At 41.0% G+C, this 72089-nt stretch overlaps 1 pseudogene across 1 annotated transcript; it reads right to left on the bottom strand.

Moving 5' to 3' along the window:
- Nucleotides 1-23247: 23247 nt before the first annotated feature.
- On the bottom strand, nucleotides 23248-49624 carry LOC307096084 (inactive peptidyl-prolyl cis-trans isomerase FKBP6-like; annotated as a pseudogene). Its single transcript has 3 exons — nucleotides 49595-49624; nucleotides 24439-24560; nucleotides 23248-23973 (listed from the first exon to the last, which is right to left on the bottom strand). The product of its transcript is annotated as an inactive peptidyl-prolyl cis-trans isomerase FKBP6-like (transcript).
- Between the last annotated feature and the right edge of the window lie 22465 nt (nucleotides 49625-72089).

Genomic DNA, 72089 nt, shown 5'->3' with positions numbered 1-72089 from the left:
AGTTTGCGAGACCAGGGTTAGAGGAGGATGTGTATGTCAGTCTCCCAATCTGAGGTCCCTGTGGGAGTAGGCTAAGGGCTGGGTTAGCTCACAGCCTGCTAGTATTAATAGTTTGCTATATAAATCATAGAAATGCCCGAAGTCCTGCCTGCTAGTAGGTACACGATTCAAAAACCCTTGATAAGTTGCAGAATGGATGCCCTCGAAAAACATCTGAGTCAAATCAATACCCAGATACCTGATACTTCTCTAGGTCATCCTCCATACTCACCCCTTCCCAATGTATCTTCTGGGGTGCTGGGGTATAGAGAGTGAGGTTTCATTGCTTTGTCTTGACAAAAGTAGCCTCCAAAAGAATGGGAGGAAGCTCAGATATCAGTTTTCATGCCCCTATCAGTTCTATAACTGACACCATTTCTTTTTTTTCAATATATTTTCTTGATTTTTTACAGAGAGGAAGAGAGAGGGATAGAGAGTTAGAAACATCGATGATAGAGAAACATCGATTAGCTGCCTCCTGCACACCCCCTACTGGGGATGTGCCCACAACCAAGGTACATGCCCTTGACCGGAATCGAACCTGGGACCCCTCAGTCCACAGGCCGACGCTCCATCCACTGAGCCAAACCGGTTTCGGCTTGACACCATTTCATATGAACTGTATATCTTGTCATTGTCTGGCAAAACTCTAAAACAAGGACATATGTACATGTGTATCTACACCCACGTGTGGCATGAATCCATCAATTGTATTGTTGTGATCTCAACACGGCAAGATACTAACTGTAATATAGGGCTTCTTCCAAACTTCACCTCTCTTGGACAGACAGCTGCTCTAAACAAAATTAAGAATAATAAACACACCACCTGGAAGTCATGCCTCATCCTTCTCTTAACATTGTGGCCTTAATCCAAGACATTCTCTCATCTGGCCTGTCTCTCAGACTTCTGTCCATCCACTGTAGAGTTGCATCAATCTAGGAATGTTCCTTTTGCATGTTTTTTTACTTTCACTGGAATTCCATCTCAAGGCCGTTGGCTTCTCACCCTTATCTCCAAAGCCTTCCCCAATTATATGAATACTGAGCTTAGATAAACAAGTGAAAGAATAACTGAAAATGAGAGCTTGCTATAAAGATACTTAATTGATGAGGACCATTTCTATGTGGCCAAATGGAGCCAGATACCAAAATTCAATTTGTCTATATCTACACAGCCGGGCTACCTGGCAAGGATCTGAAATAACAGTTCTGTCACTTCCGTGCCAGTAAGACTGCTCTGGAGAAACTACCAAGTAAGTTCTCGTAGTCCTGTGTTCAAGTTTTTCCAATTCCAAAAAGACATAGTGCATATTGTTCAAGATGCTCAACATGAGTGCTTTGTCTTTCTCCTCATCATTTATCATAAATAAATCACATAAAAGCCTCTCTTTACCCTGACTCACCCAGAGACTAACCCGTGTGTGCTTTTCTTTCTAACCCAGTTCCCTCTTTAACATGAGACATTCTTGATCCTTCCTTCACAGGCAACTCCAACTCCCACCACAGCCCAATCATTCAATAGTTGTGCTGTGAAATTTCATGAAGGCCTTTTGAAAAGCTAGAGGTCAGGGGTCCCGTTGTATGCCTTGGGTAAACTACTTAATTTCTGAAGCCTTTAATTTTCCAATCTGTTAAAGAGGAATCTAGAGTCAATTATGATAAAGGTTCCTTCAAGTTTGAAAAAGAATCCAAAAATGCTAGATGAAAGGAGGGAGAAAAAGAGAGAAAATAATTAGCTTATCTGTCTTTGGAGCTATAAGCTGCCTCCCTTCCACTGTCCATCTTGCCCTAAGCTTGTCTGTCATCAAAAGCCCAGAGCCTTATTTCTCTAGCAAAACATACTGTCAAGAAAGAATTGTCAATTATTGCCATACACCATGAACTCATTCAAACCAGAGACAATCTTTGTGTTCTCAATGTCTATAACCTAGCTCTAATTCTCTTAATTATTCTTAAACTACTAAATGTGATGCCTCTTTCAGGCATCTTTTCAATAAAACTTTATTCTCTAAATTGAACGAGAGACATCATATCCTTAGAAAATAAAGAAGGGTCTAACTCAATTGCCCATACTCTCTTAGCAAAATATCAAACTTTCAAGGAAAAGATTAGGTACCAGTTTTAAGAAGATTTTTTAAAAAGGTATCGTATCCTAATAAATTACAAAAGAAGTGGGGGATAGAGGATATATTTTGCAGAGCATCTTTCCAGTATCCCTGAAAATTGGTTGACCTTTTATTTGTGTGTGTGTCTAACCACCGAAGCAGGTTAGAGATCAGGAAATAAATCTAGGGAAAGAAACTCGAGAGAGTGTGAGGGCTCTCCCTATTTGTATCATTCAGGATCCTGGCAGGAAAGAGAAAGAAACACTCAACTGGGGGTGAGTTGAACAAAGAACTATTTAAGGGAATCCAACAATGGATAATCCAGTACTCTGAGGATAGCACAGCAGAGAGCTATTACCACACTCAAACCTGAAAAGGTGTCCTGGCCCAGCGTGGCTCAGTTCATTGGGCATTGTCCCATGCATTGAAAGGTTGCCCGTTAGATTCCTCATCAGGGCACATGCCTGGGTTATGGGCGCAATCCCTGATAGAAGGCATGAAGGAGGCAGCCAATAGATGTTTCACTCACATTGATGTTTCTCTCTCCCCTTCCTATTCCCTTCCTCCCTCTCTAAAACAATCAATAAAATTATTTTTTAACTGAAAAGGCAAGGCACAGACCAACTAACAGGAGTTGCAGCCTTCAGCAGAGGAAGCCAATCCACAATTGCTGGGCTGGGTGGGAGCTGAGGTAAAGAAAAAAACGTTCCTGGTCCTTTCTTCTGCCCACCCTGCTCTTATTGGTGCCTCACATTGGGCAAAACCAACTAGAGGCCAAAGGACAAGGGGGCCCATTGAGATAATCCATAAAAGTTAGCCTCCTGGGAAAAGAGCAGAAGTAGACCTGAAATGGCAAATGGAAAAGATCTAGCCCACTACTCCAAGTTTGTTGACAAGCATGACGACTTCCATCCATGCCAACTATAGCTGGAAAAGCCCAGGTATGACCTCGGTTTTACAAAGTCCTGTGTGCATCTCTGTTCTCCACAGGTTTGCCCCATTAGAATAAGATCAAGAATCCCCGTGGAATGGTAATGGATTTTTTTGAAATCAATTGTGCACATGCAATGTTTAAAGTGTATATTTTTAACTTTAGAAAATAGATTAAAGTCTGTTGATGTGAAATAAATCTCCAATTTAAATTGCACTCATAGAGGGGATAAATGGTGATAGGAGACGACTTATGGTAGTGAACACACAATACAGTGTACATATGATGTGTTGTGGAATTGTGCATCTGACACCTGTATAATTTTAATTTTGTCAGTGTCACCCCAATAAAATTCAATAAAAAGGGGAGAAAAGAAAAAAAAAAGAACTTGGGTATCTTCTCAGATTGGATTCATCTTTTTAAGAGGAAGTATTCTGCTAGATAAGAGTAACTTCCTGCAGCTTTTAGCAATTACCCCATACTTGAAAGAAACAGTGTCCTCCCTCCAGGACTTTATGAGGAAACACAAACTAGAAAGATCTGTTGGATACAAAAGCAGAATCTTTCCCTCTCTCTCTCCTTCTGTTCTCTTTTTCATCTCATTTTACTTTGGCCATTAAACATGAATCAGATTGTAAAAATTAAAGCCCCAGCTTAGCTTTAATGAAGTCCAATTTCAGTGCTGATGAAATACTTGACAGCAATGTGTGCTTGTTTACTCTTCCCTGAAATGGATGCTCTACCAGAATTCATGGGGAAATTACCCTTTCCAAGAAGCTAATGGAATCATTTTATTCCCTTTGAAAAAAATATGCCAGAATAATCACAGATTTTATATTACTAAGAGGCCTGACTACTACCCTTTTCTATATAAATATCCTTCTTGCTTGGGAACAAACTGTCAAAAGACCGTAGGTTTCAAAAGAAGGATGGATTTAAGACAAGCCAGAATGATGTCAAATTTCATGGAGTCCAGATGGTTCTGTCAAGAGTTGTCTTCGGCAGCTTGATTCATGCTGATTTTTTTTTCCTGAGAGCTAACTAGATGTGGGTGATAGGAATGCAGCAAGCAACCCCAGGAATACATCTGAATTACTGTAGAAAAATGTTTTAGAACATGTGCCCACCCTGATCTTGACTTTTTTGACAATTCTCCTCCTAAGAGGTAGGTCTCTGAAGCCATGTCAGAGCTATGTTCTCACCACACACAGACCCCAGATGATTGGACCAAAAGTGGACACTTGACTCAGGGAAACCAATTGAGAGTCTTGATTAGCAGAAACAAATCTTTCACCAGTTGGTATTGGGACATAGAAAGGTCAGGACAACTCATTGTCCTAAGGCAGTTATTTGGTAAACTTAACTGAAGGCCACCATTTAGAGGCAGCGATGACATGCCACATAGAGCAGCAGAAGAGGCCTTAAGAACAAGAAAACTATGAAGCTAATAACACATAAGCAGATATAAAAGACTATGTAGCCCCCGGGAGAGAACGGATAGGAGGGGTATGCCTTAACTTATATGGAATTTCCAGGATCTGGTTCCAATCCCTAGTGAGGTGTGAATGCATTTCTTGCCCTTAGGGAATGTCCTCTTTTAGATTAACCCACTTTGGATTTTACCACCAAAATTATCTGTGGACATAATGAACTCTGGAAAACTTGAATCAAGCATCTCAGAGCTGAGTCTTCCAGAAGCAATACTTTCCCACAGGGATTCCTACAAAAGTGGTGAACATGGCTCTCTAATACCAAGATGGAGGACATCATAGGGATCTTTCTGTAGCATCAGAGGAGGCCAGAGGATTAGCAATCCTTCAAAAGGAGATGGGAGTTACATGTGGCAGCTGTTAATGATTTTGGGGGGGAAGGGGGGTGTCAGGGATAAGGCTTCTTCTAAACACTTGCCTCATTACTCTGTTCTTTGTCAACACTTTACACTTAGTAGAACTCTAAGAGGTGTATTTACATTTTGCTGTCAGCTGTAGCATTGCCTGCTTTATGCATCAGCCTGATCTTCATTTTAAGTACACCAAGCTTATGACGTTGTACTGACCCTACCAACTCACACGTGTTTAATTCGGTGAGGATAAAACATTAAAGTTAATTTTTAAAGCAGTGCCTTATAAAATATGTAACATGTTCTATGAAATTACATGACGTACCTACATTATTCAAAGTTCTTGCTTGTTGATTCAGATAATATCTGCAGGTAATAACTAAGTTTTGGGTAATTTGTCATAGAGGCTTTTAAATATTCTACTTTAGTCAGCTTATCAGCAACTCGGTGAGTTTGGAATGGAAGGCAATAGTAAGTTCATTGTAAATGGAAAATGTGAAGTTCCGTAAGTCAAATGCAGCTACCGCTAATACATGAACAAATCAGGACACAGATTTAGAAGCTCTAACTCTGAAGCCTATATTCTTTCCTCCCCACAGAAGAAGGGTAGAATTGTGCAGAATGTCTAAAATGCAGTATTTAGTGTGACCTAATTAACATAAGGTTCTTGCTACAGTATTGCCAGTTTAATAAAACATGAGAGTAAGACTATGTCTGACCACTGTTCATGGCTGCATTCCTAAAAATCAGAACTGTATGGGCTACATGGAAAGTGCATGATTTGGGCTGGTTTTATAAAAGTAACCCATGAGATAAGAATTCATGTGAAGATAGTTTATTAGGAACTACTCCCAGGAAATTAGTAGGGACTTGGGAAATGAGACTAGGAAGAGAAGGAGACCAAGCAAGGATAGGACATTAATTCCCAAGGATGATTGTTAACTTTGGCTCAATCCCACAAGGGAGCTCTGGATATTGTCTAGGTCACACCTCAGAGTTGTCCCTGTTAGGGGACACGATAACTGGACCATTTCTTTCTTCCCACCTATCAATTATTGGTTAATGGATGCCCACAAGGGGATGTCAATTCCCAGGCCCTTTGGTTCTTCAGCAAAGTGGGTCCTGGCAGCTTGAAAACAACCCTTTGACAAATAGATACAGATTGTGGATTCTGGGAGTCGTGTGCAAAAAAAAAAAATCGTAAAGGGATCCAAGAAAATATGGACAAAATACTGACAGCATCTGGTCCAGTGGTTCACCAAATATTTGTTGAATGAAAGAAATAGAGTGGGGAAAAGATTGGAAGGAAGAAAGGGGGGGATGGAAGGAGGGAAAGAAGAAAGGAGACATAATGTGTACCAGGTGCTGAGTAATATTTGAGCTAAATATCTTGGCAATTTTGGCAGAAAGCTATGTTTTTCTCCATTTTACAGGAAGCTCAGAATGGCTAAGTAATTTGCCTAAGGTCACACAGCTTGTAATAGTAGAACCAAATTCAGACAGGTCCAAAGCCTCGGTCTGCACTTTCCACCACTCCACTCTACCACATTGAGCTGCCATTCACATACTGCCTGACTTGCATGGAAACAGTTTAGCCTGCCTTTTCAACTCGCCAAGAATGAGTTCCCATGGGTCATGATGTGGGTCACTTTGCAGGATCCACATTCCTTGGTCCCATGCATGTATCTTCTCTTATGCCCTAAGATCTTGTCCATTTGAAACAGGATCAGAAAAAGAAGAGTTGGACATACTACCAGCTAAAAGGTGTTGACCCATTCCCTTTGCAAAAGCAATGAAAGGTGCCAAGTCCTAATGAAGAGTGCAGTCTCCTGGAATCTCCCGGCATTTGCAGCAGACTGCAGTTTTTTGAGAATGTCTGTGTTTTCCCGAGCATGTCTGCTCAGAATGTATGAGCCAAAACCTCCTAGGGATTTTCCATCACTTGTTTATATTGTGCCTGGATCTACTTGAATGAGTTTATTATAAATAAGATAGAGTGATGAGGTTTTTTTTCATGAATTGAGACTGAAAATTGGTTTTAAATATTGTTTTCTGCTCTAGACTAACTATAAATGGCATTTAGACTGATTGCACTATTAGTAGGTAAAGGGTGCTGAGTTTTTAAGGGATTACAACCTGATTTAATATAATTATGAAACCAAATTATAATCACAGGGGTTTAGTAGGAGGTTATAAGAAGCAGCCGTTTCCTTTTTACTGTATACTACTGGAGTCTATCCCATTAAATATACAATTCCCTTTCAAAGGAAGAGAAAAGGAAATAAAACTGCGAGTGTTCCTAGAGCTTAGTGCTCTAGTTGTGGCATTACCTAACCTCTGCTTTCTTCCAGGATCCTTCTAGCTATGATGTTTTCTCCACCAGTCCCCATCACATCCATCCCATTTATCTCATTAAATAGCCTAACCACTCTCTTAACTGTAATTCTATAAAAGGACGAGTCCAAGGCGAACAGGGCTGGATTGGGTCCATTAAGGGTCTCCTCTTGGGCAAAAACTGTAAAATCATATTGAATTTCATCTTTACCTTCCTTTCTTGGGGCCTCTTTCCCCACCTGGTTTCCCAAAGTGCTCACACCCTAAAACATTGATGATTGATAATCACTTGAGTTTTGAAGCTATCTCAAAGGCACTGCCTTTTCCAGAAGAGCAACCAATCAAGCAACAACAAATCTTAACCTAAAAGGAGAGCAGACAGTGTGGCAATCTCATGAGGACATTGGTCAGGATAAAGCTTCTCAAAGTAGTCCACAGGAGCTGTAATCTAGTCCATTGATGGGGTATGTAAACAAACAAAAATGCCTGCTCAGTAGTATCTCCTTTCAATAAGAAATTTAACCACGCTCATTTTATCATCTGATTTATATAAAGTGAAATTGGCTCCTCTTCAAAATGGAAAAAAAACAACAACCTAGCACATATATCCTTTTATTTAATTCTTAAAATTCTCACTCAATAATATATTGATTTTAGAGAGGGAGGGAGAGAGAAACATCGATGTGAGAAAGAAACACTGATTGGTTGCCCCGCATATGTACCCCAACCAGAACCTAAGTATGTGCCCTGACCGGGAATCAAATCCCCAACCTTTTGGTTCATGGGACGATGCTCTAACCAACTGAGCCACCTGGCCAAGGTGCACATATATCTCTTTTAATCTCCCTTATACACATCAAAATAACCTCAACTTTTTCTTAGCTGGCATACAATTGACAACAGAAGCATAAATAAGTCCTATGAAGCCTAGCTTAGTTCATAACAATTATCCATCCAACCTGTATATTGATGAGCAGTAATAAATAGCTGTTGTTTTAAGCCATTACGTTTGGAGTGGTTTGTTATGCAGCAATAGCTAACTGGTACAGGTCCTGTCCTTCATTATAAATAAATTAACATTATTATAAGGCTTGCACAAGAAAAGAAGTCCCCTATGCTCTTTTATTATTTGATCTATGAAACGTCATGAAGAGGATAAGTTTGGACACTGCCCATGATTTATGAAAAGCTAGCTTTTAAATTATGTTCTGTTATATGGAGATTGCAAGAAGAGCCCACTTCAGCACCCACTATCTTTGTATTTTTCTATTATTAAAACACTCTCAGGCATGACATCCTTGACTCATGTAGCCCAGGGATATTTTCTGCTTCTTACTACCTATCAATTATCCTGGATGATAAAAGGAAAGTAAAAATGGCAGCTCTGAGTTTATACTGGAAGATGTACATTCTACGCATTAGGCCCAAAGCAAACACCTTCCCCTATACATGATGCCTGGAATTATTCATAAGGAATGACCTTAACCATTTGTGCTAGTGTAGATATCTACCCCTGATTGCTAGCCAATTTTCCTAGAAATTATCTGATCATGGCTTAGAGGCCTATCTGTATGTTACCAATACTAGATACACTGGGGACTATGAATTTTCCAAACAATAACCTCAAAGCCTGGTGTTTTTCTATAAATAATATGTGCATCCTATTTTTCTAATGGATTAGGCCTTATCTCCTATCCCAGGGAGCCATAATTAAAAAAAATACTTCTTGGAATATCATATGAAAGTTTTCAAAGTGTTTGCAAATCTCATTGCATCTTCATTCCAACCTTGAAAGAGAGGGAACTAAGAATTAGAAAATTTAGTGAGCCTGCCTATGGTCATACCAAATAAACACAAATATTCATTTGACCACAAATTCCTATTTATTTTTCAAGGCCATTTTTAAATGTCACTACCCACTCTGCGAAGCCTCCCAGACACCACAGGTAGAGATAGAGGCTCCATATTCAGTGGTGCTATAGCTCTTTAGGATACTACTGTGTGTTTTAGTTATTGGTAATGATGCCCTAGCTAGAAGGTGGTTTTCCAAACCTCAAAAAAAAAAACATGTCTTTTTGGTTAGTATAACTCAGTGCTTAGTTACACAGTGATGGGCAACCTTTTGAGCTTGGTGTGTCAAATTTCGCCAAAAAACTGAGCATAACTCGGGTAGTGTGTCACTTTGAGGAAAAAACATTATTTCGCAAATGTTTCATCCTCAGGAGCAGCAAATGTTTCATCCTCGGCATGCGGCCGCCTCAGAATTGAACCTGGGACCTTTCAGTGCTGACACGCGTGTCATAGGTTCACCATCACTGGCTTAGTATAACACAAAGAGCTCTTCAACACACGTGTAGTAGATGCCTTAATTGATTCACAGATGATATTTTTAGTACAAATCATATAAATATCCTCTGGCAGGAGTATAGGGAAACAGAAGAATCATAGTGCCAAGAAGGTAGACAGAATTCACAGACACTGAGTCACCTTGGATAGGACACTTCACCTCACTGAGCCTCCACTTCCTTATCTGCCAAGCATTGCTTCTACAACCACATAGTTAAGGCTAGTTTCCAAAAGTTTGATGCAACTATAGTCAGAGAATGGGAAAGAAAAAAGAGGCAACTAAAAGTAAGAGGTAGTGCCCTAGCCGGTTTGGCTTAGTGGATAGACCATCGGCCTGTGGACAGAAGGGTCCCAGGTTCGATTCCGGTCAAGGGCACATGCAAAGTAAGAGGTAGAAAGGGACCTTGGCAAGTTTCATCATGTGACCAGAACTATAATAATTTAGAGGCTCTGTAATTAATCATTTAGGGAACATTCAAAGGCTGACAATGCATAAAATACTAGTCTCTGAGCATGTAGCTGAATGAAAACACATTCTCTCTAGTCTATAATATAGCATATCAGTTGTTTGGTGCAAAGAGGGAGGATACTCCTGAATGTCACATGTTTTCTTACTAGGACCTCAACAGAGAAAACAATTTTTTCCCAGTACAATGCCTGCTCAAACTTGAATATTTTCCAACTTCTATGGTGGTGGTGATATTGCAAAATACACAGCATTGCCCACGTCAGAGACACTGATGAACAACCTAGGTCCCCATCTACCGACCCTTCCACCTCATGCACATATATCACTTGATAACCACAGATCTACACAGATTCCAACCCAAGACAGCTCAAATGGAAACTGCTATTCTTTTGCTCTCTGTCTCAGAAAAGATGGATGCTGACCAAACCCTGGTCAGAATGGGAACCTGGGTAAATAATCTACCCACTCTTGGACATCAAGCAAGATATTAAAGAGTTTCAATATTATTGTCATTTCCTCTACTGGCAGGGAGCAATAAATGAAACATACGTTCCTATTATCTGCCCACCCTTCAGAGTGATGGATTACCTGAACGGGAAGGGATATTGCTCCTGGGCTCCAGAGAATTATAGATATCTCTTCATGAATGTTAATATCAAATGGTGGGGCAAAATGGCCACAGTTGAGGCAAGAAGTATCTGGTGATTCATCCTTCCTTCCTTTCTTTTGTGTTCCAAAAAATAAGCAATGTCTTTTGCCTTCTCCCATTTCCCACATACTTTTCCTTTAGAAAGTAAATAATAACATCATCATTCCTTCACTAATGGCGGTATTGGCCATAATTTGAGGCTTACAATAAGAATAATGTGTTTCGAATAGAGCTTGAAGGAAGCTGGACATCAACACTCTGCTATAAAGAAAAATTGGTAATGTTTCGTGGACCAGAAGGTTGACCTCATCTGTCATAGTGGAAGATTTTAACAAGGAGAACACTGCAAAAAAAAAAAAAGCATCTAATTATTAATGCTAATAATAAGATTTTGATTAACTAAACTGCCCTGGAAGTGAAACTTATGCAGAAAATAGTTATCCCAAAAACCACTCTATTTCACCATTTGCAGTTCAGACTTTTAAAACTGGTTTTCTTCCTTTTCATATTAGTAAATCCGTGTTATTCCTTATCAACTGAAGGCGGTCTAGTGCCCGGAAGTCCTCATTGCAAAGGTGACTATGCTTTAGATGGAGATGGAGAGGTGAAAAAAACTTGTGAACAATCAGCCTTGATGGATCTGACCCAGGACCATTCCCTGGGATTGTTTTATTAACTAAATCCCTAATGTCAATTGGTTTCCTGGCCACTGGCCTCTTTGCCTTATAAGTCTAGGCCAAAGCAATTCCCAGCATTTGGCTTCACTAAGACAGATTTTACGGAAGGAGGAGGCAATGGCAGTGCTTTGTGGAAAAGACTGTTGCATTCCTTTAGAACCCAAACTTTAAAAAAAATCTAGCCCTAATCGGTTTGGCTCAGTGGATAGAGCGTCGGCCTGCGGACTCAAGGATCCCAGGTTTGATTCCGGTCAAGGGCATGTACCTTGGTTGCGGGCACATCCCCAGTAGGTGGTGCGCAGGAGGCAGCTGATTGATGTTTCTCTCTCATTGGTGTTTCTAACTCTCTCTCCCTCTCCCTTCCTCTCTGTAAAAAATCAATAAAATATATTTTAAAAAATAAATAAAAATAAAAATCTAAAGGAGGTTTTTGAAGGCTGACATGGAGTGATTTTAAGACAGTGACACATGCTACATCTCTTTGCCTTCTGCCCACCTTGCCCCACACTAACAGTCTTGGAGGATAGACAAGGGGCTGTGAATTTTCAGTCAGCAAGGTGCTAAACACTGGCTGCTTTTACAGTGGGCAAAATACTGCTATAAATGACAGACTGCAGGGATCATTAAGACTATAGACCAAAAGTCCACAAAAACCTATGTCCTCAGAAAATAATACTAAACCAATTTGGTCCAACTTGATTTATAAGAGAAATAAAAATATTCTAAAAAGTAAGTTCTGGGGATTTTCTTTTCACGACCCTAAAGGAGTACCATTTGTGCTGTGCACTAAAATTCCCCAGATTTGTTGCAGACAATTCAGTCTGAGAACAATCTGTTGTGGACTCATTTAAAATCCCTGCTCAGGGAGCATCAGGGATGCCCACCACAGCTGAGCTAGAAGAGTGCTCAGGAAGGGGAAATAAAAACAATAGGGGCGCATTCCTGCCTGTATTAGCAACGTTAGACTCTTTCATGTGAAAGATCAAATTGTACCTTTGAAAATGTTTAGCTTTTCAGATTTCACCTCTGAGACTATGAGGGAGAATATACTTTTTACATTTGAAACAGTTGATGACTTTTTTCAACTTTCCAGATACAAAGAACCAAGCCAATGTGATACAATGTGATAGCGGTTGAGAGAATATGTATACTAGTATATATAATTTTCCCTGAATCCAATCTATACCGATAGATGAACCACTACTTAAATATCCATTCACTGGCTGTCTTCAAGAATTGGAAGCTGCTTTTTCCATGATGAAAGATCTAATATTCATAATAACAGTTCACCACATTAAAAATGAAAAAATGTCTAGTGCATCAACCTAAATTAAGCTTTAGCAAATGTTCAGACTTAGATAAATTTCTATTGGAAAAGAAAAATCCTTTAATATCTGATCAAGACCAAATTTGAGTTGCTTATCGTATTACATATGCAAAATGAGCTAGCACTCATTTCCCTAGGGTGTTCATGATCTTTTGACACAATATATCAGAACTTGAAAATGTATGATTTCCAGTGGTTATTCAATGGTTATATGACATCACCGTTTTGTGCAAACTCAGAATCTCTCTGTACCATGGCCACTTGGGTTGCCAGCTGCTTGCTCTGCCTCAGCCACTTCCATGGCCCATCAACTCCCCTCAAAGCTGTGTGGTTCCACCATCTGGGATCAATCAATTACTTGCCTCAGAAATGCTGGATGCAGCCCTGACTGGTTTGGCTCAGTGGATAGAGCGTCAGCCTGGGGACTGAAAGGTCCCAGGTTCGATTCCGGTCAAGGGCATGTGCCTTGATTGCAGGCACATCCCCAGTGAGAGGTGTGCAGGAGGCAGCTGATCGGTGTTTCTCTCTCATCGATGTTTCTGACTCTCTATTCCTCTCCCTTCCTCTCTGTAAAAAATCAATAATATATATATTAAAGAAATGCTGGATGCATTGCCTTAGCCTCTGCCATGCAGCCCGGTGACCAGCCATTTGCCTGGTTTCTGACTCCCACACTGAATTAGGAAGGAACACCACTCCACAGGGCATAAGCTGGAGCATCCTCTAAGACAGTGGTCGGCAAACTCATTAGTCAACAGAGCCAAATATCAACAGTACAACGATTGGAATTTCGTTTGAGAGCCACATTTTTTTAAACTTAAACTTCTTCTAACGCCACTTCTTCAAAATAGACTCGCCCAGGCCGTGGTATTTTGTGGAAGAGCCACACTCAAGGGGCCAAAGAGCCGCATGTGGCTCGCGAGCCGCAGTTTGCCGACCACAGCTCTAAGATAACAAAGGATCAAGTTGATACAACCTAGAAGTGTGGGAGAATTCACTTCCTATGGGGCAAACCCTAACCAACAGGAAACAGGAGATGGGAGGGACCCTAGCACATAAATTCTCTCTCCGTCTTCCCTCCTGTGAACTGTTCGGAGGCACAATTTATCCACACAGCTTGTGCGCATACATCCATAGATATCCTGACTAAGTGGACACATCTGCCAAGTGACCAGTTTTGTCTCTTTGTGGCTCGTTATGAAATCCTGTCACACATCACCTTGCATTGCTTCCCTTCCTCCCCGCCTTACCTCCTTTGTCCTCACTCTCACTGCCCTGGATCTGTACCTCCCCAGTCAAGTATTAGCACTTAATCCTTGCCACACACTCTAGAGAATCTGAGCTAAAACAGCTCGTTAGAAATCACTTCCACATTTTCAAATGCATGTATTTCTCAGCCAAATAATGGGGCAAAGTGAGTTCCCAAAGCAATAGCAGTCAAGCTATTAACATGTATTTGAAATTTTTATATTTATATGAAATGAGAAAATAATGTTGCTCCATTTAAACTCTAAAATGTCAGTGAAGAAATGGGTATTGACTGTTGTCTTGCTATGTTCTGAGGGAAGAGTGTGATAAGGTCTTATTTTGTCAGATCACTTAAATTTTATGGTAGTCATGGGATTTATGTGAACTTTGGAGTCACAAAGAATGTGGATAATATCTCAGTTTTGCCACCGACTTAGCTGTGAGATCTAAATTACTTAAACACTCTGAGTTTTGTTTCCCAATCTATAATATGGCACTAATAATACACACTTTGTAATGTTATAAACCACCAGCCCTATCCTTAGAGGAGTGAGAGGACTCCATAATCGGTAGCTATATACATTATTACTACAACTTTCCAATTAAGCAAGAAAGAAAAAGTCAGGTTTCTTACAGAACTTTTGGAAGAGCTGTTCACATTTGAATTATGAAGAGGTATTTTGCTTACAAGTGGTAGAATTGCAACTAAAGCTTAAGTAACAAAGGAAAATTGCTGACTCAGTGCAGAGAGAAGAATGGATCTGGCCTCAAGTGTCAACAGGTCAAATGCTTTGGTCTGTGCCTTCTTACTCTCCATCCATCAGGCTTACTTCCCTCTACACATTGGCTCCATTTTCTCCATGATGCCCACCAGCATGACCAGCCTTAGCCCATCTCAGCTTAGCAACCCCAGTGAAAAGACAAAGGAGGGGCTCTTCTCTATATCTACATGTCTGTTCTACAGGTAGGACACGTAGGGCCCCTTGGACCAATCCTAGTTGTGAGGGTGATGACATACTAGGATTGGCCAACTCTGATCATGTGTCCACGCTGGTAGTCAAGGGGGCAAACTATTTTATATACAGAAGAGGGCCGAGAAAGTTTCCTAGGCATGCATGTGTGTAGATGGGTGCACACACAAGCCACTGGGCAGAGATCACAAAACTTTTTCTGTAAAGGGCCAAATAGAAAATAGTTTACGTTTTGAAGGCCACATAAGGTTCCGGTTGCATATTTTTCTTTTTGTTTTTTATTCTTTGATTTTTACAACCCTTTAAAAATAAATAAAAACATTCTTAGCTGGCTGGCTATATAAAAACAATCCCCAAGCCATACTTTGCCAACCACTGCAATATAGCATAATGCAGCAAAATGAATACAAAGAAATGCTCACCATGGAATTGGTGATATGTTTGATACAGGTATAAATATTTAGACTTTCAGAATACTACATTACTGAGGAAGTACATGGTAGGGCAGGGGAGTAAGGAAACCATTTCTAACCAGCAGTCAAACATTTTTGAGCACCTACCTTGGAAATTCCAAAATTAACAGCACACTCATAAATTGGGCATTGTATTTTAAAGGCTCCAAGCAAGCTATATTTTGTATATCAGTATGTAATTAGAGGGAAAGAGGAATATAATAGATATTCTAGAACTTTAAAGGGGGCAATAAAAAGAAGAGGACAAAAGGAGAACTTTTTATACAAATGTCTATCCTTCCCTATAAAGTATTATGAATATCAAATAATGGGAGTAGAGGCAGATTTAAACATTTGCTGCCCTAATGAATTCAATTCCAAATCTGTTTTACGATTAGACATCTTTATGAATATTAATGCTCTTCAACATAAGTAACTAGAGAAAAGAATATTCAGCATCCCTTCACCACTTCACCCACTTCCTCTCTCACTGCTCCTCTGCCCTTCTAATGTGGTTTTCTAAGAGTAAGATAAAACATTGAAAAGTGTAAGGGTTGCCGAAACCGGTTTGGGTCAGTGGATAGAGCGTCGGCCTGCGGACTGAAAGGTCCCAGGTTCGATTCCGGTCAAGGGCATGTACCTTGGTTGCGGGCACATCCCCAGTAGGGGGTGTGCAAGAGGCAGCTGATCGATGTTTCTCTCTCATCGATGTTTCTGACTCTCTGTCCCTCTCTCTTCCTCTCTGTAAAAAATCAATAAAATATATTTAAAAAAAGAAAAGTGTAAGGGTTAAACAAGTATAGCAATCCTGAGACAAATGGCAGGGGGTTGGAGAGCAACCAAAGGACTTGTATGCATGCATATTAGCATAACCAATGGACACAGACACTGGGGCGGTGGGGGCTTCCCCCGTGTGGGAATGGCTGGGGAGGGGTCAATTGGGAAAAAAGGAGACATATGTAAAACTTTAGACAATAAAAAAAACACACAAGTATAGCAAAATAAGTCACTGTTTAAAAGAATTCACATCACTGAATGTCATTTCTGAAGATCTATCCATTAACATCAGACCACTGGTTTCTAAATCAGAGAGTATGTGAATTTGCATGGAATAAAAATGTCTTTATTTTCACTAACCACTAACTTAAATTTAGCATTTACTTGAGTTTTAAACATAGTTAACAAACCACAGTAGTATCAGCAGTACCTGTGACTGTCACAAAGTCACAGATATTCTCATATTACATCTTATACAAATTACATCTTCATATTACAACTTACATATTATACTGAAGATGTTTCAGATATCTCAAAATATCATCTCTGCACATAACTTCTTAGAGATTACAATACTTATTAACTCACCACTAGATCTAGTTATAGACAATGTTAATAAAAACACTTATTACTATCAAATTTGTTTTTTAATTTTTTGACAACTCTACTTCAATATAATTGGTTTCCTTTGTAAGGCTATGTATTTTTGTTTTGTGCATTTAAAAATGTTTTCCTGAGAAGTGTCACATAGGGCTAAACATCCCAGAAAAGACACTATGACATAAAAATCTTTAAAAACCGATTTACAGAAAGTTGACTATACCCTCCAACTGGAAATATTTTCTTCTCAAGGTTTTCTTAGCTTCATGCTCTCCTGATTGTCCCTCTGCCTCAGTAGCCAATCTACTCTGATTTCTCCTCTTCGCTTTGATTTCTACATTGGAGTGTTCTGTGGCTCATTCCTGGGTCCCTCTCTCTTCTCTATCTGAACTCTACCTGGTGATCTCATTCCATCCTTGGCCTTAAAGACCACTGATAAGCTTATGATTCAAGATCTTCTTCTTCAGCCTATTGTATCTAGTCCTGACATCTCCACTTGAAGATCTAATAGGAATCTCATGCTTAAGATGGTCATCAGAGAACTTTTGATCACCCTACCATTACCAAAACCTATGCTTCCGCCAGTTTTCCCTATCTTAGGAAATGGAACCACCTTCTAAATCAATTGCTCAATCAAAACATATCTTTGATTCCTATTTTTCTCTCTCATGCTTCGTATTCAATCCATCATCAAGTTTTATCAACTCTACCTTCAAAATATATCCTGAATTTTTCTACTTCTCTTCTTCACTCCTGCTATCACCCTCCTTCTAGCCATAGTAATCTATCACCTAAAATTATACAGAGGCCTTCTAAATCATTTGCTACCTCTACTACTGCCCTCTAACAATTAAATTTAAATACAGTAATAAGAATTATCTTAAAAATATGAAATATTGCAGAACTTCAAACAAAAGAAAAAGATTAATATAACAAACATTTAAATCTACCAGCCAGTAATCTTTTTTATATGAGTGAATCAAATCATTATTATTTATCTGCCTAAAATAATTACTATCCATTGTATTTAGAATAAATTATCAACTCTGCCATGGCTTACAAGGCCTTATCTGATTTAGTCCTTGCCCATATCTATAACCTTGTCCCCTACCCCACTTCCTCTTTCCCACTGCAGTAAGTCAGTGACCTCACAGATGTTCCTAAAACTAACCAAGCTCACTCTCACCTCAGAACTTTGCATTAATTATTCCCTCTGCCAGGAATTCTCTTCTACCAGATCTTCGCATGGCTGGATCTTTCTTATCCCAGCTTAAAACCTCATGAAAAGATGATTTCTGTTCACCCAACCTAAGGAATTCACCCACTAATCCCTCTCTAGCATAGCAACCTATTTTCTCTTCATCATCATATTTAAAATGGTTATTTTTATTATTTATTTGCCTGTTTATTTCTGTAAACATCTCCCACCTCACATACACATGCATAGCCATGCACATACCATACACACACGCGCGCGCGTGCGTGCGCGCACACACACATATATATAATAAAAGGCTAATATGCAACTAGACCAAACGGTGGAATAATTGGAACCAAACAATCAGTTGCTATAACATGTGTTGACCACTAGGGGGCGTGTGCGGAACATGGCGGGCATTGGACATGGTGGGATGGTGGAGCAGGTGAACAGGGGCACCAGACCAAGGTGGGGCGCCAGTTGCTGTCTTAGGGGTGAGCCTCTGGTGGTTACTGAAAATTCTTTGCTTCTGCGCTCCATGGTCCTGCCCAGCACTCGCACCTGCTGCCAGCACTGGCCTAGCTTGCACCCACTGCCGTACCTAATCACTCAGTACCATCAGCGGGTGCGAGCAGCGACTGCTGGCCCTGATCACCCCTAAAGGCTTCTCCACCTCCCCCTGCTCCTGGGGGGTGATCGGGGCAGCAGCCGCCGCTTGCACCCACTGATGGTACCATCCCCAATTGCTCCGCACCATCAGTGGGTGTGAGCAGGGCCGGTGGCGTCAGCACATGGTAGTGGCAGCGGTGGGAGTGGGGCTGCCAACAGACAGGGGACTGGGGGCTGTGGTGGGAGGGGCCAGGTGGGGTCATGGAGGATGGGCCAAGACCTGCCCCTGTGCCTACTGCAGCCTGGTGGCCCACAGTTCCTTTCAAGGTGCACAAATTCATGCACTGGGCCCCTAGTGTGTGTGTGTGTGTGTGTGTGTGTGTGTGTGTGTGTGTGTGTATATATATATATATATATATATATATATATACTCTATGAGAGGTAGGATGTTGTCAGACTTGAATAATCTTTTAACCTTTTGCACTCGGATGTCGAGTGTGACTCGACACGGTTAGCATCGGTAGCAGCTCTTTTTATACTCTTTGAATGTATAAAAAATCCAAATAAATAAGTTTGTATGAAAAGAAACTCCAGTTTTTTATTCTACTGCCACGCTTTGTAAAATCTGAGGTATTTAAAAAATTAAATCCCGAGTAGAATAAAGGAATCGAGAAAAAAGCAAGCGAGTGCAAAGGGTTAACTCTAGCACCTAGTAGGTGCTCAATAAATGACTGGAGAAGGAAAGAGAGAGGGAGGATGGGGGAGAAGAAAAAAGGGAGGAGAGGAAGGAAGAAAAGAAGGAATTTAATATTTTTAAAGTACTCCATTTAAAAAAAAAAACTGTCATAAAAATATTTCAAGCAACCTACAAATCTTAATAGACATTTCCAGAGGATGAAATTGTTCACCGCACCCATTTACTTAAAAAAAAAATCATACTCGGATCTTAAGGGAAAGAGGCAATTGTAAAAGATGAAGGCTGAACAATTGCTATTAGAGCTTGAGGCCTAATTGGAAAGTATGCCACCCACTCATCTTTCCACCACTCTTGTCTTCACCAACAATGCCAAACTAACCATGAAGAGCACAGTGTGGTCACTCAACCAGAGAACAGTGTCCTGTCTTTCCACTCAGATGAGCTGATCATCTCCTAGAGAAAAATAAGCATTCCCCAGAAAAATCTTTAACTGGAGACGGAGCACAGACATAATTCTAAGGCTGTTCTCTCTCAGGTTTTAAAGATGTTAAGTATTGATGGATATGGTCACCAGACCTCATAGGAAGGTGCTTCAAGCTACACACCTGGAGTTAGGCTTCCTATTCTAATCCTCCACGTGAAGAGGATTGCTTTAGAAAGCCTGGGTGGAGTCAGAAGTGCTCAAAATGAGACATTTTCTCTGGGTGGTACCATCCTGGGCCTCATATACTGATTTGAGAGGCATCATTTGGATACCTATTATGCATTAGTCCAGTGATGGGCAAACTCATTAGTCAACAGAGCCAAATATCAACAGTACGACGATTGAAATTTCTTTTGAGAGCCTAAAACCGACTTCTGCGCATGGGCCACGAAGTTTCAATCGCACTGTACGTGCGTGCCTGCACATATTTTGTGGAAGAGCCACACTCAAGGGGCCAAAGAGCTGCATGTGGCTCTCGAGCTGCAGTTTGCCAACCACTGCGCTAGTCCATGCACTATAGGCTGGGGACTCAGAGATCCTGGTTCCATCAATGCCTCACAGTATGCCTTAAGAAAAGAAACTTAGCATCTCTAAATTCAAATTCCTATCTATAAAATAGGAACAAGGACAGGACTTCAAGCTCACCCAGATCATTGACAAAATTTATTTCCTTGCAGCTAGAGGATTCCTTGCAGCTAGCTTCTTCAAAGCTACCAAGGAGAGTCTTTAGAGTGAGCCTACTGGCAAGACAGAGTTTATACAGAGTGGGGGGGGGGATGTAAGTTTATAGTTGTTCATATGGAAAATCTATACTAATAAAAGAGAAAGATGCAAATTGACTGTACCTTCGCGACACCCACCAGCCAATCAGGAGTGAGTATGAAAATTAACCCAACAAAGATGGCAGGTTAATTTGCATACTCAGGCGCTGAGTGGCTGGGGGCAGCCAGGGGAAGGAAGGCCCATTCTTGCACAAATCTTCGTGCATTGGGCCTCTAGTAATATAATAAATAATAATACAAGAATAAACTGTTTTGCATACTCACAACTGTAAACTTAGTTTTTCTCCACCCTGTATAATGTACCCTCATCATGAGAATGGCATCCCATCATGTTTGCCATATTCCATTGGCTAGAAGCAAGTCACAGATTCCAAAATCAAGGGGAGAAAATTATTCAAGAGTGTAAACACCAGGCGATGGGATCATGGAGGCCATCTTAAAGTCTGCCCACCACAGTTGGGGATAAAGATAAGTAAATAGACACAACAGCGTATGATAAATGCTATGATGGTCAGGTACAGAATGGTATGTATATAATTTTTACTGGGTGGGTGGGTGGGTGTTGGTGGTTAAAGACTTCCTAGAGGAATAACCATAAGCTGAGACAAAGAGAATGTGTACATGTTTGCCATGTGTGTATTGGGGCAGAAAGCCTGATAGAATGAAAAATACTTCATAAGTAAAAAATAATGCATATGGCCAAACAATGTTTCAGTTTTGTTTAGTGTTCTATAAATTGCTAACATCTTACCAAGAGAAAATTCTCCATAATGGGCACAGGGTCAGGCTCAATAAGTTTAAATACTTTAAGTTAATATCTAAAGGAAAATGTATTAAACTATGTTCCTCACTCTTAGAGAAAAATGTTTACAATTTGTCTAAGATAGAAAAGATTTCCATTTTATGAGTTCCTATCATTATTTAAAATAGTGATCTCGTAAGAATTTAGTATATCCTTGCTTTTAAATAATCCCAGCTCTTTGTCAATCTCTAGAGTAATTATCTTTGGAAAAGATAGGCCCCATGGATGGGAGAGCACCAGCTGTTGAACACTTAATACTACAAGCCAAGTGAATGGCCAATTGCACAAATAAAATAGGTATCTAAGCCAGGTGGAATTGTTTACTCTAATTTGCTTATTCAAATTGGAATGTAGCCAGTTAGTTTTGTGAAATGTGCTTGCAAATAACAAATTATTGATTTCTAGACAATAGCCTCCTCTATGATGTTTATACTGAACTTCCTCTTCGAGAAGACCCTGAAATTTGTTCTCTGCTAAATCCCGGATAATGATCAGATTTCTCAGCCATATTTAACATCAACTCATGAAAAGTCTATAAAACAGGGCTTGAATATACAGCTTATAGATTATAAAGCAAAATTTTTATTAAGTTATTTCCAAAGATTAAGTTCTAGTAGTCATATTCCTAATATGCTTAATTGTATCCCTAAGATGCCTTATGGTGTAAGAAATAGAATTCCTCATATAAGAAGGCTAAAACACTAAAGAGGATTTAGCAGCTCTTGCAACTCCCATTTGACCCAGCGATCCCACTTCTAGGAATATATCCCAAGAAACTAGAAACACCAATCAGAAAGAATATATGCACCCCTATGTTCATAGCAGCACAATTTACAATAGCTAAGATTTGAAAACAGCCTAAGTGCCCAGCAGCAGATGAGTGGATTAAAAAATTGTGGTACATCTACATAATGAAATACTGCGCTGCTTTTAAAAAAAAAGAAGGAATTCTTACCATTTGCAACACTATGGATGGACCTGGAGAGCATTATGCTAAGCGAAATAAGCCAGTCAGAGAAAGATAAATATCACATGATCTCACACATTTGTGGAATATAATGAACAACACAAACTGATGAACAAAAACAGATCCAGAGACAGAGAAGCATCGATCAGACTGTCAAACCTCAGAGGGAAGGTAGGGGAGGGTGGGGCTAAGGGGGAGAGATCAACCAAAGGACTTGTATGCATGCATATAAGCATAACCAATGGACACAGACAACAGGGGGTTGAGGGCAAGGACATGAGTGGGGGTGGGGGGGGAGGATAAGGACACCTATGTAATACCTTCATCAATAAAGAAAAAAAAAAAGAGAAGTCCATATACAGTGTCAGTTTCAGGTATAGTTTCATCATTCCGCTGTCTCCACGTCTCTCCTAAATTCTAAGCAATTTTTTTCAGCTTTGCCTACCCTCTTTTTTTTTTTTTTTTTTTTGGTAAGGACAAGGAAGTGTTTTATTTATTTCCAACAAAAACATTTGTAACATTATTAACCCTCTTCAAAACAGAGAATCCTATAAAATGCACCCAGCAATCTCTATTTGTATATAGCCAGGGATATTAGCATCTGGAAGGGGGGTTGGAACTGGAAGAAAAGCCAAGGACTAATTCCATTAACAAAAAAAAAAAAAAACAAGCTGCGTTAAAAATAGCATTTTTCTACTTGTCAGTAGTGACACTTTCCCCTACTATGTGTATGAAAATGTGAAGCAGGAAACAGTACCTGGGGAAGCATGGATCAGCAGCATCAAAGGTGAGGCAATGCCCTGGGCTGGGGGATTTCAGCCCCTCCTCCAAGCAGACCACTGTGACACAGTGCGCCCCGGGGAGTTCTTTCCAAAAAGACACCCCCACACCCCACTCATCCTGATGGACAGCTCCAGCACCCTCACTTCTCTTGCTTGTAGTTAGTTGAAGAATCTTTCATTTTCTCTTACTGTGGAGTCATTATCACAACGAGCAAACATGCAATAGCACCTTTCTTTCTCCTTATCTGTGAGGTCCCTGTAACAGCGGGCCAGTTTCTTCAGCTCATGATTGACGTCATGTTTGAACTAGAAAAGCCGGGGCCTTCTGGTAGTCATGAGGAGACAGGCCTGACCGCACTGGAAGAGGGCTTTGGCATTTTTTTGGTCCATGATCAGAGCCTGAACTCCACAGTGGAGTAGCTCCAGCCACAGGTAGTTAAAGAAGAGGTTACAGAGCACGAGAAGTTTGGCAGCTTCCATCAGGTGCTGCTCTTCAGCGGGTGCTGATTGCCAGTGGAGAAGCAATAAGGCCCATTTCTCTCTCCCTTTGGCATCATAGAAACGATTTTGGCAGAAAAACTACTTGCCAAACTCCCGTTCAGTAGCTGCCACTTTTAGGACCTTCGGAAGTAAAATTTGATCTTGTTCCTCAGCTGACAGGGCACAAAACTTGTTTGATTCAACACAATCCAGGAAGTCAAGTAGCTCAATCTGGAATCGGACCGTGGTGTTTTGGGGATCAAGGGTAGGTTGCCCAGTGTTTCATAAGCATAGGTCGGTTTGAACAGAAACCTGGCCAGCTCTCCCCTCCGCATGCTCAGAAGGCCCAGCTCCATGACGCAAAGTGTAATATCCTCTCCAAGCTTCATGAGCCGAGGAGTTTTACTAAATCAATTAGAATCAAAAAGGCTTGTCTATGCCCTAGCTCAGTGATCGGCAAACTCATTAGTCAACAGAGCCAAATATCAACAGTACAATGATTGAAATTTCTTTTGAGAGCCGAATTTTTTAAACTTAAACTATATAGGTAGGTACATTGTTATTAACTTAATTAGGGTACTCCTAAGCTGGCCTATGCTAAAAACTCAAGGGGTCAAAGAGCCGCATGTGGCTCACAAGCCGCAGTTTGCCGACCACTGCCTAGCTGGTCTGGCTCAGTGGATAGAGTGTTGGCCCACGGACTGAAGGATCTCATATTCGATTCTGGTCAAGGGCATGTACCTTGGCTGCAGGCTCGATCCCTGGTCCTGGTCAGGGATGTGCGGGAGGCAACCAGTCGATGTGTCTCTCTCACATCGATGTTTCTCTCTCTGTCTCTTCCCCTCCTTTCCTCTCTCTCCAAAAATCAATGGGAAAAATATCGTCGGGTGAGGATTAACAATAACAACCAAAAAAGGCTTATCCATGTGCTCCAGGTACCCAGAATATTTCACTGGCACCGAAGCATCCAGTGGCACCAGCTCACCAGCACCCTCTCAGATGATGTCGTTCAGCATGTCCTGGTCCCTGGAAATGTCCCGCATCCACTGCCGTAACCTCTGACACAGAGAGCAGCTATCTGCTCTGGACCCCGCACTTTGCTCAGGTGCCCTGAGGAAGATTGCCTACCCTCTTTTAAAGGCTGATTTCAGACAGTGGTTTCATGTGGCAGTTTACATCCAACCATTCAACCATTCAAAACCCAACCTTTGAGCTAAAAAAGCTACATGCAAACCAACCCCTATGTCCAGGGGAGTATCATTTGCTAATTGCCTTAGTTACATGATTTTTCAAAGTGATGTGGTTGTATACACCTTACTCTGTGATGCTGGTGTGAGAATCCAAGTCCCTTGGCTAGTGTATGGGTTTGTTGTTGTTCTTGTGTGTGTGTGTGTGTGTGTGTGTGTGTGTGTGTGTGTGTGTGTGTGTTTTATAAGAGAATATTTATTTGGTAGATTACCAAATAAATAGGTAGAAGAAGTACTTCCTAGAAGAAATGGGCTTAGGAAACAAGTTATAAAGGTTAAGGAAGAGCCCTAAGAGCTTGGGAGTGAGGAAGCTAGTGGTAAAGTGCAGGGGGAGGGGGGTGGATGGCATGGGCTTGCTCCCAGAAGGGAGAGCACAATTGGGTCCTCCTCCCTAAGGGGTTTAAGGGCAGAGATTTCAGGGAAGGTCCCTGGGGAAGATCTTATTAGCATATTCGACAGCTTTCCAGGTGTGTGCTTTCAGGGTTGTGGTCTTCGCTGATTGATTGGCGGGCACCAGGGCAGGGAGGCGCCCAGGTGCCTGCCAATTATTCAATGCAGCTGGTCCTGAGGTCAGCCCTGGCTGGTTTTTCGCTACTGTTTGTTTTTATACACTATCCAGCATCTACACCTCAACATAGCTGTCTTTTCTCTATTCTACATTATGCTCATATTATGGATTCATGAGCAAAGGGGTGCCTGAGGTATATAAGGTATGTTAAGGGCCAACTCTTTGGAGTGTGATAATGTATTACAATGCAACACATCAGAGCTATTCCCGAGTAGATCTAGCTCCCAAATTTCCCTGAAAACCAACCTCTTAAAGTAATTCCAGGATAGGGGAAATGACGCCACCTGAATGAGCAGCCTATACCTGACCAACTTATAGGATAATGTGGAATTCTGTTTAACCGTGGCACTTCAAGATCCCATTTCAAAATCTTCTTTTTACTCCTCAAATTTTCCAGGCATGCACATCTCTCAAGATATCAAATATGATAGTTTTAGGAGCCAACCAAGTTATACATAATGCAATTTTATGTTCCTAAATTAACAAAGTGACTTTAGATCTGTGAAGGGTGTTAAAAATTATATAAGCCATGTAAGTATTTTTATTTGTTCAAACATTTCCAGTTTCCTTCAAGGCTTAAAAGTTTCTGAGAACTTTATAGTTCCAAATAGGCCCAGCTTGTTATGTGTGGGGGGAAAGGTACTCTAAAAACATCTCTATTTTTTATGAGGGGCCTCACAACCAGCATTTCTTTTCTTTCTTTCTATCTTTCTATCTATCTATCTTTCTTTCTTTCTTTTTCTTTCTTTTTTTTTTTTGCATCTTCTAGAATACCAAAAAATAATTTGGATATATTTATTCCAAAGCCATAGAGTACTTAGACCTCTTGCTTATTTCTAGTCATCATTCAATGAGGTCAAATAGAACATGGGACAAGGATTTGAATGTAAGTAGTTTATCTGTGAGATGATCCCAGAAAACACCAATAGAGAAGAAAGGAAGTGAGATGGGAGAAGAAAGCAGCCAATTCAGGATGTATTGCCTGTGAGCAGGTGTCTTGGGAGCTCTTGAGGCTCAATCCTGCTGGGGAATTCTGACAGAGAGACAGGAGAGAGTAAGTTCCAGTGTGTGTGTGCGTTATCTGACCTGAGGCAAAAGTAGCTGGAGCATTTATTCTGTGTTTTTTTTTTAGAAGTTCTTTTTTTAAATAAAATATATTTTATTGATTTTTTTTACAGAGAGGAAGGGAGAGGGATAGAGAGCTAGAAACATCAATGAGAGAGAAACATCGATCAGCCGCCTCCTGCACACCTCCCACTGGGGATGTGCCCACAACCAAGGTACATGCCCTTGACCAGAACTGAACCTGGGACCCTTGAGTCCACAGGCCAACACTCTATCCACTGAGCCAAACCGGTTAGGGCTGGAGCATTTATTCTTTAAACCCTTTCCATCACTGGTAGGGGGACTGTCCCCAAGGGGGGATTAACTCCTGGAGATTTCTATCCTTCCCATGCAAAGATCAGGAGAAAGCCCATAAGCAAAATGTCACAGATGCCTATTAGAAGGATGCTAATAGCATGCACTGGTCCAGTGAGTAGAGGATATATGGGTGGGACACCAACATATTTGTAACAATGCTTAAGGCCAAAGGATTAATTTGTACTTATTGGAACTAGTCATAAGCAATGCTGGTTATTTTTGGCTGTAACCTTAAAAAATATTGCATTAAATGAAATTCCAATTTCTCAGGGCTTATTGAAATCATTCCATTTGCAAGGGTTCATGACAGAGTTAAAAAAAAGAGCCCTAAATTCAGAATGAGCAAAGCTAGGTTCTAGCCAAGACTCTGTGGCCTTACATACAATGATTCATGACTCTGGACCTCAGTTTCTTAAACATAGAGGTGTACAGCTAATGATAATAGCAAATACATATATGGCCTTATTACATGCCAGGTTACACACCATTCTGAGTGCTTTACAGATACTAACTCACAAAAACCTCATGACACTCAATGAGATGAGGACTAATATTATGATCTCCATTTTACAGAGAAGAAAACTGAAGTACAGGTGATTAAGTAACTTGAATGAGGTCACATGGGCAGTAAATGGTAGATCCAGGACTGGAACCCAAGTTATCTGACTTCAAAATCAGGATCCTTGCCCCAGCTGGTTTGGCTCAGTGGATAGAGCGTTGGCCTGTGGACTGAAGGGTCCCAGGTTCAATTCCGGTCAAGGGCGCATGTCCGGGTTGTGGACTCCATCCCCAGTAGGGGGCATGCAGGAGGCAGCCAATCAATGATTCTTTCTCAGCATTTGATGTTTCTATTTCTCTTTCCCTCTCCCTTCCTCTCTGAAATCAATAAAAATATATTTTTTTTAAAAATCAGGACCCTTAACTCTGATGAGGCTTTTCTTAATGCAATAATCTATAGGCCCTCTTCATTATTAGTAATCTGTAATTCTTGACCTCTGATAAAATCAGGCAGGAGAATGGTATATACATCTACCCTATGTTTTGACTTCTATTATTTGACACAAGCCCAACTTGTGTCATTCCTGTTGTGGAATAATTTACAAGATATATTTATAGAAGCCATCAATAAGCAGAAAACATCATGTCCCCAGTAGGTCCTAATATACCCCCTCTGGAAGTGGCAATCCATGTCTGCACCAGGGAGAGATGTGATTTAAATGCCTTCCTTAAAAAAGAAAAAGAATCATCCTACCTTTCCAATACACTTGCAAATATTTCACCAACTGTGGAAGCTTTAAACCATCAAAAACTGATCTGCCAGTTTTATTACCATCGTACATCCTTTCAAAATTTAACCTACATTTGTTCAAGTAAGATGCCAATAAACCAGTCATCATCACTATCAGGCTAGAATTTTCAGTTTGCACTGGAGAGTTGTAATAAATATCAGCTCAAGGTAATCATTAGAGGCCAATTTCTAGCATCTCTTAAAGTCTGATCCAAAAATCTCAGAATATCACTTTGAAATGTCGGCAAGTTTCTCTTTGAAGTCATATTATTATGATAAAAGTAATATGACTCATTTATAAAATGTGCTAATGTCCTACTACCTACAGCCTACTATGCTAGTAATTGAGACTTGAGGCTAATGGTATCTATTTAATATCCCTCCCTTTAAAAGCTTAAGATATAGCAGGTGAGAGTGATACAAGACAGTAATACAAGAAAGTGCATGGCATGTACAGAGCTAGACTCTAAGTGTAAGGTGAATATGGAATTGGCCATCCTCAATGGCCTAAATTGTTGTAATAGTGTCTAGTGGTGATGACTGAAAATATTTATTCATTCACTAAATAACTATTGAGCGCCTATTAACTGCAGGAATTTTGCTGTAAAGAAGGTAATTTTTGCAATAGAGAAGATGGATATGAATCCTGCCTTTATGGAGTTTACAGTTTAGTTTGATGATTGACAGATGAATTAACAACTGATCTACCTTTAGCATGTCTCTCAAGTCTCTTACCATAATAACCTTCAAGGAGCCAATTCTAACTCCTCAAACATCCACCCCTCATTGATTTTCTCCACTTCATGCCATTACTGCTTCTCCCGATCAGGTTAAGAAGGATTAGAAAGATGTGTTTTTAAAAGAAAGAGAAAAGGTCATCCTTTCTAACTATAAATCCTCCAACTACAGCCAAAGGCAACCAGGTGACAAAAAAAGGAGGCACATGGAGAGGGAACACAGCCATTCAAAGAGTGAAATAAATATGGAATTTTCTACATATTGAGGGGGCCAGGTTAAGGAGAGAGGTTGGATGAGCAATCAGGCCAACAAACATCAGAAGAGATTATAGAAACCTACCTTTCTCTTCCCTGGGGTCACCTTCAGATCGCATCCTCTTTTGAGCCTTTGGAGGCAAATTTGCCATTAGATATGTTTTGTTTGTTATATAAGAGAAAAAGAAAAAAATTCTGAGGCAGGAAGGAGGTAAGAGGAAAGAATGGACCAATGGTGCTATGAAATGCAAGTGCTAGCCATTATAAATAGCAATGGTAATGAAATGCATTATGCCTTTGACATTCTTTAAAGTTTCTGGACATTCTGCCCACCCTTATGAGCAAAAATTCATTTGGTTCTTTGCTAACTTTACGCTTAGATTTTTCACTATGAACAGCAACCAAGAATGTGAGTCTGGCTATGATAACAAGACTCAAGCACACTCCTTGGCACATACTTTGGTCTCTTATCAGATGACCTGCCTGACCTTGACAGCCTTTTCTGTTTCAGCACAATATGCAGGATGGAGTGTAAGTGTAACCAGTTCTAATTCCTTTTATCCCCAAAGGTTCCGAAACCAGCAATCTTGGAATGATCCATGTCTTGCAATTCTCACATTTATCTTATCTCTAAGACTAATTCTCGTGTTCCCTTTGGTGCTACTGGAAAATAGTCTCACCTTGACCTCCAAAAAGAACTAAAATCACTATATATATATCTTGACCTCTTCTTGTGTCAACTCTTGCAATGCTACCTCCTATTACCTTTCTAAATCCCTTTTGAACATTATAATTCTATTTATTATAACCACCCCAAACTCTCACTCATGTAAACTATAGTTATTTTAATTATTGTTTTTAAACTCCAGGTTTTGGAAATTCAGCATGTATCACTTCTTACAGCTTAGTTTATAGCCAAGGGTTTTTATACCACTTATGTCCGTTTTCCACTGTAAAATTTAATTGGAGAATTAAGGCAAAGATATGGCTAATCCAGGGAAGAGCTTAAAGATAAAAATAAGAAATTGAAATGGTTTTATCACCAATATTGGCAATTCTCCCACCATTTTACTACTTCTTGCTTTGAGTTAGAAGAGAAAATGAATTAAGACAAAGAAAAAAATCAGAATAAGAGAAGGGGTAAGAAGGACCCTCAGAATCTGGCAAATAAAGAACTGAACTTTGCCTCCCATCTTTCCCAGTCTTTTATCAGGTGCTGTTTTGCATTGGACTTTTGGAGAGGTGCTTTTGTGAGAAAGAGTCTTTGTGTCTTGAAAAGAACATGAACATTGAGAATGGATGAACTTGGACTCCAATCCAAGCTCTGTCACTAACTTGCTGTAAGACTTTGGACAAGTTACTTATCCTTCTCTGAACTTGTTTCCTTATCTTTACAATGGGTATAATACATGCTTCCCCATAGGATTGTTGTGAGAGTTAAATGAGCTAACCTATAGAAAGCATCTGTCAATGGAATACACTTAAGATATGGTCCATCTCTTCCATTACCCTGAACTGAAAGGTTTTTATCAACACACCCAGTGCCTGCTTCAGACCACACCAGAGCACCACCCAATTAGCTCCACAAATGACACCACAAAAGAGAGGAACTGTCAGGTACCAGAGCCTTGCTAAAGTGAATCCCATTCCATGGGGTCACCCAGGTACAACAGTTCATCCACTGTAGTCATGGCCAGGCCTCACAGCCAGCCCACTTGAGAGTCAATTGCACCAACAGAAATCAAGATTCAACTACAACAGAAGGACACACACAACCCACACACGGAACACCCCTAGAGCACCCAGTTCGTCTGCCACTGAGACCCATTGGATACCCACTACATAAAGCCACTATGACAAGATCGGGAGACAAAGCAGATCTACCTAATATATAGGAGCAAACACAGGGAGGCAGACAAAATTAGGAGCCAAAGAGACATGTCCCAAATGAGAGAAAAGGACACAACTCCAGAAAAAAAGAATTAAATGAAATGGAGGCAAGCAATCTACCAGACACAGAGTTCAAAACACTGGTTATGCCCAACCAGCATGGCTCAGTGATTGAGCATTGGTGGAGCTATGAACCAGGAGGTCATGGTTCGATTCCTGATCATGGTATATGCTCATGTTGTGGGCTCAATCCCCAGTGTGGGCTTGCAGAAGGCAGCCAATCAATGATTCTCATCATTAATGTTTCTATCTCCCTCTTCCACTCCCTTCCTCTCTAAAATCAATAAAAATATATTTTAATAAAACAACACTGGTTATAAGGAAGATCAATGACTTTAGGGGAAGAATAGATTAACTCAGTGAGAATTCACACAAAGAAATAGAAATCATTAAAAAAGAACGAGTCAGGCCCTAACCAGTTTGGCTCAGTGGATAGAGCATCGGCCTGCAGACTGAAGGGTCCCAGGTTCGATTCTGGTCAAGGGCATGTATCTTGTTTGCGGACACATCCCCAGTAGGGAGTGTGCAGGAGGCAGCTGATCAATGTTTCTCTCTAATCAATGTTTCTAACTCTCTATCCCTCTCCCTTCCTCTCTGTAAAATAATCAATAAAATATATTTTTTAAAAAGAACGAGTCAGAAATGAAGAAGACAATAACTGAAATGAAGAATACATTGGATGCAATCAGCAGCAAATCAGATGAAGCATTGAATCAAGTCACCAATTTGGAAGACAAGGTAAAGGAAAACACCCAATTGGAATAGAATAAAGAAAAAAACTCAAAAACTGAGGATAGTTTAAGGGACCTCTGGAACAATACCAAGCTTAACAATGTTCACAACATAGGGGTACCAGAAAGAGAATTGAGAGATCCAGGAATTGAAAAACAATTTGAAGAAATAATGACTGAAAACTTCCCTAACCTGGTGAAGGAAATCGATATGCAAGTACAGGAAGTGTAGAGAGTCCAAAACAAGATGAACCCAAAGAGGTCCACACCAAGACACACAGATCCTTGAGTCCTAGTACAGCTGTCCAAGCCAAGATGCCAGACACATGGGTTCATTCATCTTAGATATAACAGCCCCAGTTGCTATCTGACTTGAGAGACCCCAAGAGAACACAGCAGAACCACCCAAACCACAAAATTGTGAGAAATAATAAAAAGGTTGTTTTAAGCGACTAAATTTTCAACAATAGAAAACTGAAACAGTTGCCAAGATTTGAAGGGTCTTGAAAGCCATGAGATCTGCACTAAAAGAAATTAACGAAGCAACAGTCCTGATTGGAGTTCAATGAAACAATTTTGGAGACGGAGGATAAGGGTATAAGAGGGTACTTTGCAACTATTCTCACATTTAGTTATCACAAAACACTATGAGGTAGACACTATTATCCCCCTCTTATAGATATAACATTGAGATCAGAGAGCTTGACAAACTCACCCCAGGTCACAGTGTTAGAGCTGAGACTAAGATCAGGACTCTGGTTCCAAACCCATGTTCATTACTTCACCATGATGCCAAGAGAGGGGGGGAAAGAGAGAGAGAAAGGAAATGTTGTATTTGAGAGATATTTAGGAGGAAGACTTTATAAATATGGTGAATGACTGGGATATGTCTGGGTCATGGAGAACATTGAGCAATGGTATCGGCTTCTACCTCTGTGTATTATTATAAATGGTGCATGGTTGCATATCACAGAATTAAAAGTAAACAATCAGGTAAAAAGTAACTAATTCTATATATAAAGGAATAAGTTGAATATGGTGACATTTGGGGTTTTTGCTTTTGGGTAGTGTTTTGCAGAACTCATAATATGTATAAAGAGGATAAAATATCTCTAACTCAGCCCTCCAAGTTTTAGGTCAGAAGTTGCCTTACTACAAGCCCTCTGAGGTTTTATACTAGTGCTAAAAGTTATTTACGTTAAAAACCATTGACAGAAAATATTTCTTTCCTTCACTATCCGAAGTATAGGATTTTTTTTAATTCATCAGAATTAGAAGGGGAAAGTTCAGCAAAGTATTTTCCAGAAATACAGCAACGCCATAAAAATAGTATATTAACACCATTTTTCAAGAACTGAAAAATGAAAAAAGATATAAAAGTAAAAACTGTATTCACCAGAAAAACACTATCCACACATTCATCCATTCTGAAGCAACAGAGGTAAGATAGAGACTATTCCTGTGAGGGCCATGGACACTCAGAAAGGAACAAAAATCAATCAAGGATCCCATAGGAAACTACCTTTATTTTTACTGTCTTTTAAAATGAGAAATAAATGTCCTCTGCTTTAAAAATGAACAAAAGGAAAGACAAATTACTATCCAATGTAAAAAGTTTATATTAATTATAAAATTATACGTCTCTTGAATCTGTGCAATGAATACAGAAAATAAAGAAACTAAGTGAACCCAGGCCTTGCTGATTCCACAGCCCATGGACTCTCCAATACACCAAACTGCCTATTACAGAATCAAAAGAATTGTTTCCCTAGAATGTAGCTCCTGGAAAGGGAGAAGTAAGAGGAAGTTTTCCAGAGGAACACTGTGCTTCAGGCAGAGTGAATTTTCTGTTCCCCGAAACACACCACACTCTGTTAATATGGTGTGATGGACTGAATTTTCCAAACATAGCCACAATATCGGTGTGACTTCCCAGGAGCGGTCAGAAGAAGCCTTGCGTTTCCTTCCTTGGGCTTTTGGACTGCTCACTCTCTGTAAGATCCCTTTTTGTATGCTCTCTTAGGAGCCCAGTCACCATTCTGTGAGAAGCCCAAGCCACATGGAGAAGCCATGTGTAGGTCCACTGGTCAGTAGTCCTGCTGAGGCCAACCATGGAGTCATCCCAGACTTGGGAGGGAATAAGCCTCCTTAGGATTGAAGCCACCAGCTCTGAAACCACTCCAGCCAATTGAGCCTTTCCAGATGAGGACCCAGACACTGGAGAACACAAATAATTCCTCCCCACCATGCCCAGTCCCAATGCCTGATCCAAATAATCTGTGACCATAAAAAAGACTGTTGTTTTACACCAATAAGTGTTGGGGTGGTTTATTACATGGCAACAGATAACCAAAATACACTGAGTGGCCAGATTATTATGATCTCTGAACGCATAATAATCTGGTCACTCAGTGTATATCCTATATAATAAAAGGCTAATATGCAAATTGTCCCCTCGACCAGGAGTTCGACCATCAGGCAGGCTGGCCAAAATCAAGAAACCCTGGCTATTCATAGTCCTAACATGAGTTTTAACTATAAATGGTATCATGAAAATGACATGTGCCTATCAGTTTTAAGAATTAATAGACTAACAAATTAAAAACTCACCTCGTGAAATCAAAATTGTTAATCTCATATTGATCTTCTTAACCTGTCCAACATTTCAACTGCACATTTTAGCTGGTTCCTTTCTAGCTATACATTACACTTTGGAAACTTCTGGTTTCCAGTCCAGCATGTAATGCATTTGGAAGTCATCATTTCCATCCATACAACAAGAAAACACACACACACACACACACACACACCTAAATAAACTGAATATAGTCAGAGGGCAAACTGTTGCCATCCAAAATTGGAGAGGCAGACAGGTGAGTATAGAAAATTACAAATCACAAGAGCAGAAAACCATGAGCAGAAACTTCTGAGGGAACTAGGCTGCTGCAGGAAAGCCTAAACTGTAAATGATGGATTGCTGGAGGTTCACTATGGACACACTTGAGAGTCACAAACTCCAAGGGGCCTATTCTTATGGGGGCTCCCACTTTTGTCAGTTTTACCTCCGGAAGCCCTACCAGGATCGCCTGGTGAAGACTGGAGAAAAATCTCCTGGAGCTTCCAGCAAGAGGAGGTGGGAAGTAGCCATTTCAAAATACACTCCACAACTGCTCTTAAAATAAATTATTTCATGCCAGGTTATTTCACTTATATGTGGCATCTAAAAAGCAAAATGCTATAAACAAATAAGCAGAATGAAAACAGACTTAGAGACAGAGAATATTTTGACAGTGGAAAAGGTGAAGGGATTGAAAAGACAGATTGATGGTTACAAAATAGTCATGGGAATGTAAAAGTATAACATAGGGAATACAGTCACTAATATTGTAATAACTATGTATGGTATCAGGTGGGTACTAGATTTATTGGGGTATAAGATATACATATGTCTAATCATGGGGTTGTACACCTGAAACTCATATAATATTGTATAACAAATGCAACTTAAAAATAAAAAATTAAAAATATTTTTAAAAAAGAAATGATTTCACCAGAACCTAACTGACCTGGTGAAACCAACTCCAGCCCTCCCTAGCCTTCCTTTCTCACCTAAGGAGGTAGAGGGTGGGTAACTGAGAAGGACTAGTGAAGTCCACAGTCAGGGGGACAGGCTTACTAAGAGACTTAGCCCTAATCATGCTTTCCCTACCCTCTACCTTCCCACTGTATCACTAAACTTCTATCTACCTCAATTCCTTTTATCCAGTGCATCCTATCCAGCTTTCTTTTTAAAAATTTTTAATTTATTTTTAGAGAGAGAAGAAGGGAAAGGCAGAGAGCAGAGAAAGAAACATTTGATCCCCGCACACACCCAGACCAGGGATTAAACTGGCAACCTGGGTATGTGCCCTGATGGGAAATCAAATTGGCGACCTATTGGTGCAAGGGATGATGCTCAACCAATTGAGCAACACAGCCAGGGCCATATCCAGCTTTCATGAAAATTACAAGGTATAGTAAAAGGCAGGGTCAGATATGGGAAGGCTGTTACTGGAGCTTAAAATAATTATGCTTAACATGCTAAGGACTCTAATGGAAAAGGCAAACAATATATGAGTATATAGGTAACATAAGTAGAGAGATGAAAACTTTAAGAATTTTAAAATGCTAGAAACCGGAAGTTCTGTAAGATAAATGAAATGCCTTTAATGGGTTCAGTGGACATACCAAGGAAAGAATCAGTGGGCTTGAAGATATGTCAATAGAAACTTCCAAAATTAAAATGCAGAGAGAGAAAAAAAGAGACTGGAAAAATGGAGAATATCTAAGAACTGAAAATTACATTACACTTTGGATATAATAACAGCATTCTCATCTGTTACCCATACTTGTCAAGAAGTTAATCACAGATGATTAATCCAATACTTATATACATATTCATCCATGTAGGAGGAGGCCTGAGTCATGAATCATAAGTATACACAGACACCTGAAATGTTGACAAATTCTCAATATTTTGAGTAATGAAATAGCATTTATAGAGTATATACTTCCATGAGGAAAAACACCTTTCTAAGAATGGTTGTGTAATTTCTGATTACAAATTTTCTTTTGGCTGGAGGTGGATGCTCAATGGATAATGTGTTTAAGGGAACTAGGGTAGACCTGTAAGGCAGCATTGTCCAATAGAAACATAATGTGAGTTACATGTGTACTTTTAAAATGTCTAGTAGCTTCATTAAAATGTAAAAATAAACAGATAAATTGAATGTGGTACTACATTTTACTTAACTCAATCCATCCAAAATATTATCCTTGGAACATATAACAAATATTTCAAAATTATTGAGATAGTATACCTTCTTTCTTCCACACTAAACTTCAAAATCCTACATATCAAGTGCTCAATCACTATAGTATTGGATAGCATAGCTCTAGAGCAAGCATGTCAAACTTGCTTGCTCTAGAGCCTTATATCTCAACAAGAGGTCTGGTGCATGAAATTCATGCACGGGTAGGGTCCCTAGGCCTGGCTGGCAATCAGGGCCAATCAGGTTCCCTGCCTCCCCACCTCCTCCTTCCCTCACTCCCTCAGCGCCCCACCACCACCACTGGTCGCCCGCCATGTTCCCAACTGCCCCCCCTGGTGGTCAGCGCACGTCATAGTGAGCAATCAAAATCCTGTTCTCCCAGTTGAACTCCCGAGGGGACACTATGCATATTAGCCTTTTATATATATAGATGTGTGGTCACCAGCCAGAAGCATCGGAAAAACCTGTGAACATGTTAAAATTCAGAATCTTTAGTCTCACCCAGATCTGAGTCAGAATCTGCATTTTAACATGAACCCCCCGCCCTCGTGATTCATGCACATTAAATTTTGAGAATCACTGGTGCAGTTTGATGGGCCTTCAAGAGAAATGAGTGAAGCATGGAAGAGCAATAGGACAGTATAAATTTTTTTAAATATGTTTTTGTTGATTTCTGAGAGTGGAAGGAAGAGGGAGAGAGAGAGAGAAACGTTGAAGAGAGAGAACATCCATGGATTGCCTCCTACATGCCCCTATTGGGGATCAGGCCTGCAACCAGGGCATGGGCCCTGACCAGGAATGGAATAAGAGACCTCTGGAAATTGAACCATGATAAACCACTGAGCCACACCAGCTGGTAGACAGTGTAAATTTTGATGTGCTCTAACAAGCTCCCAGGTGGTACTGATGCTAATGGTCCTTTGGCTACAATTTGCACAGCAAAATCTCAGAAGGTTTAGTCCAGAAGTATCCATTTAGTATTTTCTCTTTTCCTGCCACTAGGTCAGATAAAAATGTGCTAGTTTTAATCTAGCCCCAGAACAGCCTATGTCTACTTGGAGAGACAAGACCATTGCCAATGAAAACACCAGAAAGCAATAAAGGGAAGCATTACTAAAACAGCAAAATATTGAGGCAGAAAGAGAATGCTATGGGCTATCAGGGATATGAACAATCTGAATTTGGGTCAAAGTTATCAGAAAATGAAGCTTCCCTGGTTGCTGGAGAGCAGCCTAAACTGGGCTGTGAAAGGGAATAGCTGCCTTTAATGAACAGGTGACAACATGGATGGACCTTGAGAACATCATGCTAAGCAAAATCAGTCAGTCAGAAAAAGCTCAGAACCTTGTGATTTCACCCATATGTGAGATATAAAACTGAAACTCAGAGACACAGACAACCGTTTGGTGGTTATCAGAGGGAAAGGGTGAAGGAGTGGTAGAGGGTAAATGGGTGACAAAATATATGGGGACAAAAGATGATTTGGCTTTGGGTAGTGGGCACACAATGTAATATACAGATCATTATCATAGAAATATACACTTGAAACCTATATAACCCTATTAACCAATGTCACCCCCAAAAATTTAATTTTTGAAAAAAGGTGAAAGGGTGGACTGGAGAGTCTGGGCTCTGGTTATGGTGTGCAATGATTCCTGGTTATTCACTGTTTTCTTTAAATGATCGCTAAACGTTTTGATTTTGCACATATATCAATAAAAATATTGTTAACTCATCCTCAGATTATGTATATTTAACACATCCTCATATGATATATATCTAAAATAAGAAAAGCATAATATGCAAATTAGACCTTACGTCCTTCGGGATGACCTTCTGGACGAAGCCAGGGCTGCAAGGGAAGCCCGGATCCCGGGTGCCCGTAGGCGACCGGAGGGAAGCCCAGGTTCTGGGTGCCAGAGGGAAGCCAGTGATGGCAACCAGGGGAAGGAAGGTCTACTCTTGCATGAATTTCGTGCATCGGGCCTCTAGTGTACTTATAAGCTTTATACACATACCATACCGATCCATAAATTAAGTATTAATAAATATTTCTTAGTTCTTAGAATAAGTATACGTTCATATTCTGTAGTGTCCCACGTTTGGGCTCCAGTTTGTAGTGAACCCCTTTCATGTCCCGCGTGGTTCAGGGTTCAGGTTCAAGGTTCGGGCTCTGGAGGAGGCCGCACGCAAATGAAAGAGACTAGAAAATAATTAATTTGGAAATATTGGGGGCCAGGCGGGAGCCCAACTCAAGGGGAAGGACTCTGCTTTGCTCTGGCCTAGAGATTCCTTTTATTAAGACTACTAGAGGCCCGGTGCATGAAATTCGTGCATGGGGGGTGGGGTGGGTGGGTATCCTTCAGCCCAGCCTGCACCCTCTCCAATCTAGGATCCCTCTCACAATCCAGGACTGCTGGCTCCCAACTGCCTTCCCCTGCAGGCCTGGTCCCCCCCAACAGCCCTCCCCTGCTGGCCTGGTCCCCCCAACTGCCCTCCTCTGCCGACCTGATCCCCCCCAACTGCCCTCCCCTGCTGACCCGATCACCCCCAACTGCCCTCCCTGCTTGCCTGATTGCCCACAACTGCCCTCCCCTGCAGGCCTGGTCCCCCTCAACTCCCCCCCCCTGCAGGCCTAGGTCCCCCCTAACTGCCCTCCCTTGCTGGCCTGGTCACCCCTAACTTCCCTTAACTTCCCACAACTGCCCTCCCCTGCAGGCCATCTTGTGGTGGCCATCTTGTGTCTACATGGGGGCAGCCATCATTGACCACATGGGGGCGGCCATCTTGTGTCATGGTGTGATGGTCAATTTGCATATTACTCTTATATTAGATAGGATGGGTTCCACCCATAGCTCTGGGCAGGCAATTCCAGTAATAGCCAATCAGTAAGGATGTACATAAGACTAAAAGGTGGAGGTTGCTTTAGCTATCATTGTCTCAACTAGACAGTGGGTGTATGGCTCTGACCTTTCAGAGCTTCAAGGTTGACCAGCCTTCCGGGTTCCTTGTCCACACCTCTCTGCTAGTGAGGACAATGGGCGGCTTCCAACAATATTGCAATATCATCTCCCTGCTCTCTAATAGGTTTGGAAGCCCATCTAGCTCTAAAGGGTTATCTGTGATAGAGCTGGGCAAGCCTCAGTAGAGTTTTGATAAATGCTCTTCCCCTGTCAGATTCTTTATCCTTCAGGTCTCGGTTTAAATGTTCCTCATAGATTCCTTCCCAGACTTGACAATCTAACAACCTTGTTGATCTCACTCATCTCATCATTTTCTTTTCCTATATAATACTTATTACAACTTGTAATTCTTAGTTGGTTTGGGGAATCATGCCTTTCACAGCTGTCTTCCTCGCTGTACTGTAAGTTCTGGGATTTGGTCACCACTGTGTATCCAGCAATCAGCCCCAGCTCTGACACATAGGAGGTGCTCGATTCATTTGTATAGAATGAATGACAAAGGAAATAAAATATGGACATTATAGTCCTTTTAGTTCCTACATATGCTAAAATTTTCCACTATGTGATGATGTGCTGTCAGAACTAACTTTTCTTCCTCAAAAGGAAAGAGTCAGAGATAAGTAACCAGGCCTGATCCACTGGAGCTCAATAGTGACTAATTTACCACACCACTGGATAGACTGGAGGGGTAATAGGATACACAATATACAGGTTAAAATTTTTATCCCCATTTTAGTCCATTCTTAATTGCAACTCTTTTCATAAATGCTTTTCTGATATGCTGTAACAATCTATATTGTTTGGGCCTGTGATCCATATTGGGCTTAGTGGGGAAATGTTAGCTACTATCAAAATCACAACTCGATACTGAGGTTGAGGGAATCCAATCAAGCAACACACAGTCAACAGCAGAGGATTTGTTCTGTACTTTCTCTGGGTTCTTATTTTGTTACTTATAAAGTTCATGCAGTTGGTCATAGGTTGTTTGACTCAGTTAATGCAGCCCATATAAGCCAAGATCCCTGGTTCATTCACTGTGTCTGTACAACAAAGCATGTCCCGACTATAAATACTGATTATGTCTGACATGCCAAAGACCAAGATCCCCAGTTACTGTTAGACTTAATATTATCTCCTTTTCTGTCCACATCTTTCAACATTGTACAGACTTCCCTTTGATGTCATAATCAAACCACTTTTATACAATATCAGAGTCAGGTTGGTTTGTTTGGCTGACTGTAGGAAGCATTATCTAATTTTAGCTAACTGAGCACAAGTTTCCATCTCACTGTTGCATGAGTGTTTTAATAAATGCACTTAGAGATAGCCTTATATTGATGTACATTACATAAATATGCTATTATTGATCCTTGTACAGCTGCCTTTAATCAATTTTAGCATTTTCTTCAATAGATTCTATGCATGTATCATTTTGTCATTTCTCAATTGAGGGAGTGCTCAGAAGTTGCCAGAAGCAGCAAAAATTCACATTTATAGAATATCTTTTCACTGTATTGAGATTTTTCATCTTTCATAACCTTTCTGGAAGACATTTCTGAGGGATTTCTCAGAAGACAGATGCATCGGCTTCTGTGACTGATGACCGTCTGACTTCACAAGTGGCCTTTTTGAGAGGTTACCAAGACTTGACATGTTAACATCCCATAAATCTCCTGAGTTCTAATTCTAAAGCATACATTTGCTTGCCACCAGCCAGAGCACAGAGGAATGCTTGTGTTCCTTTCGCTGCCCTGCCTAAAAAGGAAAAGGGGGAGCCACTTTTGCATAGACATAAACCTGCGAGATGTCTTTGATATTTTATATGCATACCCTACTTCTCTCTCGCAGTCTCCAAGAAAACATGTGTGACCTTTGATAGTTCAGAAAAATCTTGTAAACCTCTCTCTGATGTTTAATAATTGCATTATTCTTCCTGGAATGATGTACCAGCCGGTACAGACAGCTTGTTGAACTCGGCTCATGGGTAAATGTTCAGTCTCATGCTGTTTTAACAATATTGGCTCCATCATCAGTGCAAATAGAAACAGTGGAAAGAATTCGAGGAGTGAGATATTTATTTGGAATTGAGGTTGTGATTATGTTTCGCCAGGCACTGCAGTGAAGGTGCACTTTCTGGGAGATGTCACCAAGTGTCACCAAGTCTCTTGTGAGGGCTTGCTCAATATTTGCTGGTGATGATTATGATATAAACCCATGAGGCAGCCGTCAGTTAATGAACCCCATGTGTCTAAATCAGCTCTGATTTAATTTGCCCTTCAGTAAAGATTAAAACATGAAGAAACTCAAAAGAAACATTTTTTAGAAGAAATATACTGCAGCTTTTGAATGAATGCACAAGCCATATATACCCTTTTAAAGGAAGATGTTGAATTTTTCCATTATTCCTCTCCAACTATGAGTGTCTCTTCTCTCCCTGGGCAAATTACATATATATGCAATTTATGTATGATTTATCCTATATAATAAAAGACAGATGCATGGACCTTGAGAACATGCAAATTGTCCCCACAGGCTGGAGTTCGACCTACCAGGAATTAGAGGTGTGCTGACCATCAGGGGGTGACGGAGGCAGACAGCTGGGGGAAGGAAGGCCCTGGCCAGCAGCCGCTAGGGACCCTACCTTGCACGAATTTCATGCACTGGGCCTCTAGTATATTTATAATTATATACAAATAACATTAATTCTAGAACATAATGCAACTGTCTTTATCATCATAAAATAGATGGTGTACAGAATATTTCTTGCGGTTGGATTCATGAACTTGCGACATTTTCAGAATGGGCTTGTGCTTCTAATATGAATTATTTGTCCTTCTTTTCCTCCTTCCTATTGTATTGATGGTTTACTGAGTATATTAGACTTCACATTATGGCCAACATCTTTCAGGGCCAGACTTACAAATATCTATACTAGTGGTTCTCAACCCTGGTTGCACATTATAATCACCTGGGGAGTTTTAAAAAGTCACTGTGCCAAGCTGCACTCTACACCAATAAATCAGAATTTGAGAGCCATGGAACCTGGTGTTAGTACTTTTAGAGCTCCTGAACTTCAATGTGTATCCATGAGTGAGAACCAATGATCTACACCAAGGGTGGGGAACATCTGGCCTGCGGGCCATATAAGGCATGAAATCATTTGGTCTGGCCCTGACAAGGCATTAGGGGTGAGTTAATTAAATACTTGGACCAAATATAGCAGGCTAGTTTTTAAGTTGATAATTTTGTATGGCCCTTGAATGGTGTTATTACACTGAGTGGCCAGATTATTATGACCACCTCATCAGTACTTTGTTGGACCACCTTTTGCCTTCAATACTGCGGCGATTCTTCTTGGCATTGACTCCCCGAGATGTTGAAAGGTGATGCGAGGAATCTGACACCATGCCTGATGAATAGCACTGTCCAGTTCTGTGAGATTTGATGGTTGTGGAACCAGCTGCCTGATGGCTCTTTTAACTTCGTCCCACAAATGCTCAATTGGATTGAGATCTGGTGATTGTGGGTGCCACCCTAGCAAGGTAAAGTCTCCCTCATGTTCTTGAAACCACTCCTGCACAATATGAGCACCGTGGCATGGCGCATTGTCTTGTTGGAAGAAGCCATCACCATTGGGATATGCCATCAACATGATAGGATGAACTTGATCAGCAACGATACTTAGGTATGTTGTGCTATTCAGACGTTGTTCCACATGAATTAAAGGGCACAAATCATGCCAGGAAAACATGCCCCAAAACATAACACTGCCCCCACCAGCTTGAGGGGTTGCACTCATGCATGTGGGGTGCATGCTTTCATGCTGTTTCTGCGAAATTCTCACTCTGCCATCTGCATGATGCAACTGGAAACGTGATTCATCGGAACACATGACTTTTTTCCTATGCTCGACTGTCCAATCCTTGTGTTCCTAAGCGAATTGGAGACACTTTATCTTGGTAACTGCAGACAGCAAAGGTGTTCGAACAGGCCTTCGGCTTCCATATCCCATACGATGCAGTGTACGGCTATTTTGCCTACAAACGTCAGGTGGTCATAATAATCTGACCACTCAGTGTAAATATCCAAAGAAAAGGTTCCCCACACCTGATCTAACACCAACAAATGGTTTGATTAGTTAATAGGCAGTTCTGAGTTAAAAATCTTAAGTTCCATAAAGCCATTAGACAATGACATAATCTAGAAAGATTTTACAAAGCAATACCTTGTAAGGATGGAAAGAAAAGACATGTTAATGTGACAGGTTTAACAATCATTGCATTCTCCGAGTAACTTTCCAAGACAGTATGTGATGGACTCCCTGAGTTCTAATCCTGTATCTCCACCTCTCTTTGTTGTTGTTAATCCTCACCCAGAGATATTTTTCCCATTGATTTTTAGAGAGAGTGGAAGGGAGGGAGGAAAAGAGGGAGAGAGAAACATCGATGTGAGAGACATACATCGATCAGTTCCCTCCTGCCCATGCCCCAACCAGGGAATCAAACCTACAACCCAGGTGTGTGCCCTTGACTGGGAATCGAACCCACACCTCTTTGGTGGATGAGCTAATGCTATAACCGCTGAAAAACACTGGCCAGGACTATCTCTCCACCTCTTAATAGCTGTTAAGACCTTGGGCACATTATATATCTCAGAGTCTCAGGTTTCTCTTCTGTGAAATGGAGTTATTACCAAAATCTACTTCACACTATGAAGATTAAGTGGACTAAGAGGACTGGCAAACATTTTCTGAAAAGGGCCTATAATTTCACTTTTATAGGTCATACAGTCTCTGTACAACTACACAAGTCTGCCACTGTAGCATAAAAAGTAGCCATAAACATTAGGTAAATTAATGGGCATGCCTTTGTTTCAATAAAACTTTATTTACAAAAACAGGTAGGGCCAAAATTGAGCACACAGGCTGTTATTTGCCAATGTCTGGACTAATACATGCCACAAGGTTGGTACAGTAGGTTGCCATTTTTTTTTTTTTTGCTTTCATTGTTATGAAGTATGGAAAGTAAGCCATCTCCTTGAAATTTACCCATTTACCCTTCTCTCTCAGCTCTACCTAAGCCTCCTTTCAAGCCAACCAGACTCCAGCTTATAGAACAGAGCTACAATGGTTACAGTTCCTAGGAAAGCAGAAGGCAGCATGTCACCTCTGTTTATGAGTCTTTTCTCCCCTTACTGTCACTACGGTCACAGAGCTGGGGAAAAACAAAACTAAGGCCAGAGCACAGGACCAGAGTTCACTGCTCTCAGTGGTGCATCACTTTACAGAAGCTCTCAGAGCAAACACCACCAACACAAAAGCCATTAGGAAAACTGTGAATTAAATCATGAGTCGTATGGAGCTGCAGAAATCCCAGAGATGCAATAAATCATTACTGTCAACTGCTCAGCATGAATAATAAAAAAAATCAATCCACTTAGCTAGAAATGAATTTGAAAATCGTGCTTTAAACAATAGTAATGTGTGAGCAAAATAAACAGAGAAGCAGTTCTGCTATTTCATCTTTCAAGGAAAGATAGAGGAGAGTGATACCAAGGCTTAGTTTCTGGTTTCTTTTGTATCAAGGCAGCAAGAATCAATGACGAACAGCTGTGTGAGTCAGCAGTTAGAAACAAAACTGAAGATGATGGTTCACTCCTTCTTGGCATATTAAACCCATCGTTTTTTTTGCAGGTTGTATTTCAAAGGCCAGATCCTTCCCAAGGCCCAAACTGTTCCTCGAATGCTTTCAACAAGTCATTTAGTCACTAATTAGAGGCCTGGTGCATGAAATTCATGCACTGGGGCAGAGGGGGGGGGTGTCCCTCAGCCTGGCCTGTGCCCTCTTGCAGTCCAGGACCCCTCGGGGGATGTCCACCTGCCAGGGGTATGGGGCTTAAGCCAGCAGTCAGGGATCCCTCTTGCAGCCTGGGACCCCTCACTCCTTACCACTCAGCTTGCTGCTCCTTAGCGCTGCCACAGAGGTGGGTGAGGCTCCCGCCACTGCCACTGCGCTCGCCAGCTGTGAGCCCGGCTTCTGGCTGAGTGGCGCTCCCCCTGTGGGAGCACACTGACCACCAGGGGGCACCTCCTGCACTGAGCATCTGCCCCCTGGTTGTCAGTGCGCAACATAGTAACCGGTTGTTCCACCAGTCGGTTGATTTGCATCTTAGGGTTTTATTATCTAGGATCATTTAACAATCACCTCAGTGTGCTCGAAGCTGGAAATGCAGAGCCCAGGAAGCCTCTTTCCTTGCCCTGAAGATCTCTCTGACCACTCTTTGAATTCGCTAATTCAGACACCCACATTCCTAATTTTCTCCCAGGAAAACTGATAAGGACCAAATCATATCTATTTTCTCAAATGGCTTCAAAGACCCACGTCATCATTTGGTGTCATGTAATTCTTTGGTGATGTACTTTCATCTTCAAAGTTTGCTTCCTTCCTGGAGCTGTCAGATAGTGGGGTGGCGGGGGGGAGGGTGTCTTTCTCATTAAATCCTTTCCCACAAAACTCTAGCATGTTTTCCTCATTTAAGAAAAAACTAAAAGCTATCTGACTTGTTTAAATGTGTGGAAAGATTTATGAGGAAAGGGAGAAAAAAAAGTGACAAGAACCACTGATAGGAATTTGTCACAGTTACTATCTGCAAACTCATAAAAATAAGGACGGGAGCTGGAGAGTCAAATAGCCTGATGGCAATGAAGTTCTTATTCCGGAGTGCATCTGTGGTAGGTACAAGGTACAGTAAGGACCCCCAAAGATGTCCATGACCTAATCCTCAGGGCCTGCGAAGATGTTACTTTACCATGTAATGAGGACATGGCAAAAGAGACTTTGCAGATCTGATTAAGTTAAGGATCTTGAGATTGGTAGATTATCTGGGTGGGCCAATGTAATTACAAGGAAGCAGGAAATTCAGAGTCAGAAAGAAAGAGACTTGAAGATGCTATGCTGTTGGCTTTAACAAATGGAGGAAAGAGCCATGAAGCAAGCAGCACAGACAGCCTTACAGTGGTTCCCAACATGGGGCACAGGCCCCACAGGGGGGCAATTTGATTTTTAAGGGGGGCAATTCGAGAATGAATTCTTAACAGTGAATTCTTTGCATTTCTTAGGGTTCTAGGGGCCTCATATCTATAATAATAAAAGCGTAATATGCTAATTAGACCGGACGACCTTCTGGAAGAAGCTGGGGCTGAGAGGAAAGCCCAGGTCCTGGGTGCCTGCCAGCGGCCAGAGGGAAGCCCGGGTCCCAGGTGCCAGAGGGAAGCCGGTGCCGGCAGCCGGGAGAAGGCAGGCCTACTCTTGCATGAATTTCGTGCATTGGGCTTCTGGTATGGTATATAAATATATATCGTGACATGTTTATTCATTTCAGTTCTCTATTATGTTTTGAAACTTTATTTGCTATTTTTTCATATTACTTCATATTATTATTTTTGTAACAATTTCTCAGTGATTTCTTCCTCAGTACTTCAACCGTCCTTTTGTTCTTTTTCTTCTTCATGGATGCCATGTTCTTTGGAAGCTTGTTTAGATCAAGTTAATGGCCTTTTAGGCTTTCCTCCACGTGAATAGGAATTAACTTTTTGAATAATAAGTATTATATGTCACAGGGGCGGGGGGGGGGGGGGAGCATCAGGATTTTAGAGATGCTTAGGTGCGGCGTGGCCAAAAAAAGGTTGGGAACCATTGCAAACCGAAAAGGGCAACAAACACATTCTCCTCGAGAGCCTCCAGAAATGACCGCAGCCCTTGGACCCATTTTATATTCTGACCACCAGAACTTATTAATTCGTGCTGTTTTAAGACATTGAGGTCGTGGTAATTTGTTACAGCAATGACAGGACACTAAGGCAGCATACCTGTACAGGTGTATCGCTAACAGATACAGAAAGGGAGGGTACCCTTTAATCAAGTGTGCTAATTTGCCACGCCAGTTGATATGTTTATAGTCATGATATCAGCAAAGCAGTTTATTTTTTCACACTGCTTCTCTGTTCTAAATACAATAAGACTGTCACAATGGTTTGTTGGGAATTTGAGGCTATTTTAATGGAACAACATGTTTGTTTTTTTACATCAGATTATTTGTTCCAACTAATGGTTGAAAAACATAAGAAAATACAAACTAGCACTGGAGAAAATCTCTAAGAGAGGAACAACTCTGTGTTTATGGGTATGAATGAAACCTTTTTTTTTTTTTTTAGCTCAGGAGGGTGCCAAAACTCAAACACATTAATAAACTGTAAATAATCCTATCTAATAATAGACAAATATGCAAATTGACCATACCTCCGCCACGCCCACCATCCAATCAGAACAAGTATGCAAATTAACCCAACCAAGATGGCTACAGCCACAGAGAGCAAGGTTTCCTAGGTAACAGAGGAAGCCAAGCTTTCCGCCTGCCCTTGCCAGGCCTAAGCCTCCACTCAAGCTACAAAGTTTCAATTATAGAAGGTAAACAAATTCAAACAGAAATGGCGGCAGAATGGAGCTTGAGAGACCAGGTCAGGGTTGCCGGTGGCAACAGGGGAAGCAAAGCTTTCCACACACCCTGGCCGGGCCCACCCGCTTAAGCTACAAAGTTTCAATTATAACCCCAACAGAAATGGCTGCCAGCTGCGGAGGGATCCCCAGGCTTGGCTCCGCTCCAGGCTACAAAGTTTCAATTGTAGAAGGAAAATAAATTCCAGATACCAGGGCCTCCACTTGGGTTGCCAGGGGGGCATGGCCCGCCTGCAAACCACCACAGGCCCCTAGCTCAGGCCGCCCCATGCCCCAAGGGAACCCCACCCTGATCAGGGACACCCTTCAGGGCAAACCAGCTGGCCCCCACCCCTGTACCATCTAATAAAAGAGTAATATGCAGATTGATCATCACTGCAACACACAATATAGCTGCCCCCATGTGGTCAAAGATCCTGCCCCCATGTGGACACAAGATGGCCACCACAAGATGGCTAGCAAGAGAGGGCAGTTGGGAGGCACCCGGCCTGCAAGGGAGGGCAGTTGGAGGTGATCAACCCTGCAGGAGAGGGCAGTTAGGGGTGACCAGACCAGCAGAGGAGGGAAGTTGGGGGCAAACAGGCTGGCAGCGGAGTGGTTAGGGGGTGATCAGGCTGGCAGGCAGAAGCAGTTAGGGGCAATCAGGAAGGCAGGCAGGCGAGCAGTTGGAAGCCAGCAGTCCTGGATTGTAAGAGGGATCCCAGATTGGAGAGGGTACAGGCTGGGCTGAGGGACAACCCCCCCTCCGTGCACGAATTTCGTGCACCAGGCCTCTAGTTTTATCTTAAAAAACAAATGGCCCTGGTTTAAACAGAATGTTATATTTACATATTCCTAATTTTAATACAGAGTCCATTTTAAATCTCCACTTAAAAGACCCTAATTTATGTTCAAATTAAGTGTTCCAAAATAGGGATATTTTAGAGTAATGCTTATAACTGTTCAAAGAATCAGGGTCACTGTGGGTCGTGAGCCATCCAACAGGATTCCAGCTTTGACTGTCATGAGCTCTCAGTATTTTGATGGTATTATTAATCCCTAGCCCTTCACATACCCCTTCCTATGGCCAAGGCACTGCTCCAAGCACTTTGAAATATTAACTTTCCTTAATCCTCACAGACACCTTTTAAGGTGAACACTTTAAAATATATTTTATTGATTTTTTACAGAGAGGAAGGGAGAGGGATAGAGAGTTAGAAACATCGATAAGAGGGAAACATCGATCAGCTGCCTCCTGCACACCCCCCACTGGGGTTGTGCCTGCAACCAAGGTACATGCCCTTGACTGGAATTGAACCTGGGACCCTTCAGTCGGCAGGCCAACACTCTATCCACTGAGCCAAACCGGTTAGGGCTGAACACCCTTATTATACCTATGTTACAAACTAGCAAACTGAGGTGCAGAGAGGATAAGTGACTTGCCCTAAGTCCTAGAGGATTTTATCCCCCTGGAAAATGTCATGAAGGGGGCTTGGGGACTGTTGGCTGACTCTCAGAATAGATACCCCAGGAACTCTTCAGCAATGAGACAAAGAACTCACCCTGATATAAGGAGAGCAGAGGTCATGCATCCTGCCATATAGAAGATGTGACAAGGCTATGCCAAACCCATAGCCATGATGGCCCAGTCACAGAGAAAAAATGGTATAAGGCCCTTGACAGAGGAAAACTGCCAAACTAAAAGAGCAAGGGTCCTGTTGCTGGTCAAAAAGAAGCATGATCTCTCACCCTTTGAGACAGCATAGAGGGACCTGGAGAGTATCATGCTAAGTGAAATAAGTCAGTCAGAGAAAGACAAGATCACATTATCTCACTCATAAGTGGAATCTATTGAACAAAATAAACTGATAAACAGAGTGGATCCAGAGACATGGAAGCATGGAACAGAGTGTGGAATAATCTCACTCATATGTGGAATCTAATGAACAAAATAAACTGTTGAACGAAATAGATCCAGAGACATAGAAGCATGGAACAGACTGATCAATCTCAGAAGGTAGGTGGGGGAGGGTGGGTGGGTCGGAGGAGATAAACCAAAGAACTTGTATGAATATATGCATAACCCATGGACACGGACAATAGGATGGTGAAGGCCTGGGGTGGGGGTTGGGGCTGGGCTAAAAGTAGGTTAATGGGGGGAAAGGGAGACATATGTAATACTTTGAACAGTAAAGATTTAATTTAAAAAAAAAGAAGAAGCATGATCGATTAGGAGTCAGATTATGTACCTCTGGCTGAAGTGGCTTCCACTGAAAGGGAAAATCTCCTTCCTCTTGAGGCTAATCTGGCTCAGGATCTCTGAGTTGAACAGAAGTGCAGAGCATAGTGGGAGCAAAAGACCTCCACACAGGGCCAGAGCACAATGGGAAAGGGGCACGATCAACAAAGAAGAGGGAAAGGGATGTCGCTAACAGAGCAGATTGTAAGAGTTCTCATCACAAGAAAACATGTACTTGTAACAATGTGAGGGGATAGATGTTAACTAAACTTATTTTGGCAATCACTTCACAATAAAAACATGTGTGAAATGAGTATGTTGTATACTTTAAATGTATACAATATTATATGTCAATTATATCTATAAGGAAAAAAGGATGCTGGTCCAATTCGATGTACATAAAAATATCATAAACATAACTTCATCACATGGGCCCAGGAGCAAAATATACCATTACAGTAAATAGCAAAATCAACAGTCTCCCAACTGTTTGTTTACTCATTCTGGCATAGTAAAAACATTGATTTATTTCATTGAATACTTTTAAAATCGAAGCTTAATTCTTTCCATGTTCAAATTGGCTAATAAAAGCCTAAGCAAATTGTCATAACAAAACACTTTTTACACTAGCACCTGAATTACATGTAATTAGGTGTTTCAAATATCCCATGCTTACGTCCAAGGTAAGGTGTTTTTTATTTCCTTCTGAACAAAAAGTTTTGTTCCCCATCCCCCCCCAAAAGCAAACTGGAAACTAGAATGTTTGATTTATCAGAAGGCTGAATTAGAACTACAAATAAGAAGCCAACATGTTAAAAATTGAAAGGAGGAAACATTTGGTTTATTTAAGAATAAGTACCCAAACATATGTGTCTAAATTTCCAGAGTTTTCAAATCTTGGCCCAAAATATCTTGGGAAAGCAGTTACCAAAGAGGTTTCTTGGCATAAATGTTTCTGAGTTGTAAATAATAGAAGAATAACATTCCTCTAAATAATTATGGCACATTTAGTGTCAAGAACAACATTTAGAAAAGAACCTGATTCCATCAGAGTTAGTGTTGAACTCTAATTTCAATCAAATTATGTAAACTACTAACTTCTGACACCTTATTTATTTGCATTTATTCAGCCACAAAATAAAAGACAGAGATGTGATAGTGGTGTCTGTTTCCTCAGTACCAGGATACTAGAAAACCAGGTAGGTATAAGGTGCCTCGATGGAATGGTGCAGGGCCATGGATGGGAAGACAGCCTACAATTGAAGCCAAGGGCTCCACTAGATGGCGCCATGAAAGATCACTTATCTATATACATACACTAGAGGCCCGGTGCACGGATTCATCCACCGGTGGGGTCCCTCTGCCTGACCTGCAGGAATCGGGCCAAAACCGGCTCTCCGAGATCCTCCAGGGGTCCCAGATTGCGAGAGGGCACAAGCCAGGCCGAGGGACCCCCACCAGTGCACGATTTGGGCCGGGGAGGGACTGCAGGAGGGCTCTAGGGCATGTCCGGCCCATCTAGCCCAGTCCCGGTCGGCCAGACCCCAGCAGCAAGCTAACCTACTGGTTGGAGCTTCTGCCCCCTGGTAGTCAGTGTGCTTCACAGCAACTGGTCGAAAGGTCAGACACTTAGCATATTAGGCTTTTATTAATAGGAAGATAAACTTTTCTCCATGGTCCCACTTACTGGAGCAGAGCTGATAAAATGGCCTCTCTCTTTTGTGACTTCTTCTCCTATGCCACCAATGATCATAAACTTATAAGCTCACAGAGTTTAGTATCTGAAGCCACTTCAGCTCTTAAGTCTTTGGGCAACATAAAGCAGTAGACAAGGCATAAATTTTGTGGGTAGAGGGAAACCTGGCCCAATTCATGCAGAGTACAGAGTATTTACTTTGAAGAGATTAGTGCACAAGTGGGAAAAGATGTCTGCAGAAAGCTGTGTAGTGAAGCCCTGTTTATAATAAATAAAAAGTGAAAGCAAACTACCCATAAGTGAGGGAACAGTTTATGTATGGCGCAACCATACAATGCAGTACTGAGTGGTCATTAAAAGCCAGGCTGTGGATCTATATTTGTTGCATGAGATGATCTCCATAAAATAGAGTTGAATGACAGGGGCCAGTTATTAATATATATGCAGTGTGGTCTTGTGTAGGTATAATTGAATATACACAATGCATTTTTATATATGTGCAAGAAATTTCTTACAGGAACCCATATGATAGCTCTATTTATCTTAGGATGCAATTTCCAGTGATCATTATTTCCTGACTTTCACTTTCTCATATTGAGCTTTTCTCTACAATGACTATGTACAATTTTTATAAAAAATAATAAAGCTGGAACACTGTAGAGTAGTTTGAACCAACCAAGCATGTATACCCAGAGCGATATGGATGTATCTTAAAAACACTGTGCTGAGAACACAATAAATAAACTGAATGAAATGCATGATAAGAAAATAGCAATTATGTAAATTAAGATACATGCCTATAATACAAAGCACATTTTACAAGAGCAAACTTGAATAAAATGATACAGATTAACCATGTTTCAGTGGTTGCTCCTGGTGGGGGCTAGAGGAGGGAGAATGAGAGAGTGAAATGTGGACAAAGAAGAAACTGATGATTAATTGCCTGAACCAATGATAATAACCTGCCTTACACCTGAGGTCCACAAAATGTAGGCACAGATTTAAAAACAAGAAACATTTCAATATCTAAATATATGTATGCATAAAATTGATAGCTTATTAGCTATTTTATAAGAAGCTATGTATACAGATTTTAGAATCATTTAGACCTGTAGACACATGATCTTAAACACATAATTTGGCCTCACTAAAGCCCCATTTCTTTATCTGTAAAATAAAGGAAATATCTTTCTGAGGTATAAAGATTTGTGGTAATGTAATCCTCAAAAATAATCATGCTCACTCCCAGTTTCTTCTCTGGCATGTATAGAGCTTAAAAGTCATCACTTTCATCCTTACAACAAGATAAAGATGGACAAACTAAAAATCAATGAGTTTTATGGGACCTGTCAGAGAACTAAGTTTTCAAGGCAAACGGCCATGCTAAAATTTGGAGACACGAGCAAATCAAGAGAGTCATAGCCATGATCTGCTTACCTGAACAGAAGCCACTGGAGATAAAAACTATTAGAACACTTAAATAGTGATGTTGGTGGATTGCTAGAGCCTGAGTATAGACTAGCCTGAGACTGAGAGACTCTTTGGGGCCACAGTCTTAAGAGGGCCTCCACATTTTCTTAGGCCTAATCTCCACTATCCCCACTAGGTTCTCATGGTGAAAAGCCAAGAAAGGTCCCCTCGTAGCTTAGGCAGGGAGAGCAGTAATCCTGGTAAAATAGGTCCAGAGCCTTCTTCATAACAAAGGCCTGGTCTTCAGGACAAAATACTTTTCCAAAGCCTTATCCCATAGGTCCCCTCACTACAGTCCCCTCTAGCATTTCTATCTTGTCTAATTGGGAGGGGGGAAGATATACAAGAAGAAACACTTGTAATGATCATAGTTCGTCACAGGTTCACTAAAAGCTGAGATTTAATTGGAATATTATAGAATGCTTTGTCTCCTCCACACCTTATCACCATACTAACAGGGCTCCAATATAATAATAGTAGATTGCAGCTGAACTTGCTGAAAGACACAGATCCTCCCTGAGAAGTACGTAGGGAAGTCCAAAGTCAACAGGCAAGACAAAAACAAGAACACCAGAGGGATTTGAAGACTCTGGCATCATCAGCTATCTACACTAATAAAAGAGTAAGATGCTAATTGACCGTACCTTCACGGTGCCCACCAGCCAATCAGGAGTGAGTATGCAAATTAACCCAACAAAGATGGAAGGTTAATTTGCATACACAGGCGCCAAGCAGCCGGGGGTGGGGTGGGATGCTTGCGCCATCGCCATGGCAATGACAGAGGCATTCTGCACCACCCCAGCCACTCTGGGCCTCTGGGCAGCGTGGGAAGGCAAAAAGGCAGCTCTGGCCTAAGCAAAGGCGGTGCTGGCAGCCAGGGGAAGGAAGGCCCATTCTTGCACGAATCTTCGTGCATCAGGCCTCTAGTAGCAAACATAAAAACAAAGTCCAACTCCTAGACAGACTAACATACATCTTCACAGCAGAGGCCTTTTACCTCAGTTCCTATTACCCATTAAAAATGTCCAACTTTTAATTTAAAAAATATAAGCCATGACAAAAAGCAAGAAAACAGTCTGAAGAGACAAAGCAAGCATAAGAACCAGATTCAGATGTGACAAAGATGTTGGACATAAATGACAGGGTATTTGGAATAACTATAACTATTGTGATAAGGGCTTTAATGGAAAGAATATATAACATGCACAAATAGACAAATAATGTAAAAGAAGAGATATGGGAAGAATCAACAGGAAATGCTGGAAGTCAAAACCACTGCAAGTGATATGAAGAATGCCTTCAGTGGACTCAATAGACTCAAAACAGCTGAGGAATCAGTGAGCCTGAAGACAAGTCATATAGAAACTTTCCAATCTGAAACACAAAGAGGAGTTAATTTTAAAAAAGAAAACCAGGATCTCCTCCAAGAACTGGGGAGATTTCAAAAAAAATAACGTGTGTAATTAAAATATCAAAAAGACAATAAAGAGAACAGAGCAGAAGAAATTTTTGAAATAATAATGGCTGAGAACTTTCCAAAATTAATTACAGCAAACTATATCTAGGAAGCTCAGATAGTACCAAGCAGTATAAATACAGCACACACACACACACACACACACGCACACACACACGCACGCGCGCGCGCATGCGCGCGCGCGTATGTCATATTCAAACTGCAGAAAGACCAAGAGAAATCTATAAAGAAGCCAGAGAATAAAAACAAATATTAATTATATCTGACTTCTCATCAGAAACCATGAAGAGAATTGAATGAAGTATTCAATTTTTTAAAAGAAAAAAGCACCAACCTGGTATTCTATATCCAGAGAAGTTATCCTTCAAAAATGAAAGAGAAATAAAGTAGTCCTCAGACAAACAACAAGAGAATGCATCACCATCACACCTGCCCTGTAAGAAATGTTAAAATACTTTCCTAAGGCAGAAATAAAATTATATAAGTCAGAAGCTTGGTTCTATATAAAGGTAGGGAGAGCATCAGAGAAGGAACAAATGAAGCTAAAATTAAATAGTTTTCTTTTTCTTTATTTAAAATACTAGAGGCCTGGTGCATGAAATTCATGCATGGGTAGGGTCCCTAGGCCTGGCCAGTGATCAGGGCTGATCTGTGGGGCGACTGGTGGGGCGATTGGGGGCCCCCCCGCTGGCACCCGCCTTGGCTGGTTTGGGACCTGTGGGCTGGGGGCAGCTCTTGTGTTGAACGTCTGTCCCCTGGTGGTCATTGCATGTCATAGCAACCAGTCATTCCTGTGGGATCGGGCCAAAACCAGCTCTCCGACATCCTCCAAGGGGACCCAGATTGCAAGAGGGCACAGGCCAGGCTGAGGGACCCCACCGGTGCACAATCAGGGCTGGAAAGGACGCATGAGTTTGGCCAGCTGGGGAGGAAATGTGGGAGGGCTCCAGAGTGTGTCCGGCCTGTCTTGCTCAGTCCCAATCAGCCAGACACCAGCAGCAAGCTAACCTAGTGGTCGGAGCGTCTTCCCCCTGGTGGTCAGTGCACGTCATAGCGAGCAGTTGAGCGGCCTTAGCATATCATTAGCATATTACGCTTTGATTGGTTGAACAGCCGACTGGTTGACCAGACACTTAGCATATTAGGCTTTTATTATATAAGATAGCTGTATAAATAGTAATAGTAACAATGTATTGTGTGATTAAAGTCCCAAGGGAGGGGAAAGAGGAATTGCAAATACACTATTATAAGGTACCTATACTACACATGAAATACAACAGTGTTATTTGTAAACTTATATTTGTTAATAATGTATATCTTAAACTTTAGGGCAACCACTAAGAAGTTTCTGTTAATATAAATGCTGCACCAAAAGAGGAGATAAAAATCATATAAAATGCTCAATTGAAACCAGAGAAGGTAGAAAAAGAAGCCTATGGGAATAAATTAAAAAATTACAAACATAATTGATATAAACCCATATATTAATAATTAAATGTTAATGATCTAAAAATGTCAATTCTCTAAGAAAATACAACATTCCTAAACATGTATGCACCTAACAATAGCATACCAAAATACATGAAGCAAAAACTGACAGAACTGAAAGGACAAAATGAGAAATCCACTATTATAGTTGGAGATTTCAGCCCCCACCCCATCAATAATTGCTAGATCAAGCAGAGAGAAAAATCAATAAGGAAATAGCTGGCCTGAATGGCACCATCAATCAACTTAACCTAATTGACATTTATAGAAGACTCCATCCAACAACAGCATGATACACATTCTTCTCAAGCTTGGAACATTCGCCAAGATAGATCACATTCTGGGCCATAAAACATATCTTAACAACTTTTAAAAAATAAAAATAAAAATCATACAAAATATGTTCTCAGACCACAATACAATTAAACTAGAAACGGATAACAGAAAGACAGCTGGAAAACCCCCAAATATTTGGAAATTAAACAACATACTTTGAAATACCAAATGGATTAAAAAAGAATCTCAAGAGAAACTTGTAAAATATTTTTAACTAACGCTAAACAAAGATGAAAATACAACTTATTACATTTTGTGGGATGCAGCAGAAATGGTGTTTAGAAAGAAGTTTGTAGCATTAAATACATACATACATTAGGATAGTGCCCTCGGTGGCCCCGGATGTGTCTCTGCTTCTACAGTGTTTGGACAGGACGCCCCTTCTCCCAGCCCAGGCCACTCTCCAGCGTCTCATCCAGTCACCACCTTCAGAACCTCCTCCGGGACCAGCCAACACACCGGGTTTTTCTACCTTAACTCCTTATTGCCGAACAGCCCTGAGCTCCCACATTGGTCAGACTTATTCCACGAGGTGGAGGCTGCGGTCACCCGCCTGCCCACCTGCCCCTGCGGGCCTCCCCACCCACCTCTCTCGGGCTCCTGTTTCCACCGCGACCACGTGGCTCTGCAGGGCGGGCCCCTTCTCCCAGGGGCTGGTGGAACAGAAGCGCGAGGGCGCCGAGCATCTCTTGAAGCTGCAAAGCCAGCGCGGTGGCCGCATTCTCTCCGGGACGTGCTGGAGCCTCCCACAGTGAGTGGGGCAAAACCCAGGCCCCGTGGAAGCCGCCATGGCCTTGGAGAGGAACCTGAGCCAGGCCCTCTGGGAGCCGCAGGCCCTGGTTCCGCCCACGCACGCGCAGACCCTCAGCTCCGTGACTTCCGGGAGCACCGCTTCCCGGGTGAGCAGGTGGAACTCCTCCAGAAGATGGGCCCCGCCTGACTCGCCTGCGCAGGCTGCGGCCCCCAGGCTGGGCTGGGCAGTACCCCTTCTCCCACAGGCTCACCCTCAGGCACGACTAGGAGCCTGTGGAGCCCAGAGGCCTCTGAGGGGCCCTCTGCAGGCCCCTGGGGTCTGGCTTTTGCCTGAGCCTCTCCCCGAAACTACCAGCCATTCCTTTAACCACCCTGAAGCCCCCGCCCATGCATTGGGCCAAATGGAAACAATAAGGCTTTTTGCAGCAAAAAAATAAATAAATAAAAATAGATATATTAGAAAATTAAAAAGAGCAAAAAAATCAATAACTGAAGCTTCCACCTAGGAAACCAGAGAAATAAGAGCACTTTAAGCCTACAGTCAGCAGAAGGAAGGAAATAATAAAAATTGGAGCAAAAATCAATGAAATAGGCAACAATGAAATTGAAAACAATAGAAAAAAATCAACAAAACCAAAAGCTGATTCTCTAAAAATCAATAAATAAATAAATAACAAATTTTTAAAAATCAGCAAAATTGATAAACCAATAGCCACGCTAACCAAGAAAAAAAGAGAAGACACAAATTACCAACATTAGGAATTAATGAGGGGTCATCCCTACTGTTCCATGGGCATAGAAGGATAACATAAATATTGTGAACAATTCCATGTCCACAACTTTTATTATTCAGATTACATGGAACAATTCCTTGAAACACACAAAACACCAAAATGAAAACAAGGAGAAGTATAAGACTAGTAAGATTATCTATTAAAGAAACAGGGTCAATAAAATAACCTCCAAAATAAAATCACCAGGCCCAGATATTTTCACTGGTAAATTCTACCAAACATTTAAGGAAGAAAATTATACTAATACTCCACAATCTCTTCCAGAGGGAATACTTCCTAACTCATTCCACGAGGCCATCATTGTCATGACACTAAAATAAGACGAGATTACAAAAAAGGAAAGCAGACCATTATCTCTCATTAATATAGCTGCAAAAATCCTCAACAAAATATTAGCAAATCAAATCTAAAAATAACTATAGTACAATCTAGAGGGATTGATTCCAGGTGTGCAAGGCTGGTTCAATATTCTAAAAATCAGTCTGGGTAATCCCCCACCTGATCCTAGAGCATCTCGTAATGCCAGAAAGCTTAAAAATGCTCCAAAAAATGATAGGGGTATTTTAATGAGAAACAGAAGCCAACTAAAAGAGCTGTAACAATCTGAACAAAATAGTATTGGATTATAAATCAAAGTATAACATAAACATCTATTCATCTACACTGATATGAATGAATAAATGGGACATAATAAACCGATCTCCTATGGAGAAGAGTTCCAAATAATTTATGTAGATGCTCTTAAGGAGGTGGAACATAACCCCTCACTCTTAAGCTTGTGGTATATATACATAGTGACTCTTCCAAAGAGGACAATATGGAAAGGGAGGGGGGAAAAGAGTAACTTTGCCATAGAGAAACCTGATAAACACTACCTCAGTCAGGTGATCAAGGTCAATATCAACAGTGAGAAGTTATGTTGATAGTATGTACTCGTGATACAATGTGATGGGAATGGTTCTTCTGTGACCTTCCTTCCAGAAACACATAATCCCAGTCTAATGATGAGAAAACATAACAAAACAAAAAAACAACAACTGAGGAACAATCCTACAAAATACCTAACCAATAATCCTAAAACCTATCAAGGTCATCAAAAATAAGAAAAAGCTGAGAAAAATGTGATAACCCAGAGGAGTCTAAGCTGACATGGACAACTAAATGAAATGTGAGAACTCTCCACATTATCCTTGTTCATAATTCTGCAAATCTAAAAGTACTCTAAAATTAAAAGTTTATTAATATTTAAGTAATAGACTTTGGTTTTTTAGAGCAGTTTGAGATTTATAGAAAAATTGAGCAGGAAGTACAGGGAGTTCCCATATACCCAGCACTCTCAACATATATTCAGTTTCCCTTATTATGAACATTTCATATGAGTGTGGCACATTTGTTACCACTGAACCAATATTGATACATATTATCACCCAGAGTCCACAGTTTACATTAGGTTCACTGATGGCCGTGTACTTTCTGTGGATTTGGACAAATGTATGACATGCATACACCATTATGGTATCAGACACAGTAGTTTCACTGCCCCCAAATTCCTCTGTGCTTGTCTAATCATCCCTCTCATCCTTCTCCTGCAACCCCTGGCAAACAGTGATTTTTTTTTTTTTAGTTTACTTTTTAAAATTATCACTTAACAATTTTTTTAAATCTTTATTGTTGAAAGTATTACATACGCCCCCTTTTTCCCCCATTGACTTCTTCTAGCCTGCCCCCACCCCCTGCCCCAGGCCTTTACCACCCTATTGTCTGTGTCCATGGGTTATTCATATAAGCATACAAGTTCTTTAGTTAATCTCTTCCCAACCACTCACCCTTTCCTGCCTTCCCTCTGAGATTCCACAGTCTGTTCGATGCTTCTGTGTCTCTGGATCTATTTTGTTCAACAGTTTATTTTGTTCATTGGATTCCACATATGAGTGAGATCATGGGATACTTGTCTTTCTCTAACTGGCTTATTTTGCTTAGCATAATGCTCTCCAGGTCCCTTACTGCTGCATAGTATTCCATGGTAGAAATGTACCACAGCCCTTTTATCCACTCACCTACTGATGGACACTTGGGCTGTTCCCAGATCTTAGCTATTGTAAATTGCGCTGCTATGAAGATAGGGGTGCATATATCCTTTCTGATTGGTGTTTCTAGTTTCTTGGGATATATTCCTAGAAGTGGGATCACTGGGTCAAGTGTCAGTTCCATATTTACTTTTTTGAGGAAACTCCATACTGTTCTCCACAGTGGCTGCACCAGTCTGCATTCCCACCAGCAGTGCACGAGGGTTCTCTTTTCTCCACATCCTCGCCAGCACTTGTTATTTGTTGATGGTAGCCATTCTGACAGGTGTGAGGTGATACCTCATTGTTATTTTAATTTGTATCTCTCTGATGGTCAGTGACTTTGAGCATGTTTTCATGTCTCTCGACCTTCTGTATGTCCACTTTGGAGAAGTGTCTATTTAGGTCCTTTGCCCTTTTTTAATTGGATTATTTGTCTTCCTTTTGTTAAGTTGTATGAGTTTCTTATATGTTTTGGATATTAACCTTTTATCAGATGTATCATTGCCAAATATGTTCTCCCATACAGTGGGATCCCTTTTCATTTTGTTGATGCTTTCTTTTGCTGTGCAGAAGCTTTTTATTTTGATGTAGTCCCATTTGTTTATTTTCCCCTTGGTTTCCCTTGCCCTAGGAGATGTATACACAAACATATTGCTACAAGAGATATCTGAGATTTTGATGCCTAAAGAAGAACAAATATCCGATATCAGGTTATACTACAAAGCCACTGTAATCAAAACAGCCTGGTAGTGGCACAAGAACAGGTATGTAGATCAATGGAACAGAACAGAGACCCCAGAAATTGACCCAAGCCATTATGCTCAATTAATATTTGACAAAGGAGGCAAGAGCGTACAGAGACAGTAAATGGTGCTAGGAAAATTGGACAGATACATGCAAAAAAAAAAACTAGACCACCAACTTACACCATACACAGGAATAAACTGAAAAAGACTTAAATGTAAGTCGTGAAACCATAAAAATCCTAGAAGAAACCATATGCCTCATTTTAAAATTAATGGAGCATATAAAAGGGTTTCTTTTTTTAAATATATTTTATTGATTTTTTACAGAGAGGAAGGGAGAGGGATAGAGAGTTAGAAACATCGATGAGAGAAAAACATTGATCAGCTGCCTCCTGCACAGCTCCTACTGGAGATGTGCCCGCAACCAAGGTACATGCCCTTGTCCGGAATCGAACCTGGGACCTTTCAGTCCGCAGGCCGACGCTCTATCCACTGAGCCAAACCAGTCAGGGCTGCATATTAGCCTTTTATTATATAGGATAATAATCTTTTCATCTGTAAAATGGGATCATTATATGTATCTCAATAGAGTGTATGTAAACTGTATGGGGTGATCATTACCTAATTTTGAACAAATTAAATAGATAAAAAGCAAAACGTGACTATTTTGTTCTACCTTTGAGTTGTATTCCTTTGGTCCTTCCACCGTTAGTTACAGGCTTGGTTAGTATTATTCTTTCTTTTCTTCCACCATCCATCCACCCATTCACCCAGGCTGATCCTATTAGGCTGCTTAATGGTTAAAAGATAGGACAAAGGAAGGAAGAGAGAAGAAAAGTTTCAAGAGAGGAGAAATCCAGAAGATGAGCCCAAATAATTGACTTGGCTATTCAGGCTACATCTCCTGACTTTCAAGTGACAATCCTGTTCTTCATCATAAATGTCCTTCTGTCTTGGCTTCTCACTTTCCAGATGACTGGCATCTTGAATTGTGAGAATGGTTTGCCTTTCTGGCTGAGCAGTCTCTCAAATATTTTATTAGGGGGGAAACAGGGCTAGCAGCTCAGTGAGTCCCCTCTTGGCAGCATATCTTTTTATTTCTGAATTTCACTGTGACTTGTTTGCCTTGTCCTTCTGCCACTGACTTGTCTAACATCCTAATAACAGTCTATAACTTGTAACTTGCATTTTCAATGCTGTGTTTTCAGACATGTTCTTTCTTGCCAAATCAAAGACACCATTTCAATGTCAGATGGAGGGACAATTAGAAAAAACACACACACCGACTCATGTGACTGCATACAAACACATGCATACACACACGCACATTCACACATTTTTAGGTCAGAGTTTTGCCTGAATTCTAGCTTCAATATTTTCTATTTTTCTATTTCCTCTGTTTCAGAGCATCTAACTTCCTGAACTATAAAGGAAGTTTTGGGGTTTGGGTTATTTTTATTATTCAGTGACCTTAAATAGCGTCCCAACCATTATATTTTCAAATCAATATTGAATATTCTCCTACCTAAGGTACAAAGATCTTTGCAAATAAAAGCATTCTGACCTTCAAGAACATTTAATTTAAGCACACAAGCATCTTGTATTATTGCTTGAGTCATTATATTTTCAACTTTATTCATCTGTTCTATGCTCCATGCCAACAGTGATTAAGTTTAGTAAAACTCACTGTTCTTAGAGTGTCATCCAATAAAAGAAAGAAATGTTTTATATCTCTCCACCCAGTTATTTCATTCCACAAATGTTCCCATCTCTTAAACAGAAAGAATGTTTACAAATAGCATCTAAGGGAAAGTTAGTATGTCTTTTAAGCTGTTGCAATTTTAGAGCTATAAGTGACTAAAAATAATTACTCCAACACTTTATTTTATAAAAAAATAATTTGTAGAAACAATAAACTATCATTATTAGCGAACTTACCATAGTATAAATTATCTTTACCCTTTAAATTGGTGACAGCTAAAATTTAGATCATTAGAGAAGGCACAAATAATTGGTTAAATTCCTACTAAGCATGAAGTTATACTTTTTAATGTAGTAAAATTATGTACCAAGAAATGGCAATTAGCAAATTAAACAATTGTGTTGTTGTAATAATAATTAAATTCCTTAATTTAGCTGTTCTACTATAATGTTTTACCTTGATTTCCAACTTAAATTTACATCCCACAAGTTTCACATGCCATAAACTATATTAATATGTGTGAATATATATACACATTTTAATTATACCTTGACACATATTTTTATCTTACCAAAAAGGCCTTCAGGCCATTTACAAAAATTCATATAATATAGCAAAATAAAAACCAATCAAAGTAAGAAAAATATGATCAAAGGGCAAGTAATCACAAGAAACTAATAGAAAGCCAGAAATAAGGTTGAAACCCAATGACATTTGTGTCAGAGGTAAAGCAACACTTCTGGTTCTAAATTTGCCAAATAATGATAGGAAAATGTATGCAATTTCCAGTTTCACAGAATCTATGAGGAAAATATAAATCAGTCGCTCAGTAAGAGCACTACTGCTGAGACCAGAGGACAAAATGTCTCCCAATTCTGTTTCAGAAATGTCAGTGTTTAATTGTAATGACAAAGATATCCTTATGGTAAATATAGTGAAATGTTTCATTGAACTATGATTTTTAAAAACTTAATCTGGGAGACCATAATACATACACTAAGTGGCCAGATTATTATCTCTCTCTCTCTCTCTCTCTCTCTCTCTCTCTCTCTCTCTCTCTCTCTCTCCGTCTCTGTCTCTCGTCTCTCTTCCTTTCTCTCTAAAATCAATAAAACATACACTGAGTGGCCAGATTATTATGATCTCTGAATGCAAACACCTGCAGGATGGAACCACAATGAGGTATCACCTCAGACCTGTCAGAATGGCTATCATAAAAAAAAATCAGCAAACAACAAGAGCTGGCAAGGATGTGCAGAAAAGGGAACCCTAGCACATTGCTGGTGGGAATACAAATTGGTGGAGCCACTATGGAAAACAGTATGGAGTTTCCTCAAAAAAAATTAAAAATGTAACTTCTATTTGACCCAGCAATCCTAGGATATACAATCAGTGTATATCCTATATAATAACAGGCTAATATGCAAATTGTCCCCTCGACCAGGAGTTCGACCAGCAGGCAGGCCGGCCAACCACCCATGTCCCCTCCCCCTGGCCAGGCTGGCCAGACCCCACCCATGCATGAATTCATGCACTGGGCCTCTAATATATATAGATATAGATATAGATATAGATATAGATATAGATATAGATATAGATATAGATATAGATATAGATACACACACACACACACACACACACACACACTGAGTGGCCAGATTATTATGTGTTCAGAGATCATAATAATCTGGCCACTCAGTATATATTCCTACAATATTTAGGGAAAAATAAAGACAGTTTTTAGGGTGGGGTAAGTGGATGCTACACATAAATGCTCACAGGACCAAAGTGGAATTACAACTAAAATACAAAACAACCACCCTGAGTAATCAACTGAAGACCAGCTGGAGAGAACCCCGATAACCAAGGACGGAAAGTGGAGACCGCACAGAGACTGGGAGGAAAGGCGGAGACCTCAGGGGGCTGGCTGGGCTCCCACAGAGAGCAGCTAAAGTTCCAAAGGGGTATCTCAGCTGTGGGGGGTTCCCACTGAGAACTCTGAGGTCTAAACCCCAATCTGGGCTTTCTAGCCTAGAGCACCAGAACTGAGAAAGGTGCCCACATAACACCTGGCTGTGAAAATCAGCAGGTTGCTGTCTGCCAGGGAGGGATGCCTGGAAATGCAGGCACCTCATAAAGGCCCAACACAAAATTTTGTGTGCAAACACTCACCTTGGACTCTGGCAGAGGGAGAGCAGAGTGGACTGGAGCTGTGTGAGCAGAAGCCAGGGTTGGGGGTTCTGGGGTTGGAGCTTGGAAGGCAGACACCCTGGTTTCCTGTGCTGAATCATTCCCTCACACTAGGGAGGTCATCTTTCTCAGGCAAACTTTGCTATCCAGGTGGTCTTTGTCGGCGGGGGCGGGGGGGGGGACCCCTAACCCTATTGGAAGATCCTGTAGAATTTCTGAGGCTCATTAAGAGACTGAGAATAACAATTAGCCTCCAGGCAGAAGCAATTGCCTGTTAGAAAACCTCTCACCCACCTGTGGGTGATTGTTCCAGGTACTCCACACTGAATTCAATCAGTCTGCAGGCAGAGGGTCTCTGGAGGCTTTGCTTGGTTGTCTGATCTAGTTTGGGTCCTTGACTGCTCAGCGAGGAGGCAAAAGCCAGCGGGACCCCAAACACCTGCAGGATGGAACCACAATGAGGTATCACCTCAGACCTGTCAGAATGGCTATCATAAAAAAAAATCAGCAAACAACAAGAGCTGGCAAGGATGTGCAGAAAAGGGAACCCTAGCACATTGCTGGTGGGAATACAAATTGGTGGAGCCACTATGGAAAACAGTATGGAGTTTCCTCAAAAAAAATTAAAAATGTAACTTCTATTTGACCCAGCAATCCCACTTCTGGGGATATATCCTAAAAACCCCAAAATGCAAATCAGAAAGAATGCACCCCTATGTTCATAGCAGCATTATTTACAACTAGAGGCCCAGTACACGAAATTCGTGCACGGGTAGGTTACCTAGGCCTGGCCAGCGATCAGGGCCAATCAGATTCCCCACCTCCCCGCCTCCTCCTTCCCTCACTCCCTCAGCACCCTGTCACCGCCCCTGGTCACCTGCCATGTTCCATGCCGCCCCCTGGTGGTCAGCACACATCATAGCGAGTGATCGAACTCCCAGTCTCCTGGTCAAACTCCCAAGGGGACACTTTGCATATTAGCCTTTTTATATATATAGATAGCTAAGATTTCAAAACAGCCCAAGTGCCCATCAGAAGATGAATGGATAAAAAAAGCTGTGGGACATTTACACTATGGAATACTATGCAGCTGTAAAAAAGAGGGATCTCTAACCCTTTGGGAGAGCATGGATGGATCTGTAAAATATTATGCTAAGTGAAATAAGCCAAACTGAGAAAGACAAATATCACATGATCTCACTTATTTGTGGAATCTAATGAACAAAATGAATTGACCAACAAAATAAGACCCTAATCATGGAGGCATGGAACAGACTGACATACTTGAATATGGGGTTGGGGAGACAAGAAGAGATTAACAAAATAACTTATATGCATAGCCCATGGACACAGGCAATAAGGTAGTGAAGACCTGGAGGAGTGGGTAGGGGCTGAGAGCAGGGGGGAAAGAAGGGTTAAATGGGAGATATCTGTAATATTATCAACAATAAAATATATATTTTAAAAAATAATAAAAATTTAAAAAAATTATATAGGTTTCAGTGTATAATTCTATAATGCATCATATGTATATTGTGTTATATATTCACCACACCAAGTCTCCTTCCATCACCATTTATTCCCCCTATACCCTCTTCTACCAGCTCCACCCACTTCCCCTCTGAGGTCATCTGAGTTTTCTTTTCTTTTTCTTTGTTTTCTTTCTTAGTATAATTCCTTCACTTTTTTCATTCAGCCCCACAACCTATCTGACAAATTCCCAAGCAACTATTCAGCCTTCTTGTGATTCATTTGGAAGCCATGTTTTATACTAAGTAGCAGACATGATTCCATGTCATCCCTCACCTCCAGTTTCAAAGTGACTTTATGATGTATTTTTCCTATCTTAGTTTTCATTTTATTCTGTAAGCAAAATATATGTATTTTTGCACTAAAATAAACAGCTTTTTCCTCTATAAATCCCTATATAATCAGTATCCATTGGGGTTTTATTAGTGAAAATTAGTACAAGAACATTTTATAAATGAAATAATGCTGACAAGCTTGTCAGAAGCTGCTTTTTTAAATGTCTTTTTTCCAAAGAGGTCATGGTTTGAAGCAGGATTTGAAGTAAATGAGCCCATTAATCAGGCACTAAAACGCTGCTACAGCAGTTTAAAACTATCGCAATGGAAGTGTAGTCTGGAAACCTTTTGCCAAAACTGTCCAACTTGATGGATTGTTTTGTATATATGTATATCTTTTGTTCCCACAGTGCTGCTATGTTCCTGAATATAGGCAATATTTAACATTTATATGGCAGAAGAGGGGGAAAAAAGAACACACCCACAAACATCTAGTCTTTATATGGATGGTCATATGGTAAACCAAGCATTCCACAATGAAAGGAGATACATTTAGGCTGCCCAGACCTCAACCACAATAGCAAAACAAGTGAATATTGTCTCTGACCACTGCTTTTGGTACTTTTTAAAAAATTCTTTATTGTTTAAAGTATTTTAAAAAATGGGCACTTGGACTGTTTTTTCCCCCATTGACCTCTCCCCTTTCACTCCCTGCCCCAAACACAAGCCCTCACGCCTTGCCCCCCATTACTGTCTGTGTCCATTGGTTTTGCTCTTATGCATGCATACAAGTCCTTTGGTTGATCTCTTACTCCCTCACTCGCCGCCCCCCCCACACACACACACACACACCTTCCCTCATAGGTTCTACAGTCTGTTACATGCTTCTATGTCTCTGGTTCTATTTTTTTAACATATTTTATTGATTTTTTACAGAGAGGAAGGGAGCGGGATAGAGAGTTAGAAACATCGATGAGAGAGAAACATCGATCAGCTGCCTCCTGCACACCCCCTACTGGGGATGTGCCCACAACCAAGGTACATGCCCTTGACCGGATCGAACCTGGGACCCTTCAGTCCGCAGGCCGACACTCTATCCACTGAGCCAAACCGGTCAGGGCTCTGGTTCTATTTTTGTAACCTCACCAATCTTTTCCTGTCCCATGGCTCAGAACTACCCATCCCAACAAAGACTCCTGAGTTCAATTTCCTTGCCTTCTAGAAGCTTTCTATAACCATTTTACCTAAGATAGCAACACCCCACCACCACTGGCGTCAGCACTAGAGCACTGTCCATTCTGACAACCTGTTCTATTTTCTTCACTGCAGTTAGCGCCTTTTGTTTATTGTTGGTCTCCACTGGAATGAAAAATTAGAGAGCAAGACCCTGCCTGTCTTGTCCTCACAGTATAGACAGAGCCAAGGTCAGCACATCATAGGCGCTCAAGAAATTTGTTGAACTTAATAGAAGCAGCCCAAATGTGCTGAAAATCGATTTGCCAAATAACCAGCTCTCCAAATGGCCAAATAGAAGTTGATGTGCTACTGGAAAATTTGATGAAAAATCCTAAAAAATGCTAAAAGATGTGTAAAGAGAAAATGCACACTAGAGGTTCCAAAGAAAATTAATCTAAACTGAAAAAAGTTACACTTGAACTTCTGAAATGTATAATGAAAAAATACACTTTTCTTATTATTAAATACACTTTTATTAAATACACTTTTCTGATTATTAAACCACCCTATCAGTCTTTGAGATTGCAGTAAACTGAGTATTCCTTAAAATACTGCTATGAAGATAAAATGAAAACCAGTCACATAAAACTTCACTGAAATCTCCCAAAGCTGTTAGACCATCCCATTCATTATTAAACGCAGTGGGCTTTAGGTTTAATATGAGGAAGGAAGTTTTCAGTAAACTGATGACTTTGGTAAATTAGGCTAGTTCCGTGGTCGGCAAACTGCGGCTCGCAAGCCACATGCGGCTCTTTGGCCCCTTGAGTGTGGCTCTTCCACAAAATACCACGGCCTGGGCGAGTCTATTTTGAAGAAGTGGCGTTAGAACAAGTTTAAGTTTAAAAAATTTGGCTCTCAAAAGCAATTTCAATCGTACTGTTGATATTTGGCTCTGTTGACTAATGAGTTTGCCGACCACTGGACTAGTTGATCACTTGAAAAATATTATTTAACAAATCAAGTAATTAGGCTATTGATTTTAGCTATTTGGCTAGAATCCTATTTTGGCCCAAGAACCTTATTATTTCCATCTTACAGTGGATGAACCTGAGGTCCACTTGCTTGCCCAAGGATTCCTAGGTAGTAAGTGGCAGAGCTGACCTGCACATTCAAGTCTTTCAAAATCTGGACCTTAACCACAATAGCAAAACAAGTGAATTCAACACTAAGTTGTACTGTCTACCCAGAAGACCTGCAGTAGTCTGGGAGTTAATATCTGAGGCTTCAACAGTTCAAGAATGCTTCCGTAGGCCTGAAATGTGAAGTAACTTGCAATTGGTATAAGGCAGGAATTTGAATCAAGGCTGCTTAGTGAGCAAGGAAGTCAGGCTGGGGACGTATCTGAATGTTTACTAGGCTATTATTTTCTGTTCAAGATTGCTCAAGTAGTAACTCATAAGGAGTCTTAATTTTACTGAGAAAACTGCATGCTATAGATGTGAAAATCTCATCATGTATGTTCAGCATCTTGTGAAAGTCCACTTCAAGGTTTTCATGGGTAGAAATATACACAATACAATGGTAACCTTGGGTGTTCATGTATTTCCCATACTGGTCCACACTGGCCTCTATATTTTTTGAGTTGGTAACCTTGGGTGTTCATGTATTTCCCATACTGGTCCACACTGGCCTCTATATTTTTTGAGTAATATGGTAAGCAGGGCCTTCAGCTAAGATAAAGAAAGAGGAGGTGAGTGCTATGTAGCTGCATGAAATGAATCTGAGACAGTCAAAGACTATTTCTCCACATTTGTCACATACTAGACATTTATTTACACCAATCTTTTTAAACATGTAAATATCTCCCAGAATTTTTAATTCTCATATAGGTTATTTTTGTCTGTTTTCTTGCTCTTTAAAAGCTCTCATTTAATGGACGCATGGAACAGAGTGCGGAATCACAGAGGGAAGGCAAGGGAGGATGTGTGGGTGGAAGGTAATCAACCAAAGACCTTGTATGCATACATGCATGGCCCATGGACATAGACAATAGGGTGCTGAAGGCCTGGATTGGGTGGGGGGGCAGGGGCTGGCTAGAGAGAGGTCAATGGGGGGAAAGGGGAACATATGTAATACTTTCAACAATAAAGAATTAAAAAAAACCTCTCATTTAATAGATTTAAACTGAAGCCCAAGAATTGTAAAATATTTTCTCAAAGTCAGTGAACTCATCACTGGTGGAGTATGGATGTGAAACCAAGTCTTAATTTTCCCAGACAATAGTTCTCTATATTATTAATGGTTTTAAAGCATTTTTAAACAATGGAACCATTTTTCCTTTTAATAAAACCTTATGTAACCTCAGTATATATAACTGATAAAGGCTGCATTTTATTAGTATAAATTATTTTGTGAGTACTATGTGCAGCATTTACTTATAATTTCAATCAAAGAGAAAAATGAGATTTTTGAAAATTTTTGAAATTGGGGATTATGGATGCCTACAAATCCAATCTTTCCATCTCAGCACCTATTTTTTCTTTATTTTATTACATGGTACTGAGAAAACCCTGGCTCAATCAGAAAATTAATTTCAAGTGATTAACAGTTGTTAATAACTCCCCTTGCAACCTCAGAATACTCTTGAATCAGACTTTGCTCTTGAACCAAACTCTTGAAAATGCTTTGCAAAATTATGCTTGCAACATAGTTTGGAAACTGCTGCAATTAAACAAACTATGTTCTTTTTTCTATTTTTATACATTTCTGCCAATTACTTTATTCAGTTTGATATCAGAAGTCATCATCACTGAATTCAATGTTGACTGAGGGTGGTTTAAAAAAGGAGCCTGCTGGAGGATGAAAAATGGGGAAAGCAAAAAGAAAAGTGCAGGTTTCACTCTAGTGCAATTCATTGAAAATTAATTCAATAAAAGAGCAGTTTGTGAAAGTTATCTATATATAGATAAAAGCCTAAGAGACCATTATGACCAAATGACCTGTCGACCAGTTGCTATGGGGGGGGGGGGAGGAGGAGGGGACTGCACAGTGATGGGGTGCCAACACAGTATCAGCAACTGGCGTCTGTTCCTCCACGCCCAGCCTGGTGACCATTGCCTCCTCTCCCAACCTCGCCCCAGGGCCCAAAGGCCCTGGGCTGGGACGGGGAACTGGGGGTGGGTGGCGGCATATGCAGCCTCTTTCCCAGGGGGGCTGAGGGCTGGCTCCCTCCTCAAGGCTGTGGCCAACCTCCCACGCCCCATCCCTCCCCCTGGCTGGCAGGCCCCGATTGGCCTGCTGCCCACCTGCCACAGTGGTGGTGCGGTGGCAAGAGAAGGGGAGGGGAGAACCATGCGGTGGCAGGGCGCTGACACAGCATCTGCATCCAGTGTCCATTCCTTCCGCACCCAGCCTGGCAACCGTCACCTTCTCTCCTGACCCCACCGGGGCCTTCAGGCTGGGACGGGGAACTGGGGGTGTGTGGCGGCAGACACAGCCCCTTTCCCAGGGGGCCCGAGGGCCAGCTCCCTTTTCGGGGGCTGGCACCCAACCTCCAGCAGTCCCTCCTCCTAGCTGGCTAACCTCCCATGATCCTTCACCCCCATCCCTCCCCCTGGCTGGCAGGGACCCCACCCATGCACGAATTCGTGCACCAGGCCTTTTGAAAACCTCTGCTAAATTGTAATTGTGGGTTTTATTTTGCCTTCAAAGCAGTGTTTCAAGGCAAGTACAATTTTCTTTGCTCTATCAACCTACAGCTCAACAGCAGGAGGAAGACTCAAGCCTACAAACTGGGCTGCCTACCTCAGAGAGGGGATTACTAATGGGCAGAGAATGAGGAGACTAGGGGGCAGATGGAGAGAAGATGAAGGGCAGAGTGCATTAAGAGCATGAGGAGTGAGTGACAGATTGAGCTAAGAGAAAAAGGGAGAGCAAGGAAAAATTGACCAGCGATCGAGGGATGTGGAGTGTGCACAATCCCAAGGCCCCAGACTTCAGGGACATTCTAGCTGCTTGTAGTCCTCCTGCTAATTCCTTCATTGTGAATGGATGTAAACGTTCAGGTTTTGGAAATGGGTACATTTGCTGACTAGAAGACATGTATTCCTAAAATAA

The sequence above is a fragment of the Cnephaeus nilssonii genome (genome assembly GCF_951640355.1).
Source record: "Cnephaeus nilssonii genome assembly, chromosome: X".
NCBI classification, from domain to species: domain Eukaryota; kingdom Metazoa; phylum Chordata; class Mammalia; order Chiroptera; family Vespertilionidae; genus Cnephaeus; species Cnephaeus nilssonii.
The sequence above is the reverse complement of the archived record's forward strand: the minus strand, read 5'-3'. Positions and strand labels throughout refer to the sequence as shown.